General features: G+C 39.8%; 5 protein-coding genes across 10 annotated transcripts; 1 reads left to right on the top strand and 4 right to left on the bottom strand.

The window, feature by feature from the left end:
• Window positions 1-6169: 6169 nt before the first annotated feature.
• LOC4338690 (SNF2 domain-containing protein CLASSY 4) lies at window positions 6170-11950 on the bottom strand. Of its 2 annotated transcripts, none has more exons than XM_015785054.3 (5): window positions 9610-11950; window positions 8909-9061; window positions 6849-8820; window positions 6588-6757; window positions 6170-6471 (listed from the first exon to the last, which is right to left on the bottom strand). In XM_015785054.3, exons 1-3 carry the CDS (start codon window positions 11854-11856, stop codon window positions 6883-6885), a joined length of 4338 nt encoding a protein of 1445 aa, XP_015640540.1. In that variant the 5' UTR covers window positions 11857-11950; the 3' UTR covers window positions 6170-6471; window positions 6588-6757; window positions 6849-6882. The 2 variants fall into 2 exon arrangements, with proteins under 2 accessions (XP_015640540.1, XP_015640542.1); XM_015785056.3 differs by having other exon boundaries at window positions 6588-6691.
• Window positions 11951-15463: 3513 nt separating this feature from the next.
• LOC4338689 (cyclin-dependent kinase D-1-like) lies at window positions 15464-21476 on the bottom strand. 2 transcript variants are annotated; one of them, NR_175268.1, is made up of 7 exons: window positions 21134-21476; window positions 20112-20410; window positions 19938-20003; window positions 19125-19250; window positions 16674-16909; window positions 16261-16581; window positions 15464-16101 (listed from the first exon to the last, which is right to left on the bottom strand). NR_175268.1 is itself a non-coding variant. In NM_001402522.1 (7 exons), the coding sequence occupies exons 1-7, from the start codon at window positions 21251-21253 to the stop codon at window positions 16038-16040; spliced, it is 1275 nt and encodes a 424-aa protein (NP_001389451.1). In that variant the 5' UTR covers window positions 21254-21476; the 3' UTR covers window positions 15464-16037. The 2 variants fall into 2 exon arrangements, 1 of the variants encoding a protein (NP_001389451.1); NM_001402522.1 differs by having other exon boundaries at window positions 19938-20046.
• Window positions 21477-22004: 528 nt separating this feature from the next.
• Window positions 22005-24288, bottom strand: LOC4338688 (uncharacterized). Its single transcript, XM_015782450.2, has 8 exons — window positions 23954-24288; window positions 23624-23737; window positions 23466-23534; window positions 23296-23315; window positions 23138-23190; window positions 23010-23040; window positions 22846-22927; window positions 22005-22617 (listed from the first exon to the last, which is right to left on the bottom strand). Exons 1-8 carry the CDS (start codon window positions 24165-24167, stop codon window positions 22403-22405), a joined length of 798 nt encoding a protein of 265 aa, XP_015637936.1. The 5' UTR covers window positions 24168-24288; the 3' UTR covers window positions 22005-22402.
• A 2833-nt stretch (window positions 24289-27121) lies between these two features.
• Window positions 27122-33904, bottom strand: LOC9268788 (NAD-capped RNA hydrolase DXO1). 2 transcript variants are annotated; one of them, XR_010741665.1, is made up of 14 exons: window positions 33395-33904; window positions 32123-32355; window positions 31975-32040; window positions 31762-31840; window positions 31088-31167; window positions 30980-31003; window positions 30727-30848; window positions 29993-30200; window positions 29847-29900; window positions 29096-29142; window positions 28843-29015; window positions 28104-28188; window positions 27747-27810; window positions 27122-27614 (listed from the first exon to the last, which is right to left on the bottom strand). XR_010741665.1 is itself a non-coding variant. In XM_015785188.3 (13 exons), the coding sequence occupies exons 1-13, from the start codon at window positions 33798-33800 to the stop codon at window positions 27493-27495; spliced, it is 1590 nt and encodes a 529-aa protein (XP_015640674.1). In that variant the 5' UTR covers window positions 33801-33904; the 3' UTR covers window positions 27122-27492. The 2 variants fall into 2 exon arrangements, 1 of the variants encoding a protein (XP_015640674.1); XM_015785188.3 differs by lacking the exon at window positions 28843-29015.
• A 3576-nt stretch (window positions 33905-37480) lies between these two features.
• Window positions 37481-50306, top strand: LOC107278782 (E3 ubiquitin-protein ligase KEG). 3 transcript variants are annotated; one of them, XM_066310351.1, is made up of 16 exons: window positions 37481-38516; window positions 40232-40582; window positions 40659-40889; window positions 41124-41249; window positions 41322-41655; window positions 41730-41887; window positions 42137-42294; window positions 42645-42766; window positions 42918-43052; window positions 44242-44366; window positions 45433-45537; window positions 45661-45894; window positions 46735-47068; window positions 47604-47792; window positions 47895-49455; window positions 49807-50306. In XM_066310351.1, exons 1-15 carry the CDS (start codon window positions 37753-37755, stop codon window positions 49446-49448), a joined length of 4920 nt encoding a protein of 1639 aa, XP_066166448.1. In that variant the 5' UTR covers window positions 37481-37752; the 3' UTR covers window positions 49449-49455; window positions 49807-50306. The 3 variants fall into 3 exon arrangements, with proteins under 3 accessions (XP_066166448.1, XP_066166449.1, XP_015639441.1); XM_066310352.1 differs by having other exon boundaries at window positions 49732-49857; XM_015783955.3 differs by lacking the exon at window positions 49807-50306 and having other exon boundaries at window positions 47895-49689.
• Window positions 50307-62580: the final 12274 nt, after the last annotated feature.

Genomic DNA, 62580 nt, shown 5'->3' with positions numbered 1-62580 from the left:
GAGGAAGGTCTAAGAGCATCTTTAATAACCTTGTTAGATGGCTTCTCAAGTCAAAATTTGGTAAGTTTGAGAAAAAATGGCCCTCCAATAGTCTTCTCAAATGGCTGGCCAAATTATCCTCTCCGCACTACTAAAATTTGGCCAGCCAAAATCGTTGGCCATCCGTGGGCTTACACGATCAACCCTCCTTGCCTCCCTTCCGCCGCTGCCACCCGCTGGAACCGAATGGAGGGGCCATTGCCTGTAGATCCCATAGGATACGACCTTAAGCGGTGGTGTACAATGGCAACGACGAGGAGCAGCTCGACAATTATAATGGTGAGGCCGCCATCAAAGCTTGCATGTCACAGAGTCAAACCCCTCTACTGTCATGTCACAATCGTCAAGATCCACACCTCTTCCATCATCCTCATGTGTCACCGCCAACAAATTCTCCCTTCATCGTCCCCTCTCCAGCACTGTCAAGCTCGTCCTCTATGTCGATCTGCATGAGGTAGGGAGGGAAGGTGAGCTCGATACCGAATCTAGCGAAGAAGGCATAGGCGGTGGCATCAGCGGTCGGAGAGCTCATCACCCTGCTAGCCCCCCTGTGTGGATATGGCTTCCCTGACGGAGGTGTCTCTGCCCTTCCCTCCCTTTCCCTGCCCTCCCGCACAGCCTCTATGCTCGCCTCGTCCATGCCGTCACCTCCTGTGCATCTTGTGCTAGCCTTGTCCACCACCTACCACCAAGCGGCATGGAAAGAAATGGGTGGAGAGAAAAAATGGTGAGGGGGAAAATATCTAGAGGAAGGAAGGAAGACGAAGAATATAAAGATTGATATGTGTAACCCACTATCATATTGGAAAGTGTAATAATAAGAATATTAGAGTGAAAGTCAAATTTCACTCTTTAATATTTTTAACAAACTAGCTAAATAGATATTTAAATAGTCAAATTTAGAGAGGCTGTTCTAGTCAAATTTAGAGAGGCTGTTAGAAGTACTCCAAGCGATTACCTTCTCGAATATAAACTTTGCATTGTGAGTGTCGGTAAAACAACGACAGAACAAAGGTGTGAGCTGGTTCAAGGATGGAGTAGGTGAGATCGATACCGGATAGATTTTTAATCGAATGTTGGCACCCTCTATATATGAAAGAGGTACTATATTCATCCCAAAATATAAGACTCTATGGTCAGATTTGATATATTTTAGTGATACTAATCTGAACAAAAGATCTGTTCAGATTTATACTTTTAAATATATCTAATCTGATATTAGATTACTATATTATACTCCCTCCGTCCCAAAAATAAGTACAGTTTTACACTGTTCATGTCCAACATTTGACCGTTTGTCTTATTTGAAATTTTTTTATGATTAGTACTTCATGTGACTAATTTTTTAATTTTTTTTAATAAGACGGATGGTCAAACATTAGACACATATATCAAATCTGCGCTTATTTTGGGGCGGAGGTAGTAAGAATCTATGATAAGATTTGATATATGTTACTCCCTCCATCTCAAATGTAAACATTTTTAGCTATGAATCTCAACAATTGTGTGTTCAGATTCATAGCAAAAAGTTGCTATATTTTAGGACGAAGGTAGTAGTACTTCGAATCTAGAGAGATGATTTGTTCGGATTCTTAGCGCTAGATATATTTTATTCGATTCTAGATTATTATATTTTAGGAGGTAGTACTTTATAGAGACTAGGGACTGGTTTAGTTCCTAATTTTTTTATTTAAACTTCCAACTTTTCCATCACATCAAAACTTTCCTACACACATAAACTTTCAACTTTTTCGTCAAATCGTTCCAATTTCAATCAAACTTTCAATTTTGGCACGAACTAAACACACCCAGAGAGTATTGGGAGTAAAATCCATTGATAAGGCAGTGATGTGACATCTATTAGGCCCTTCACAGTGGGGGCGTTACTTTGTCTATGTGAAGCGTTACTTTGTCCTACGTGGTGAAAAAAGTTGGTGGGGCCCATAGCTCCACTAGCTTCTTCGGTTCCCAGCGAAGGAACGAGAACCTTGCTCAAAAAGTCGAGTGCGGGGCCCACTGATGAGAGATGCGAGGACGAGGACGCGCCGTGCAGAGGAGAAACGGCGCGTCGTGGCCATGCAGCAGCAACCCGCTCGGCATCGTCGCGGATGGGAGGAGGGAGAAACGGCGCGGCGCGGCCTTGCAGTAGCAGCAGCAACCCCACCGGCCGCGAGAGAGAGAGAGGGAGGAGGGAGGGGCTCCACCGCTCGCCGCCGACTCCACTTACCTGCGCCACTCTGTCCTCGCCACACGCCGCGGGAGAAGGAGGAGGGAGGGGCTACGCCGCTCGCCGCCATCGTTAGTCTGGATCCTGGGCGGGGGCGCCGGCGTCGGTCTGGATCCGAGGCGCCATCGTCGCCCTCCGCCGCTCGAAGCAGGGACGACCACGGGCCACCGCTCGAGGACCTCCGCCGCCGAGCTCCATCTCCTTCCCGCGCCGCAGCCGACCGGATCTGCCGCCGAGCTTCATCTCCGGCCACTCTGCCGCCGACCGGATCTGCGCCGCAGGTATGCGCCGACGGCGAAGCAGGCTCGTCGCCGCACGAGACGTGAGAGGCAGCGGCGGCGTCCGTGATTCGGGGCAGGCGCAGGAAGGGGAACCGGAGGGAGAACAAGAGAGGGATTTGGGTCACATTGAGCCAGGAGAGATTGGGAGTGACCTACTTTGTGTGGGACCCACTAGGATGAAAGTTCTCTTGGTTTTAGGTCAGGCACTGTGGTTCGGGGCAGGCGCAGGAAGGGGAACCGGAGGGAGAACAAGAGAGGGATTTGGGTCACACTGAGCCAGGAGAGATTGGGAGTGACCTACTTTGTGTGGGACCCACTAGAATGAAAGTTCTCTTGGTTTTGGGTCAGGCACTGTGGTTCGGGGCAGGCGCAGGAAGGGGAACCGGAGGGAGAACAAGAGAGGGATTTGGGTCACACTAAGCCAGGAGAGATTGGGAGTGACCTACTTTGTGTGGGACCCACTAGGATGAAAGTTCTCTTGGTTTTGGGTCGGGCACTGTGGAGAGCGTGTCCTTCCTGCCAATTTCTTTGCTTCATTCACTTTTCTAAGACCGAAGACACGCTATACGTGTCTTGCACTACTACTGCCCTTATGATAAGGCAGTGATGTGACATCTATTATTTGGCTTGGCATTGACGAGGTTCGCCTGCTAGCCTGCCACAATGTTTAGGACCATCAGGCATTTTTTTTTCAACCCCAAAGATTCGACTGACAATGGGAGCGCAAGTTGACGATAATGGGCGTGTATAGTTCCCCGTCCAAATTTTCTTTATCGTATACGGACAACGTAGACTAATAACAAAACAAATTATAAATTTTACCTGTAAACTGCAAGACGAATCTATTAAGCCTAATTAATCCGTCATTAGCAAATGTTTACTATAGCACCATATTGTCAAATCATGGTGTAATTAGGTTCAAAAGATTCGTCTCACAATTTACATGCAAACTGTGCAATTGATTTTTTTTCGTCCACATTTAATGCTCCATGCATGTGTCTAAACATTTGATGTGACGAAAAAGTTGAAAGTTTAAAGGGAACCATACACAGCCTTAATCAAGAAATTTGATGTTGCGCTACAGTAAACATTTGCTAATAACAGATTAATTAGGCTTAATAAATTCGTCTTGTATCCTGACAGAATTTATAATTTGTTTTATTATTAGACTACGTTTAATATTTTAAATGTGTACCGAATATCCAATGTGACTACAAACCCAAAAATTTTCCCAAACCATACAAGGCCTACGTACTGAACGTCACCTACTTCGTCGATTTCAGAATGCAGATGTTACCCCGATGAAAGAAATAAGCTTTTAAAAAAATCTACCTTGCCTCCAAGCATTAACCATTAGATCAATGTGTTAACAGCTACCCTATATATAAAATAATCCTAATGCAGACAGAACCATTACATATTTTTATATTGATTAAATAGAAGACACACATGCACACACCGCTTAAAAGGTCCCAAAAATAACTTCATTTTTCACCCATCCTACACCTTACCAATACAAAAAAAAAGAAATACTCATTTTATAAATGTCCACCTCCACTTTATCTAACCTCAATGCTTTTGTCCCCAATTTTTACAAACTCTAATGCAATAATTGTTTGAAAAAAAATATTTTGAAACAAATAAGATGGTGAAAAATGAAGTTATTTAAGTTGGAGGGAGTACATGTCTGTATATTCTTAATATATAAAATTTAATGGAAGATGCGCACTCATATGCCAATGAGTGTGCTTCACATGCTTAAAGAAACATAGACTAGCAACCGATCCCTATAATCACTAAAAATCTATTAAAATTGCACCTACATATGCGTAATACCTATGAGCACAAAGATTTGATCCTTTGTAAGTATAGTCATGCGACTTCACCACCACACTAATGCACAACTTCACCACCACACCAATAACATCGATAGCTTTCTCAATACCATTGCACATTTTTATAAAAAAGAAAACCTTGCTACTGCATATCTAGTTTGGACTTTGTAGATTGTTTGTTGAAACACAATGCATATGTCATTGTCCTGTTTGCATTAGGATCCTGTGAGATTGAGCGTCTATTCGCCAAAACACAGTACAACATTCAAAATATCATTGTTTGCTGAGTGGAGAGAGATAAATTTCGAAAAAGGCACTAATGACCAGTTAAGGTCCTTTTGAAATGCAGATTTTTTTTTTCATAAATCCTACGAGAATTGAACTGTTTCCTGTAAAATTACTGTCTCCGAACTGTTCCAAACGGCCCCTAAGATGAACATCTCTGCAGATGATTAAAAAGAAATTATAGGATTATAAATCAATAATACTGCTAATTACGGGTAACAAAGCAAGTTTAGAGGTGTCATGTCACAGCTGTTTCCATCATTTCTACCCTACTGCACAAGACAGTGGTCAGCTGATCCAGATTGTGATTATTAACGTTCTTCCCCTGTCATCACGGCCGTCTTACAGCCTCAGTATCTTAAGATTTCTCAAGTGTTTGTTTGGCACAACTGCGGATCCAAGATTTTATGAAGCTAGGTATTGCTAGCTCCACAAATCCATTGATATGGATCTGCGATTTGATGAATCATTTTATTTTCTTTTTAGATGAAATATAAAATTTTAATCCACTATAATTTAACATACAAACTTCAAATTGAGAGTCTATTAAGCATGAGTTTGTTAAAAAAAAAGGGGACTACTCCAGACAGAACACAGCAAATCAACGCACACAAAGCAAAGAAATTATCCCTTCGATAATTCCAGTTATTGCCCTTCGATAATTCCAGTTTTAGTGGTTTTATTTCCGTATGAATTGTCCAAATAAGTTACCTTGGTTTTGAAGATAACCTTATATCATTTGAAGCATCCTCATCAACTAAACTGCACAGGTGAGCCTCTGATAACAACAAAACCTGTCATGTCCCAATTAATCCTGCACGTAATAACATCACAAGTTATGGTAGATATATATAAAACAAATAGTAGTAATAATCTGACAGTGTGATGTGATGTATTACAACCTGATGGTGCCATACGATGAGCAGTACAAACAGTACAAGAGAATCTTGAATCTTCCATCTAGCACCTTGCTTTTACAACTTTCTGACAGTCAGATATTTTTCTCATAGGATAGTGATTATTTTGCTTACTATGGCCGAGTTTAGTTACAAAATTTTTCTTCAAATTTCCAACTTTTCCATCACATCAAAAATTTTTCTATACACACAAACTTCCAACTTTTCCGTCACATCGTTCCAATTTCAACCAAACTTTCAATTTTGGCGTAACTAAACACACCCTAGGTACTAAACAGGTAACAGGTTCCATAGGTTGACACCACTTGGTATCCTCCAGGCTCCGGTTGGACCCTTCAGATTTGCTGTTGCAACAAAAATATATACTCCTCTCCTGGCAATGAAGATAGGAAGGCAGGATAGCACTGATCCTTAAATGAACATATTCATTGCACAGATTTAAAATTAAAAACTGCAAACACTTGTATAAACCTACCTCTCAACAAGAACGCATATGCAATGCATAACTATGTAGGCGAAATTGCCATGCTCATATGGCATGGGCAAGAACAGAAACAGAAACGATTCCATTCGAAAACTGAAGCATAGCTGAAACTAGTCCGCTTATTCATATTAAGATTGTGTTTAGTTCAACAAATATTGGACCACCAGAAATGAACCAATAGCATTATTATACATCGCATCTGGAGATTCATTATTATACACAAGAAGATTTTTCAGCCGGCGACCTTGTGCCGATTCTAGATTGGTTGATGCTTTGCACCCATTATGTAAGAACTGACTAGTCCTATTTGATCATGCGTGACATAATGCAACCCAAGATCCATTATTTGATAGAGTATAGGGATACCACAGCCTGCTGCATCAGGAATTTCTCAGTGCATGCCCTACAGAAACACATAGCTGTCCATTAAAAGAAAATAATGGAAATCAGCAGCCACCTGACTACTAATTGTATGCAAGTCAACTTTATAACATGATGAAGTCAGTGGAACAAACTTACAGTCAACTAGAACTATTTAACTCTGGACCACGGATGCCATAGCAATAGTATGTTCTTCCAGTGCGATTACACAAGGGTTCACCTTATAATTAATGAATCATCATCTGCAACAAAAACAGCTGAAAATTTATGCTGTATTCAGTCTCACTGTCCTCACGCTAGCTAGTCAGCTGCATTACACATGCACATCGCATTCCATCAATATCTGATCATTCTAGAACTAGCCACAACAATAAGAAGTCAAAAGTTCGAGAGCACCACCTTAAAGAATGAATCCATCTGATGCCAGTCATTATTAACTTAACTCAGGAGCAATCTGGTTGTAAGTAAAAACAATGTTTGACTCAGTTGGTGGATAATGAATCTTTAAAAACATGCCTTTCAGCTGGTCATGGGAAGTCATTTCCTCCAGAACCTTATCCTCGGATATCAACTTAGAACAGTGCTCCATTTCAGCTTTTGAAAGCATGTTCCTAACATTACTGAACTCGTCTTCTGTAGAGAAGACCAACTTGGACAAGTGGTCCTTTTCTGCTTGCCTATCATATTTGTCACCTTCACCTGTTCCATAAGTTATTAAATTGTATGTATATACAAATTTCTTCTGTCCTATCCTAAATGCTCTGCTGATAGCTTGCCTTCCAACAGCTGGATTCCAGACAACATCTAGAAGAACAACTCTAGAAGCCCCTGTTAGGCTAATCCCTTCACAACAAGCTCTTGTAGATGCAAGTAACACCCTCGCGTCACTATCCGGATTATTGAAAACCTCAATTGAATTTTGACGATATCTCGGGAGGATCTTCCCATCCATTTGGAGAATCTCTTTTCCTTCTCTCCATTTGAAAATCTTACGAAGATGTTCCTTTATCAATTCTAATGGCTGAATAAATTGACTAAAAATCAATACCTTTTCTTTCAATGCTTCACACAAACGAACAACTTCCATTACAAACCTTGTTTTTACTCCTTCATAAGGATTAGACCTTAATCTTTCAAGCATAGGTTTATCAATAAGGGAAGCTTCTTCTTCCGTCATGTTAATTGCGTTTACAAGTGAAGGATGTGTGGAGGCTAAAGAAATAACATACTCATGTTCAAAATTGTTACCAGATCCAACATTTTCTACCTTTCTAATGATACTCTTTTGAAGCGGTAGAGGTTTCAGAACTATCACACACTCTCTGAGCCCCGGAAGAGTTCGAAGAATAGTCCCATTATGGATATGAACAAATGGTTTCAGTATTGATCTTACCTTTTCTGCATTATCATCAGTTACATTACTAGTTAAGGAAGCCCAAACTCCTTTCTCATATTTATCAGAAAATTTATCCCGTTGCTTCTTTGAGACACAGTGCCTTCGACCCACTCTTGTTTTAGTCAAAAACATTTCACCAAACCTAGGCCTCACCAAACAGAGAATATTGTAAAGCTCAAGAAAATTATTTTGGAAAGGAGTTCCAGATAGAATTATACGCTTCTCGGTTTTAACTTTTCCTAGTGTCTTCCAAATAACACTGCGCTCATTCCTAGGTGTGTGCCCTTCATCGAGAACAAGCAAACCAGGGTTCTCAAGAAGAATAGTTCTCACTTTGTTTTCTCCAGTGCAGCCAACCTTTTCAGATGTTAGTTTCATATATAGACCATAACTAATTCCAAGAACACCATGACCCCTGTTCCATGAAAACAGTTTTACAAGCCTAGTCAACTTTTCAGTCCGATGCTCTTTCTTTATTAATCTACATATATCTCTGTCTTCCTTCCCAGAGTAATCAGTAGTGTTCATTATATGAAAAGGAACGTTGACATTCCATTTCTTGAACTCTTGTTCCCAAGCAAACAGCATCCCACGAGGTGCAATAATCACCGGTCGGCAGTCTGGGAACACCTTCATGTATGTCTGGATAAACACAATAGCCAAACGAGTCTTTCCTGTCCCTGGGGCATGACAGATCACACATCCTCCAACAACATCAGGCTTAGCCCCATGCTTTATTTCATTAAGCCTAATATCACCCACTAGATTTGTCCACATAAACTCAAATGCCTCACGTTGATGCTGATACATATCAGTAATGACGCCAGGAATGAGATCCCACACAGTTCCATTTATATGGAAATCTTGAGATTGTCCATCACCAGTCCCTGTTTGTTCATAAAGATCAGGACACATCAACGCAGTCTTCAAACAAGAGCTGTTTCGCCATGCAGGTTTCTCTGCAAAATTGGAGGCCTGGAATGGAAGAACAAGATAAATAATGGAATTGATCAACTTATGTTGTGGGAAGCAAGCCAGAAGTTTTGAGAGATACTAAACTCACCAGCAATGGTAAAATAAATCTGATTTCCAGATTTACCAAGGAGCAGTATTTGCATCTGATTCCTATTTGCTCATCAATAATAAATTCATGCTTCCCTCTAGAACAAGGTGTAATAGGAGCAAGTGCATGATCTAGCAGACTGTCCTCTTGGCCCTACAAAACAACAGAAGCTAATCATTTCAACATGGTAGCCTTGACTAGATGACACCAAAAAAATGAAAGCATCAAATTTGTCACACTGGAAAATTTTGGAGAATTACATAATATAATATAGTTAAAATTGACCAGAATCTCCTGTTGTCAACCATCAAAAGGTGTTCTGCTGTTATACAGAGATAACATAAAGGAATATTTATTCTCCAAACAAATAAATATATGTTCATTGTTAAAGAGTGCAATATGGTAGTGGCACAAAATACGCATACATACACTACTTAGAATTGGCTGCGCCAAGTTAAGACTGCTGTTCCCAAATATTGGTACCACAAATAGTGGTAAAATAGAATGTAACAAATTGGGCAGCAATGGTGATGAATGATTAACAAGAACCTATGTCTATACCCAGCTTATTTTCTCTGCAAAGATAAGTGCAACAATCATGTAATATAGATAGGGTTGCCATGTTCCATAATCAAATCAACCCCATTAAGGAAAATAATAGGACGTCAGCAATGTCAGATAAATTCATGCAGCAAAAGTACCTCATCATCATAATAAGTCCCAATGTTCTCTGACTCTAAAGTGAAGTCTAAATCAGCCCATAGCATATCAAGTGCAGCATCTTGCTCTGACCTATCAGTTGGACTAGGATCATCGTCCCCAAATGAAAAAACCAACGGATGCAAATCCTTGAAACTATACTCAATCTGGGGCTTCTGGTCAAAAGGAGTAGACTTCCCATCATCATTGCTACACATCTTGTCCATCAGAAGCTTCATAAGAGACTGCCTCTTTAACATGCGGCTGGATTTCTTACCAGATTTTGATAATGGATTCTTCCTTTTCCTCCCAGTTCTGTGATCACCACTCCCTTGACATCCATTTTTTCGATTCTGACTAGAATCTGATGAGTTGGAATCTGATTCCAGGTCTCGTTCATACAAACGATGATTCGTCATCATGCCAAGCTTCAGTTTTTTCCTCCTCTCAAGCTCCCATGTAAATCGCGATCTCTTCTGTTGCTCCGTAAAAGCCTCGCTGCCCACAGGGGCCTCACTGCCATCTTTCTGAAAGGTAAGTGGCCGAGTAAAATCAACCTCTGGGTAATCCTCCTCCCAATCAATGCCACAATCTACAGCATCATCAATCATCTCATCATCAGATGAGTCAATCCCTTTCTTTTGCTTTCTCCTTTGAGCTTCTTCCTCTTCCTCCTCTCTTTCCTCTTCTTCCTCTTCATCTTCTTCATCACAGCTAGCACTATTGCAATCGTCATCGTTTTCATCGTCCTCCTCATCATCCAATTCCACTTCAGTGTCATCATCATCCTCTTTTGGCTCATCAGACAATACCTCGAAATATGTATTGTAAGAAATCCTCTCCTCCTTCATACCCCATGATGACCGAGTTCTCCATGCAACACAAGATGGCACAATCGGTAGCTTCGCTGGTACTAATGGCTTCCTTCTCAAGGCATTCCCTGTGTCATTGACCACTTTGACTTCCTCGTCAGAGTCAAGAATTTCAATATAGGAGCTCCCTTCATTAAAACTGAGAGATCCTTTTCCCTTTGACTCCATCTCATCCTTGATAGCCTCCTCATCCTCATGAGGCCTCACTTCACTAACATTAACATTGTGGCTCACCAAATCTTGTGTTTCCACCTTAGAAAAGTCATGCATTTGTACAGATTTGTCACCTTCATCCGCATCACCCCCAAAATTATCACCGTCGTCATCAGCATCATTATCATTATCATCATCAAATTCCATCTCATCCTCAGCTTCCCAGTCCACTACATTTGTATCCAAATCAGCAAATTCCATCTCATCCTCGGCTTCCCAGTCCACTCCATTTGTATCCAAATCAGCGCCATTGCTGTAAGCACGAATGACATCTCCGACAAGCTTTTCCTCCAACATTTCATCGTCGTAATCATCCTCATCGGAAGCCAACTCTTCATTCACTGGATCCACCACTGATAACTCCGTGTTCCCACGATCCTCTGTGCCCTCCCCAGCGATGATCTCACCGCCATCACGATTCGAATTGGCGACACTGGCTTCCACATTACCGCAGTGCTCCTCAATTCGATCCCCACCAGCGACGCTGGCTTCCCCATTCCCGTAGTGCTCCTCCTCAATTAGATCCCCACCAGCGACACTTGGACGCTCCTCGCTTGCCTGATCAATGCCATCCGCGTTACACACGCGAGACTCGCCATTACCATTGTGCGAAGCGTCATCGGCTCGCCCGCTGCTGCCACCCCCGTCAACCTGTGACACCTCCATCGATTCTCCGCGAGCGGGAGTCCCCGCCTCTGCTTCCGCTTCCTCCTCAGCCTCTGCTTCCGCTTCCTCCTCATCCGCCTCCGCCTCCTTGCGCTTGCGCGCACCACGCCCGCCCGCTGACCCCGAGGATCGCACGCGGCGCTTCGACGGCCCTCCGCCACCCGCCTCCGCACTCGCCGCCCCCTTCCTCTTCCTCCTCCTGCTCGGCGCCTCCTCCGCCGCAGCCGGCGGCGTGACGGGCGCCTGCTGCGCCATCGCCATCCTCCGCGATCGCGTCCGCGTCGCCACGGCCCCCGGAACCACCACCCTCCTCTTCACCGCCGCCGCCGCTCCACCCCCACCGCCGGCGGAGTCATCAGCAGCGTCCTCCCCGTCGTCTTCGACATCGATGACCACCACCGGCCCCGCGTCGCCTCCGCGGCGGCGGCCCCGCACCATGCGGTATTCAGCCACGGTCACGCCGCCGCCGCGGCGGGCGAGGCGCGCGGCGCGATCCATGCGGATGGGAAGGATGAGGAGTAGGGAGAGGGGTTTAGCTGCAACGGCGGAGGCGTAGGAGGTGGGGGGTGGGTAGTTGATACTACTAGTATATGAGAATATGACGAGTGCGTCGCAGTCGCAGTTATAGCAGTGGAGGGTTTATGACGAAGTGGTGGGGGCAATGACGAGTGGGCCCGGGTGGTGGGTGGGGTCAGGGGGCGGGGTGGGGCCCTGGGTGGACGGCACGGGAGAGAGTAAAGCCCGAGAGACGGCGGCCGGGGCCGGGGCCGGGGGCGGAGTCCGAGGAGGGGAGGGATCGGGTGCGGCCGGGCGGTGGTGCACTGTGGCCGTGTGTCGTTATCGTGTCGATCGGTCTCGAGCGAGCCTGCCTGCTGCTGCCCGCCCGTGCGGAGCGCGAATCCTGTAGTGGGGGTTCTGATTCCGATAAGGAATGGCTCTCTTTTTTATGGAATTTTTTTGCGGTTCATTTTTGGTAGGAATTGATACTGTCGAAAGCGTTTTTATGCTCTCATCGTAGCTTATTTAGAAAGCAATAGTGATGTTATTTATTTATATTTATATAATATAAAGAGTATAATGATACTCCCTCCGTCCCAAATTATCGTTTTAAGGAAAATTAAACTTGGTACCTTTTGACTAATAATCATACTAACCAAATTATACTAAATATTATGCACGTTATAACACTCGTTTTATATTTTGAAGTACTTTCGAGTTATGCTAATTACATATCCATTGGGCACATAATATGAAATATATTAATGGTCAAAGTAGACCACACGTGATGGATAAAGAAATAACATGAGGGACTGAATAAACTAAACGAAGCTATAGCCCTCTCCCCATCTATTTATAGTAAAAAATTTTAGTGGAGGATTCGTGGGGGCTTCTATAGTTCTCACGTCAGTAGTGGAGGCTCGAGACCCCGTCGCCCTCATGCTAGATCCACCCTGTATGCCACTAAAGACCATATAAAAAAATATAAGGACGGGGAGAGAACTAACTATCATATCATACTCCATCTGTTACAAATTATAAGGTACACCCTTAATCCATAAAGATCGAAACAATTATTATCACTTTCGAAACAATTATTATCACTTTCTTCTTATGTGGATCAATCAAAAAATATAATGCATATACCCAATAGAATCAGAGATCTTGAGCATGAAAGATTTAAAATAATAACAATAATTTAGTCGAGAGAGATGTGTTATAATAATAATAAACATAGTGACTGTTGGAATTGAGGGAGTAATAGTGTTAATGCACCTAATACTGACTGTTGTATACATGCAGTTATCTGATCATATGGATGAGGTTTGTTGTTCGATTCTTACCCAAATATCTCATAGTAATATTTACATTTTGTATTACTTCTCCTCATGTCAATTATGATTTGAACATAAATTCTCTTCATGTCAATTAAGTCATATTGTCCATCTCATCTCATCTTGATGACACCTACCTAATGCACACCGATGCCAGTAGTATAGTTATAAAACCCAGAAATATTATAAGAGTACGAGGTTACTTTGGGTAAAGATGAGCACATTCAATCTTAATATATAAAATGATACAGTTTAAGTTTGAGTATCTAATTTGATTGAAAAAAATATGTTTAAAACAATATGTTTTAAGTATGGATAAAATTACATGTGCACTAGGGGAACCCCTTTTCATATTATAAGGTACTTTGATTTTTTTTTAATCAAACCATTTAAAATTTGACTAGGTATATAAAAGAAATAGCAATTTCACCATAAAACAAACACATTATCAATAATATATTCAATGTAATATTTAATGAAACTATTTTGATATTGTAAATGTCGCTATTTTTTTTTCTATAAACTTGATTAAGATCTAAAGAAGTTTCACTGAGAAAAAGGAAAAGCAACTAATAATAATATGAAATGAGAAGGGTAGTACTTTATCAATGCTTTGTTTCTATTTCCTAGGAGTACTTGTGGATCTAAAATAAAATTTTCTTCAATCATCATCATCATGTCCCTCTCTCCTCTTTTTTTTTTACCTAGAGTTGTTTTTTCTTCATGAGACTTAAAATTAACCTCTATCTCCTCAATAAATTTATTGTTAACTCATAAAAATTATAATACTGCCTCCCGTCAAAAATAATTTGGTTTCTACAGTTTAAATTTTGTCTAAAAATAAATTAATTTTCACCTTCATACATACTATAGTCCAAAAGTTAAGAAATTTTATCCCTTAATATTACCTACCCACCACCTACCGATTATACTTTTCCATATATAATGGTTACTTTGGTCTTTTCTCCTCACCACTAAAATTTCCTCGAGATGTAAAGAATTCACTTATTTTCTTTCAACCAAGGGAGTAGATGATTATATATGGAGGATTAAGACAACTCTTACGGTTACGCCTTAGAGTGAACTGGACATAAAATCTTACTTCCCAGGTCTCTGAAATAAGTTACTTTTAGCTCCTCCCATTTATTCCAAAATAAGTTTATTGTTGAGTAATCATTGTATCCGAGTTTGTAAAAGCAAAAAAAATGATAGTAGATAAAGAAGAAAAAAAATGATAGTAGATAAAGTAAGATATAGTTGCATTGAGATTTGATAAAAGCGAAGGGTATTATAGTCTTTTTTTTATTGGTTTGTGTAAAATGAATGAAAAATGAACTTATTTTGAGATAGATATAGTAGTTAGGGTATGGTTAGACTATTTTTCATGCTTATACAAAAATAGAAAAGTTGGTATTTTCTCTAACTACTATTAATAAATAACAACTTGTAAAATTAGAAAATATTTTTATTACAGTAATTTAACATAGTATACGCATGGAATACCATAAATAACCAATATTGTACGATATTATATGGATTCGAGTACATGCCACATTCTATATAATAGATAAATAAAGTAATATGGATTCAAGTACAAGCCACATGTCACGCCATTTAGTCAGGTCCATTTACTATCACAAGTTCACATGCATATACTGCACACATTATTTATTACAGCAGTTATAAAGTTAGCAAAAGTGTCCATTTCACATGGCAACTTGTCCTCTAGCGTATGGACTTTTCATATGAGATGCCTCGAAACCCATGTCCTATGGACCGTCATTTCTATTTTGTTTGTGCCATCACTTCCGACGCCCGAGTAACATTAATGCTTGTCTAAACATGGTTGATGTTGGGAGGTAACAAGCCGATTAACGCTAATATATTTCAGATTTAAAAACAACTCTATAAGGTTCAATGAATTTTGAATTTTGATCCTCGCGTTGAACACCCAACATGTAATGTTTTTAATCAATTGCAAATTGAAGCTACCACACGTGTATATGAGCATCTTTACTGTTTTTCGAAGAAAAAAAAAAGAGAATGAAACAATTCTTGTACACCCGGTTCACTACACGGCAGAAATGCTGAGCCTTCACAGAATTTGCGCTAATTTGCAAACCTGAAGCCAGAAGTCCGAAAGAAACATTTTCATTCCATTTACCCATTCCACAAATATAAATCACAGAAATTTCAGTATAGAAGACATCTAAAGAAAGGATAATAAAATGTTCACATTAGAAAGCCGTAGATATCGTAATCACATAATAATTCATCGTAAGAACAAAAGAAGTTGCTCTTATTTTTCTCTTTTTTTTTTCACTCATGCATTGTTACAGCGTATTGCAGGAAGACGTGTCAGAATACTCAGGTAATATAAGCCGCTCCTGGTTACAAGAATTACTGTACCTAAGAATAAGATGACCGACTAAACAACAATCAAAATTCAATGTCCATACAAGAAGTGAACGAAAATTGACACCAGAAAGAACTTGAGACATAAACTTCATAATAATCTTTGCGAACACTGGAAGAAACATGCTCACACAAGCAAACTCATCTATGCAATAAAGATTACAGATTTATGTATGCCAGCCAAAATGAAATGGCATGTGCACGTCCTGGTGTAAATTAGCATCGTAACACGTAACTCTTCAGTTTCCTCTTCCTGAGCCGGCTTTGGTAGTCAAAAACGATAACAGCATAGTTGGCTGTGCCATCCTGTCAGCGCCCTTCAGTGAAGTTTTTATGGCTTTCGACACAATCCTCTTTTGTTGGTAGATAGTGGAACTATCTCCCCAAAGAATATTTTAAAAATCAACAAGCCAGTATGGAAAAAATGGTGATTTACTCTGTGTATCCAAATTCTGGATCCATATCAAGTTTCCGTTTTAAACGAGACTTGTCGGCACTGCAAAATGGAAATAAATATGTTCAATTATTCCACAGAATGGGCGAGCTGAGCACACCCAATCCTAAATGCATCATTTATTCCATTATTAGGTTCATTGGTCATTTAGACAAGGACATGAGTTCCAAATTTCCATTCGTCAAGGTTTGTGTCGTTTACCTGTTTAACGTTGGTCTAGGAGCAGGTCGTGTCCCAAAAATAGCTCCAACATCAACTGACATTGGTATTCTAGAACTCTGGCTGGACATGTCATCCATGTGCCTTGCCCCTGAAGGATGCTCTTCTGTTCTATCCGCCCGATGCATATGGACTTCCATCCCTTCATGGGCAGTCACCCTGCGCAACTTTCTTGGCGGGGACAGAACAACAGGGCCGTCCTGCAGGTTCAAGTCTGGTATCTTGTTATTCCCTGAATCACCCTTAGGTGGTGGCCTTGGAAGCTGTGATGGTTTTGTTGGCGCTGGTACTGATAAAAAGTACCTTAATAGGAAAGATAAACATGGTTTTATATGGCATGTACTAATAACAGAGATAGATAGCAGATGTTCTATTGATCAGTAACAAAGGCATACCGGTGTTCTAGAGCCTGCTGAGCTGTAATTCTTGCTTTTGGATCATATGTAAACATTCTTGATAGAAGATCCAATGCATCATCACTGGCCATTGGAAACAATGAGCGAAGTGGAGGTGCAGAGACAAATTGGTATTCAACATAATCTGGAAGATAAACCATGTCCGGCCATTGAGAAGACTTTGGAGTTCCAAATGCAGCAAAGATCTTCCCAAGTTGATCAATGTCACTAGAACCCTGCAACATTAACATTTAGTGACTTGGGTGCCCATTAAAGCTTTTAAGGTATAGCTACCAAATGAAAAAATTGCTGCCCACTGTTAAATATCATATCACATTTTCCAACCTTCTCTTATCAGCACACATGCAAAAAGATCAGGCATACTGATGAAACAACGCTTACAAAATACATATGCAGCAATGCTCTCTTAAGAGGTTATAAACCCAAAGTTTACAAATCACTTGATTTGTAAGAAATGAAGAAGTTGTGACAGTAGAGCATTTACTTAGAGCTGCAGACAGATCTGATCCTAGAAAGCAAACAACTTGTCTATTGAAAATCAAATAGAGAACCATAGTTAGATATAGATCAAAATATTTTCAACCAATTGCTGCCTCTCACAAAGAAAACCACGGATAGTGACATGAAAAGCCTTTCATACATGATGAAAAATTTAGATGAGCATCTAAAATTCCTTAAAATGGAATTAACACCTCTACTGCATCTAAGAACTTGACTTGTAAGTATAGATAAAGAAAACAAATTTATAATAAAAAAAACCAATAAAAAATAAATCAACACAAGAATATTCAACTCCATGATTCCACATTTCTGGAGAATACACAAGATAAAAAATCAGGAAACTCAAGAGGACCTGCAGCAAGACCAGAAGCAACAAATTAAACCTCTACAACTGGCCTAAGAAGGCTTTCAGTTGAGTGAAAAAGAATTATGCACATTTAGCACAAGACCACAAGTCCATATTTTATTCATGTTATCTAGCCTCCCATGTGCATTAATGTTTTCTCCGTGCGTCTAATCCAAAAAAAAAAACACCATGTTCAAAAAATTCAAGTAAAACAATAACAAGGAATTGCAGTTTTAATTTTCAATGCTAAAAGAACCCCACCAGTAATCAGAACATTATAGTTGTGATAACCTGAAAACCCTTCTTTGGCCAAAATATGTATGGCCAGAACAAGTAGCCAGGGTAACCAAATCTCAGGCAATAAGCTTAAAATCAAGCACAAACCCGTGAACTTAGTAACAAGTGCCTATATCCCATAAGACTGGAGAAAGGAATAACATTTTTCTACCTAAAATAGTTTTGAAGAGAATAATCAGATCTATCACTTGAAAGTAAGGCCTAAGAGCACATGCCACAAAATCTACCTTCCAAAAAACATAGAAAAGGAAAGAAACAAACAATACCCTAGTGAATCTAGAAAGTCCAACCCTTTTCTCCCCATGCACAGATTTCTAGGGGTAGCTTCCTTACCCAAAACTACTCGTAAACAACTAATGGCAGATTTCACATATAGTAAACAATGACCTCAAGCATGAAAACTGGTCGTTTGCAGGCATCGACCCAGCCAATACTATGACTCGTCTGTTCACTGATCTAACTGGTTCTCTAAATAACATTATTGTGAAGGTGTACATTGTCACATGGTTCAGGGGATTCTTGGGAGTCAGTCAGATAATACCTGTGCTGATGGATGGCAAGAGGACAAGGGCGTGACACCTTGTCGCCCAACACCATGGCGTTAGGAGAGAGATCGTGGGACAACTTTCAGCTTGCATCATATTCTCAGGCAAGCCCTTAAATAATTTAATCCTACGGAAACAAACAAACTAGCAGTGGAAATGATCTAGCTACTAAACTTGTGGAGGAGCCAACATAGTTGGTGTGTTGGTTGTGAAGAGCATGGCAACTGTCATGCACAGGCGGCTGCACATGCAGCCCCACATAACATACATAATTTTGTTATATTGAAGTCTAAAACTAGAGCGAGGCTTAATTTGCGTGAACCTACCAGTGCTAGACTATTATAACGTGCTCATTAAATAAATCTAATATCAACTACATGCACAGAGGAACTAGCTTCTTCTATTCCAGAATCTACAGACAAAGGTTCAAATCCACAGAGGAATTTTTTTACTGTTACCATTGAAACACTTTGTCAAATTTAAACCCAAAGTTTAAATCATTTACAGGTTCAGTTCAATCACCTCACCAGAGCCTGACCATTTCCAGTTTCCTCAGTTGAAAACTACAAGTCCAATCTGGCTTTGGAAACAACATTTTGAGGTAACACATTTACGCATGCAGTTATCACAACATATAGGAACAGCAAACTTAGCCATGCAACATTCTCAGAGCATAAAAAGTGCTTAGTTATAAATAGATTGAAATTACACAGAGCATAAAATTATAAGAGTCGGTTAAACCTGGAGAAACGGTCGCCTAAGCAGCAGTTCAGCAAAAATACAACCAGCAGCCCAAATATCAACTGCAGATCCATACTGCTTGGTGCCAAATAATAATTCTGGTGCTCGGTACCATCGTGCAAAGACCTATATGTTGAGAAAAAAAATTCAAAACTGAAGTGCCCAGCAGCATCAGGATAATATGATTCAAAGTGAAACTAATAAAAAATAAAAAACACTCATTTAAGCAAAGCACACAGCATTGCTGTAATAAGTGTAGCATTGATCCTTGACTATCGTCAACATAACTGATAAAAAGATGGTTTAAGAGAACCTCCAGATATGATGGTGAATGAAAATCAGCACAAATAATTCAGAATGAAACAGTCATTCCAACACTATTAATATTTACCAAGAAAATGGTTATTCAAGGACACATACTTCCGAAATCAGTATCCTGTGACATTTATTCAAAATCCAACTCTGCCAACTCAAATGTCCAGGAAATAACATAAGAACTTCCCCACATGCATTTTGTTCCATCCATAAAGATTTAAGCTTTTCTACTTCCTAGGTGCCTACTGTTGTTGAAAAAAGGGTAAAGCATAAGGGCGCAAAATATCCACAAGGATGTTCTTTTTGATAAACAGAACAACGAAGCATCAAACAGCAATATCGACCGAGTTAAAAAAATACAAAAGAAACATCAATACACTTGAAGAAATGTTCATTGCATATTTGTTTCAGCAACAAGATTCTCAAGTTCCAAGTATACAATCGACTAGATTATACAGAGAATTAAATTCTAATAAATATAATTCCACAAAAAAGAACCTGATGAGTGAAGTTCCGCTCTGGACTCCCAAATATGCGCGCCAGACCAAAGTCAGCAAGCTTAAGCTGCCCATCAGCGCCAATGAGTAAATTATTTGGTTTCATATCCCTACAGCACAGATTGTCAAAGGATACTCTCTCTAAAAGAAATTTAGCAAGATTATTAGTGGATACCTGTGTAGCACCCATTTCTTATGGCAGAAGGCTAAACCTTTTAACATCATCTGAATATAAGATTTTGTATCAGCTGGAGATAATACAATGTTCCTATCTCGTATGACAGCTTCCAAATCAGTCTCCATGAACTCAAATACAAGATGTAAGTTTCCCTTGTAAGGGAAAGCATCAATCAGCTCTATAATATTAGAATCTTTCAGCTCCTTAAGAAGTTTAATTTCCCTCAATGCAGTGAAATTGACACCTTCCTTGTACTTCCCTAGCCGGATTTTCTTTATTGCGACTGTATTCCCAGTCTGAAAACAAGGAACATGTAAAAGTTCAATAACCCTAACATTAACTCAAACAAAGTGAAGAACATTCATGATATCAATAAAAGTTAACAAAAGCAAGAAGCAAAATTCCACGACAATACATTCCAAACAGCTGATGTAATAAACTTAAAACTTAAAAGCACTAGGAGCACACCCAAAATCTGTAGAGTGAAAGGCTGGCACCATATAGCCTATCATAATACAAAGATACATGAGTCCACGACACAACAAACCCTGCTATCCCACAGATCCCCTCCCATCAGAGTGGATAAACTGCGATTTGCTTAAGAAGAGATGGCAAAACAATAACCACAGCTCAAACACCCTCACAGTGTCAACACCTCCAGTTCAATCCACACGGCAGTGAACAAAACCAGGTGAATTGCATTCATGGGCTCAACCACGGCTCATGGGTGGCCAACCTAGACTGCCCCTGCAGAAAGAACAGCTCTAGCCATCCGTTCACTGACGCAATTTCACAATCCGGGAACAAAACCCTTGAAGCTCAAATCACCCGACCACCCGCCTCTCCACCGGGCGGTCGGATCGAGCCGGAGGGCCCGAACTAGCCGGCCGGCGACTAAATTTCTCGAGGCGGCGGCAGATCAGCGCGCCCCCCGGCGCGCGCGACGATGTGCACCGGTGAGGGTTTTAGGAGCGGGAGAAGTGGGGGGGGGGGGGGTGATGGGATGGGATGAGATGGACCTTGGTGTCGACGGCCTTGAAGACGACGCCGTAGGTTCCCTCTCCCAGGACCTCGCGCTTCAGGTAGCGGTCCGCCACGCGCTTCACGCCCGCGTCGTCGCCGCCGTCGCCGCTCGCCATAGGGCAGAGGCCCCCACCACCGTCCCCCCTCACGAGGAGGCAGCGGCGGCGGCGGCGAGGCGAGAGAGGGTGACGGGGGCGCGCGCCGGGGAGGCGGCGCGGCGGAGGAGGTCGGCGCGGCGCCGGCGGCGGAGAGTGCGGTGCGGGGGGCGGCTCGTCTCGGCTGCGATGCGCGGCCGCTTGGCACAGGGGAGGTCCTTGTGTGCGCTTTTTTTTTTCCTTTATTTTATTTTTCTTTTCATCCTCTTTATTTATTTCGGCCTTCTTCTGTTTCTTTTTTTTTTCCCGACCGTTCGAGTTCGACGGTACAGCATTGGGCCTTTTGGAAAGGGAAATACCGGATGCGTGCACTGGACCTCCTTCAGAAAAACCAGGATCTCACATACTAGTACTATGCTCCTTTCATCTTGTAACAAAATTTAAGTTCAAAATCGATTCTCTTTAAAGTACTTTTGAAAGCACTCGCTCCCCTTCAAATGTATACCATGATGAGCTCTCGTTTTCCGTAACTAGTGGAGAATTGAGAGGTATTGAGAAGGATCTCAAATTCTCAATCCCTTCTGATTCCTTCCTATCGGGGATTAACCGAGCATTAGTCGGGAATGTCTAATCGCCCAGGGAGTTCAGTTTGCATAGGGTATGTTTAGTTTCAAAGTTTTTTTCCAAACTTCCAAGTTTCCATCACATCAAACCTTTCATACACACACAACTTTTCAGTCACATCGTCTCCAATTTCAACCAAATTGCAAACTTTGGGCCAATCTAAACACAGCCATAATATCATTCCATATACACTGCATACAGACATGCAGTGTTCCATGATCCATCTCAGAATAACAAGATCACATCAAAATCACTCTGATGTTATGGGTGTCGATATAAAGAGGAACTCAGTCGTTTTAAACAAACTTAACACAACTCAGCTGGCCCCTTCCAAAGCATATTGAAATACATATGAATTTTGTGTCACATCTTCCAAGTTCCGAGAAGAAATATCGAGCACAGATTGGCAACCTTTGGGGCCCCAGGCGGCTAAAGAGGGTCGTGATTTTCATCCAACAGTAACATCTGACAAAATTTATTATGAGCACATACTATCCAAGGCTCGTCAGCAACCCAAAACAAAATGCAAATTAAGGATACAAAAGATCATTTTGAAGTTATGGTTTCCCCTTCATTAGCAACCACAGAATTAGCTTCATTAGCGGCATCTGGCTTTTTGCAAATATAAATAAAATGTGACTCTGGATCTTTAAGAACATAGTCAGGTGGTAATTGACCATCCACTGTCAATGAAACTTCCTCCATGATAGGTTGTGCAAGTGAAACACCTTTGCTCCATTTCAACTGGTATCCAGGTGTGGCTGCAAAATGATAACAGTAAATTTTATCAGGGTCCAACTGAGAAATTAAAAGCATAGCGTCAAATCAAAGTTTTAAGATTTCCCATTAGAATCAACCAATCTTTGGAACCAATGTTTCCCTTTGGAATCAGTCAAACCTGAATCTCCCCATTATTCAGTGTTTCCTTCTGGAATTTCAAATTATGTCCAGCTCCATGAATCAAGAAATAGCATAAGAAAAATACTTACGCATAATGTACAGTTCAATTTTTTTGTGGCTTCCAGATTGGTACAAAAGTTGCACTCGTTCCTTAGGACAACCATATGTTATCTGCAAAAGAACATCATCGCTCCATAAGATCATCCCACGCAAAATGATTACACACTGTATTGTTTAGATTTAGAGGATGTACCAACATGTAGATCCCACCAGGCCTAAGAATCCTGCAAGGGGAAAAATAGTTCAACATGAAACATACTGAATCATTGGGAACCAACTAGTTTGAAAAGAGTGAAAAGGATAAACTTTCATGCCAGACACCTTGCCACTTCTGCTAGCATTTTGGAAGCACCAAGAGGAGCATCATCGCCACACTAAAATAGTAAGATCAAATGCAACAACAATAATGGTCAGATGATTTTTCATTTCATGCCTGATCAGAAAGCTAAAATGTTGTTTGTGCAACAAGTAAAGCTTACCATCATAGCGTCCAATGTACCTTCAGAAATTTCCATAATTCCGTCATAACAAGGTAAGTGTAGTGGTGAAAAATAAACAAATACCATAAATGAATTTATTCAGTAAATTCCATAAAAAAGTATTCCACAAGAGCATTAGCAAGCTTCGGTAAATAAAATTCTTAAGGTACCTTTATCAAGGACACAATCGAATGTTCCATCACCAAACAAACTCATGTCCCTAACATCCATCTGGAAATCTTAAAACACAAGACACCAAGTAAATAGACCTTGCATAGAAACCATAATTCACAAACTATGAGTTTGAAATTATCAATGAAAACACTACATGTAAGCTGTGGAATATCAACGTGTTTCTCCCTCATCTGCTCAATGACTACGGATGAAATGTCCACGTTTACTACCTCCTCGTACCCATCCTTCACCATGTCCTCCGACAAAACTGCCAAAATAAGATCAAACTGCATCATGCAACGGATAGGTGTGACCGTATAATTAGTATAACAATGCAACAGGGTAATCTACTACTCCAGTGCATTCCCAGAAATATGTGGCGCGCGCGACGAATTAGCGCCGAAATCGTTGAATTTGAGTACGCAGATAGTTTCAAGCTAGTGTGAGTGAAGGCACGCAGGTAAAAGAGGTAGTAGAGGCGTACGGGAGTTGCCGCACCCGAGCATGAGGACCCGGGAGGAGGCGGGGAGGCGGGCGCGGAGCAGCGGCCGCAGCGCCGGGTACGCCTGGTACCAGTCGAAGAACGCGCCGCCGCCGCCGCCGGTGGTGGCGGTGGAGGAGGGGGAAGGGGAGGAGTAGCGGGCGTCCCAGTAGGCGGCGGCGCCGTAGTCGTTGCTCCTGCACTCGCCGCCGCCCATCCTTTTTGCTCTCCTTTCTCTCCCGCGCGGTGCGCTAGCTCGCCGGGAAGAGGGAACGGGAGGCCTCGAGAAGAGACCGCGGCGGCAGGGTCTGATGGGCGATGGTGTGCGGCGAGCCGGCGACTGGAGTACTACGCTGTACTAGGGATTTGTACTCCTAGTGCAGCTAGCACTGCAATTTGCGACAAGGGTTCCCGATATAATTTAGTACTGTCCCTATATATATATATATATATATATATATATATATATATATATATATATGTCCGTGTTTAGTTACAAACTTTTTCTTCAAAGTTCCAACTTTTACATCACATCAAAACTTTCATACACACAAACTTTCAACTTTTCTGTCACATCGTTTTAATTTCAACCAAACTTCTAATTTTAGTGTGAACTAAACGCACAGATAAGAGATTTTGGTTGGATGCTTCTCTCCAGATTCGTTGTATTATAATATATTACATCTAACTAAAATCTGGTATATTTGGGAATGGAGGTAGTAGAATTTATAACTGTAAGAAATCTGATGTGATCTAGGGTGTGGTTATCGTCACCCACGGTTTGGCGGTTATCGTGAAAACCGCACAGTTATAGCGATCATCAGAAGCCATTACCGTTGAAATCAGCTAGGTATACCGTAAGATTACCGCACTAACCGTGTGTTTAAATACCCTTCAATATATAGCGATCATCAGAAGCCATTACCATTGAATTCAGATCCTCTGCTTTAGAGGTATCAATGCAGAGTATGAATAGTGCATCGCATTAAGGTCCTATTTGTTTAGGCTTATAAGTCAAAAAGTCTAAGCCTAAACAAACAAGCAGCTTTTTCATTTGGCTTTTTTAAAACCATAAGCCACTCTTACACTATTAAGCCAAAAGCTAGGTTGGAGAAGCTTTTTTGGCTTATATGAGATAGATGTATGACTCCACCACTAAACTTAGGACATTAAATTCACTGGCTTATAAATCATATAAGCCAACAAGCTGACTTAAAAGTCTAACCCAATAAGCCTAAGCCTAAACAAAGAGGGCCTAAAATGGATTATAAACCACACGAACATTCCTTGTGGTTGTCCCCCTAATCTCCAAATCCTAGCTTCTCCCCCATCGCAAGTTATTCACTTATTTTGTTTTGGCAAAACATTGTCACACTTATGACCAACTATTTCATGGGTGTATTATTTTTTCGCCGTACCACGTTTGGCCTAAGGTTAATCGTGGTAAACTTAGACACTAACCAAACAACCATATATCCTATGCAAACCATTAATCTTCTAACAACCCCTCAATCAAAACTATAACAAGTTAAAGATTACGATGAACATATTCATGGTTTTATCAATAACCGCAATAACCCTTAAGTCATCCATGAAAACTGGTAAATTTTAAATAAATTATTAGTAGATTTTTTTTAAAAAAAACATGGTTGAATTATCGAGCGGTTTGAACACAATGCTCCTGTTTACAACATAATAAGAGCGTATATCGATGGCTGAGTTTCCCCATTTTTTTGGGATCTGAAATATTTCCCGTGAAATTGTGAAATTTGCAGTACTATATATACTGTAGATCAACGACTTGTTCTTCTTTTAAATCTTGTGGGAATCAAGATGCGTAGATCAGTGACTTTTCTTTTCTATCAATCTTGTGGGAATCAAGATGTTTCCCGTTTGGAAATCTCGCATTCGTGGCACCTTAACACAAAAATAGGGCAAAATACTTCTTGGAAAATCCAACTGAAGCGAACGTTAGATTTGCCTCCCTGCCAAGGCGACAGACGCGCAACTGGAATACAAGGCTTTTAGAACCTTTTTAGGAGAGCTTAAAATTCTTAAAATTCTGAAAAATGACTGGTTAGACCTTGTTTAGTTAGAAAAAATTTTTAGGTTTAGTTGACACATCGGATATATGGACATATATTTGAAGTATTAAACGTAGTAATATTACAAAATAAATTACAGATTCCGCTAGGAAACTACGAGACGAATTTATTAAACCTAATTAATCCATCATTAGCAAATGTTTACTATAGCACCACATTATCAAATCATGACACAATTAGGCTTAAAAGATTCGTCTCGCAATTTACACGCAAACTGTGTAATTGGTTTTTTTTTCCACATTTAATACTCCATACATGTGTCCAAACATTCGATGTGATGGATGAAAAGTTTTTGTTTTGGGAACTAAACAGCCCATTAATAGATAAATTATAGAACGCAGCTGATAAGTACCCCCTCTATAAAATAGATAATGTTGTTGACTTTTGAACACATGTTTGATTATTCGCCTTATTCAAAATTTTTAGGAAATTATATAATATATAAATCATGCTTAAAATATTTTAAGTGATAAAACAACTCACAAAAAAATAAATTATAATTCCATAATTTTTTAAATAAAATGAATGGTCAAACGTTTAATAAAAAGTCAATTGCATCATCTAGTAGGCAGCTTCTGAAAATGTAAAGAAGCTAAAATAACTAGCTTGCTTGTAGTAGCTTATAAGTTCATTTTAACTATTAACTTCTCATATCTTCTCATAAGACTGTGTTTAATTCACACCAAAATTGAAAGTGTTTAATTCACACCAAAATTGAAAGTTTGGTTGAAATTAGAATGATGTGACGGAAAAGTTTGAAGTTTGTGTGTGTAGGAAAGTTTTGATGTGATGGAAAAGTTTAAAGTTTGAAGATAAAATTTGCAACTAAACACGACCTTATCTAGATGAGAAGGCCTTATCTATATGAGAAGCTAGACTGTTTGGTTTGTGAGAACTTATATTTCTGGAAAAAGCTTCAGCTGACATAAACTCCTCAAACAGGCCCTAACCCAAAAAATGTCATGCTCTGCTCTAGGGAGTGCTGGGGTGCAGATGGGTTTCTCACTTCTTGACGATTTAATATTCTCAATTTATAGCATTTCAAAATAAAGCTATATACCACATGTTAGTTCAGAAACTCTCTAGAATTCATATCATTTCCCTTGGTACTGGTATCTGGTAGAGAGTTACATCATTGGTGCCTCGGTGGCATGACCCAGTAGTAGCATTGCCGCATAGCTCTCCATTTCCCTAATTTATAACTTAATGTTACTGGAGAAACACAAGGTTTTGACAATTTCAAAATCTCTTTGGCAGTTCAAAGAGCAAACCATTTAGTCGTCGGCCTATGTTGCTTGGCTGGGTAAGTCGTCAGCTCAACCATTATATAATTGCCGAAGTTTTGTTTAAGAGTCAGCACCCCTAGAATAGAATCCTTCAACACGGATCTACCTCAAACAGCCCTTTTACTTGCCGAAGTTGTGTGTACGAATTAACCTAGCCTGCTGTACCAGAGAGCTGCTCCACATGATGAGTGATGGCATCAGGACAGGGAGACTGGGCACGTAGAAGTTCCAAGCGATTGAATGGATGTACAAATTGCAGGATGTAGTCCTCGTCTGTAAGAGATGGAAAAAAGCAATGTCAGGCGTACAGAGAGTATCATATGATTATGAGTGCCAATAAGTCCGTGATTTAAAAATTTGAGAAAATGCAACTAGTTAGATATTCAGAATGATAAATGAACTTACTTTCTCTAACAGTGCCATACAACCAGCATAAGACCTCATCAGCGAAGGCCAAGCAAACACCTCCCTGAAGTACATACGGATATCAGATATTATTGTTATTTTCAAGATAAGTACATTGTATTCTTATCCCTTTTATGCTTGAAGTGGCAGGAAATTAATTGAGAACTACTTATTTAGACAATCTAATCTCACATATTTTACATAGCAGGTAAATTGTTGCAAAGGAAGCACGTCCTTTGGGAGTCTAGAGTTACAGATGATTCACATTTCCAGTATTTAACCTGCTGATAGGTCTAAATTATAGTTGTCTATCTAGGCATGTGTCCTTTAAAATTGCTAGGAAGAAAGCTTGATTACCTGCCAGTAGTTCTTCGCTTTCACCTTTTGTGTTATTTCTTTGGTTCTTAGTCTCTCAGTCCGTATAAGTACACCAGCATCATTCCTGCAGGTAAAAAAAATATATGGTTGAAACTCCTTTATTAGTAGGAAAATGCTGAGGGGTACTAGTTCAAGTTACAAATACAAGCCACTGGAATCAATGTAAAATTGGGACAAAGTCGAAGTTAAAAAAGTAAAAGCCTTCTTTTGCATCATATGGGGTAGGTTAAATATTGAGCAAAATACCACACCAAATCAGAACATTGTATTAAAAATAAGCATACGATTTTATCAAGTACATGTGATGCAGTCAAACAAATTGAACTGAAGAATCTAGAAAATCAAGTATGTGTTTAAGTTATTATGCCTATTACAATCAATAAATGGAGACATATCAGTATATTACCAGAAATAGTCCATGTCTCCATGAACCTCTAGTTTACTACACAAAGATTTGGTATCCCGAAGATGAAATCGTGTTGTAATTATTTAGACAAAATTAACTCGAAAATGAGCATACACGTACCGGGAAAAATATACCTTAGTACCAAATAATAAAATATTTATTGTAATAGCACCAGCAGCCTTTAGCCCCACAAAAGTTGGGTAGGCAGCACAATTATTTATTGCAACAGGACATCCATGAGAAACGACTGACTATCACAAATATGAGCTTGCTTCGTACACAGTTGATGACACCAGGTGTAAATGAAATTACTCTTGTTCCTTGTAGAGGACAACCATAGTGGCATACTGATTTGTGATAACCAGCATGTCAATCTCCTAGCCAAGCAGAAGGCCCAATACTAACATTGCACAGCTTCTTTAACATGTAAATTGTATCAGCAAACATTTTATCACGAAAATCATTTTCCATTGCAAAAATGCCAGCTGTCAGGTGATAGAAAGCTCATCACATTGACTACAAAAAATGGATGGCGTAAGGGAAAACAATAAAGAATGAATACTACCTGAATCCAACAACAACATATGGAACACCAGCAATAAATGATTGAATCTGCAATATTTAGTAAAGAAAAAAAGTTAATGTTAGAAGTTAAAATATGCATACTTTCTGAAAAAAATAAAAGGCAGCTAAGTGGATCATGGACTCATGGTAGACAGAGTCATAACAAGATTGCTACCTTATCATCTACTCTCAGTTAAAGATGCAAGTTGGTTGACCACTTGACCATGGATACCCATCAGCTAAACACTAATTCATTTGGTTTACATTTTGTACCTAATATGAACTAGCAATTGAAGTGCAACCAATGGCTGGGTTGAATGGCCCAAAGCAGTGGCGGAGCCACCACCCAGCGGCCAGCGCCGGGCGGCAGCCCACTCTCATCATCAAAACTCAAACGTACACTAACTTTTTATATTACTCTAGGAATTAAATTGATTTTTGGTAACAAATATCTAACATAGTTAGATTCACTCAGGCTCTAAGAATTCCCTGGCTCCACCATTGAGCCAAAGGGTACCCATGGGCCAACAGATACGCATCCCTACCCTCATTATTGCTTTACAATGCAATTGAGTGTTTTTTATCAGTGCTTAACAAAAGCAAATAGCAGCGTTAGACATTGATTAAAAAAGAGTTCTAAGAGAATGAACCACAACACAAAATAAACTTTCACACTGCAGGACAGAGCAGTAAGTTACAAATGATATTGAATTGAATGGAGAATAAGAAATACAGCAGGACTAAAATTTTACCCAGAATCGAAGCAACTTCTCTTTCTCAAATTTTTCCACTGTATGGTACTCCAGCTGTTACACGCCAGAGGCTCAAAAACTGAGTATTTCAAATAAATGTGGTACCCAAACTAAAGCAAATCACAAAAAAAAAAAGTAATGCTAACCTCTCTGCTTGTTTTCAACTCCACGTAGAACCGCCTACCATCATCAGTTGCGTCACAGCAGTCCATCTCAGCACCCATGATAATACGATGTGCACCCAATTTCGTTTTTATTACAGCACAGAACTCTACATTTGCATCAATACCTCTTCCATCCTCATCAATGGAATTCTCAGTTGCAAGATTTTCAAAAGAATATCCCCAATAACATCTGAGAGTAAATATAGAGATAAAGACAAGGCACACAAAAAAAGTATTATGGTTCAGATTCTTCCCATGTAACGATAATAACAACACTGAGCATATGATTAATTGACTATAAACATTAAGGCAACATGATACATGCACAGAGCAAGAGTGAAGATACAGCTAATCTCATGTGTCAAACTTCCCAGGGAATCTAACAGTTACGCATGTCTTGTTACATCAGTTTGCCAGTGAATTAAAACAGCATAAAGAAATAAAATTGGACAAGATATCCTTGTGATATAAATAACTGATGGTGGATAAACAGGAACACTTTTCAAAAGAGAATCTCCATTTATCTTTCTTGTGAAAGTAGAATCTCTATAGGACAATTCACGTATAAAGTATAAACTAAGGCCATTAATATATTTACCATACCAGATATCAACTTTTTCTATCACCCAACATAAATGCGTTTAACGAGCATCACTAACAGTATTACCATCACCATATACATCAACTTAATGAAGCATTCAGAGAAAGAGAATCACCTCCGGCGTTCAACCTCACTTTGTGGTCTTTCGGGGAGCTTATGGACGTCCAGGTATACAACACCATTTCTTTTGTGCACACCCATCTTCCATGGTTCTCTTAGATAAGCCGTGGCCAATATCTGGTAACAATATTAGTTGTTATATCGATCTATAAACATACAAGCATATTGAACAAAACGAGTGGTATATGCTACAAAAATGAGGGGAAGACAGAGTTTGTTTTAGATAGTTCGAACTAGAAGGATCATACCTTGTTAAGATTGTTGCGGTATGTCTGCAAGAAGAGCATCATACATGATCAGCGTGCCATGCATAGAGTACTAAAATAGAAAACGGAAGGTTGACAGCAGCATTTTACCACAAAATGTATGTTCTGAAGAGGTACAGTTGAATTTCTTATGCATGCAAGAAGATCACCAAATCCTTCTGAACCCAAATCTGATATTGACAATTAAACCACATTCGTCATGAAACAGTCCCCTTGAATGAAAATAAATTCAAAAGGAAAGAACAACTTCCAAATAACAGAACTACTGTTTATCTGGATCCACATGTAGGATTCAACTCATTCCAAAAAAAAAAAAAGAACTTCTGGGTTAATTAGTTCCAATAATTTATTTCATTTCTCTTTTGGCTCTATGAGAAATAATTAGAACCTCTAATTAGTAGTTATGTATTTTCTCTCATGCCATTTTTTAAGGAAGAATAAATTATCCAAGTAAAATTAGTGGAAGGTGCCATGCTGTCATGAACTTTCTATAAATGTGGACAAGTTAATCCAGGATGATTGAAACAGAAGTTTGCAATACCAGAGATAAGAACAATTTCTACATTTAACAGTACTCTTTATATCAACTACTCCCTCCGTCCCATAAAAGACAAACCTAGTACGGAATGCGACACATCCTAGTACTATGAATTTGGACATGTCTCCTAGGATGTGTCACATCTCGTACAAGGTTTGCCTTTTATGGGACGGAGGGAGTACTCCAGAACATAAAAACAGAAAACATGAGTTTTTGATGGAATTACCTCTTTTCTCTATAAAAGATTCAAATCCTTTATTGAGATTTTCACCAACATAGTCGCAAATGTTACGTTTGAAGAGCCTCTAAAATAACAGTATGTTTAGTACAGCAGCAAATTTATAACAATACTTTTCTGTAATACTACATAGACAGACTTTAAGGAAATGGCGAACTAAAGGGAAAGTGAAATTGATCGTGAGCAATTCTGTGATCTTACCAAGCTGCGGTCATCAAAATATACATCCCCACCCTCAATACGGCTGTAGCATGCAATCTCAGAAGGCTGCATGAATAGGAAAGGATTTGGATACATAGATACCAGAGATAATATATAAAAATCAAAAGAATATGGTATCATTACTCACCTCCTGAAAAGCAACAAACTTCCTAGATAAAGTTTCTTCACTCTTATTAAGCTTCATTTCTGAAACAAAACCTTCAACATTACGCCCATTTCCATGCGAAAACCTCCCACCATATCCAAAGTTATGCCGTCCTGGATGGCCTCCTGGCCTTGGAAGAAGAGGTGGACCTCTGCCATTCCGCCCCCCATATCCTCCCCGAGAATGATTGTTGGTGTTCCGTATTGAGGGTAGCACTATAAGGGAAGGCATGGAATGAAATATAGTGTTGAAGCTCAACCTTCCCTCCTAGATAATTCAAACATTTTAAAGTGCTAGCTGCCCCAAGCCCCGCACCAACATATCAAGCGTATAGCCAGTAAAATAACCCAGTTACAATCTTTACCACAAGCATGGGCATTACCAATCACTAATGGACCTAGTAGATTGATAAAATGTATGCCAACAATAGATATCAAGTTGTTACACATAAAGCATTAGCATGATCTCCATTCCTTCCAGCACTAAATCATCACAAATAGCGTATTGATTTTAGGGAGCTTCCTATCACAAATATGATTAGCATATATTGAAGGTTTTCAATAAATTATGCATGTTTTATTATCAACTTTGATCTTTCAAAGTTCAAACTTCTATGTTTCTAGTTAGATGGCAGATTGAGAAGAATGTGAAAAAAATTGTTCTACAGAGGAAATCAGATCAGATGCAGTATTCTTCATAACTGTAATCTACTGCAGAGTTCACTTCAATTATACTTCAAATTCGTTTGCAGATAGATGTTATTCAACTGTAGTCTACCTATAATCAAAACGGGAGATTAACATACTAGCATAGTGCAATGTAACTATCAGCTAATCCAATAGCCCCTAACACTTATCGTTAGGCAGTGTTCAATGGCTACTCTCCAACAATTATGCTTGATGGTGTTGTAAAACATCTCTTGCGATTTAAAAGTGAGTTGCAAGCAGAAGACAGTAGCCATGATGTACTGTTACTTTATAAGACACATTGTGCGTATCATATGCCTATCGAAAGTGGAAGGAAGAATTAAAAAGTCCAGAACAAGAATAATTCATCATACATACATGTGAAACCCGCAATTTTCTACATGCTCACTGAATCCCCTAAACCCTACGATCAGCTTACCCGCAACCAAAAGAACTGGGTTGGATTTTGTAAAAATGCCCTAATTAATTCTACTGATTAGACATGCTTAGAGACTGATCATTGTCACCCAAAATGTGCACGATAATTTAGCAAATATTAGAGGCGGACCTGGGACTAGGTAGTTGCTACGCGCGGGGGTCTTGACGTAATCCTCGTTGTCAGAGCCGAACAAATCCCTCTCCTCCTCCTCCTCCTCCTCCTCCGCATCACCCTCGCCCCTCTCCTCGTCACCGTACCCACCGGCGGCCCTCGCGGGCGCGCCGTCGAACGGGTCGTCGTCGTACCCCCTGGCGTCCCCCTGGTCGACCCCGTCCTCGTCCTCGCCCCCACCCCCGCCCCCGCCGCTGCTGCTGGAGGCGCCGCTGGAGGAGGAGGAGGACCCGGCGGCGGACGACGAGGAGGATGAGGACGGGGAGGAGGAGCCGGACGAGGCACCGCCGCCGCCGCCGCCGTCGGCCTCGGCGTCGTCGTAGTCCTCGCCGAAGATTTCGACGTCCTGCTCCGAGAAGTCCATGGGCAGAGAGAGAGAGAGACCGACGAAGAAAGGTTTCTTTCTTGGCTTTCTGGTCGGGGGGGAGGGTTTGTGGTGCGATGCGATGCGATTCGAGTGTTCGGCACGGCGAAGAAGAGGAGCTTCTGGAAGTATTAGGGCTCGCTCACCGGATCAACGGGAGCGAGCTGGGCTCACTAGGCTTTTGGCTTGGTTTTGATCCGGGCTTTAGATTAGATCCAAGGTAGGCACGACACGAGGGTATCGTGTGGATTTTGCGTGTATTGTTCTGTTGATGATACTTATATCTTGTAATCAGCCAGCTAAAACAACTAAAACAGTAATAATCTCATAAAGTAGAAACTAACAAGTCTTATAAAGTATAACTAACAAAGGCAAATAATTGATATTCAGCATCATACTGCATATGTATTGCTCCCTCCATTTCACAATGTAAGTCATTCTATCATTTTCTACATTTATATTAATGTTAATGAATCTGGGAAATGCTAGAATGACTTACATTGTGAAATGGAGGAAGTACTAGTTTTCTTCATTTGCTATTATTGACTAGGGAGAAAAAAAAATAGGGAATCATAACTTTTATAGAAGATGATAATTTGACCCTTACTATAATTACTTAAACATATAGCCGATCAAAGATGACACATGAATCCACCTCAAAGTGCTAAAGGGTGGCCCTCAAGGGATTGCCCATGCTTTCAAAAAATAACCTTACAGCGCGTGAATATTTTTCGCAAGGGCCCCGAGGTAGCCTGTGGCCATTTATATAACAGAGACATGAAACAACGTAGCCCGAGATGTCTCGGGCCCATGACATCATATGATTTATTAGCGACAAGACGGATGTCTACCCCGTAGCAAGGCGCGTGAAAGACATGGCGGCAACTGTTGCAATTGTCGCCCATTACTTTAACCATGTATGCCTACACGAGTGTGGGGAACTGGGAGAGAGTGGTTGACTATCATAACCCCGTCGGGATCCCTACCCTTTAACTGCCATTCACCAAACATTGATAGGTGGGCCCCTATGACCAACAATGTGTGAAGAACCCTATTCCTCGCATGCTTGCATGGATTGAGTAGGGGTGCATGGCAAGCCACCGCCACACGCTACTTGTATCGAGCCCTACTCGGGCTACCCGAGGCCACGATGGATTGAGCTAGGTATCGTGGTGAGTTCTCACCATATCCCGTTCATGGTGGACCCCGCCAAGGCATACCCAAGGGCAGCGGGGTGGGCAATGAGAGGAGATCCTGGCAAGACTTACCATATTTGATCCCGATACGAACAATATATTTCCTTTAGTAAAGAAAAACAATATCTTTCCTCGAGCTTTGATCATCAGGTGTTCCCTGGTGAAGATATATGGGGAGAACCAGGACAAGCGAGGAGGGTTGGAAGTGAGAGAAAAGAGACTTTATCATATTTTGTGTGGTTCTTAGGAAATCCAGAAGAGAGGAAGCATAACTATTTTGAGTAATCAATAGACTTGTAAGATCCTCATAACAGATAGGGGTAATCCTACAAATAATAAGAATAGGGTATTGTACCTCCGAGCTTGTATACATCCTAATGAACTCATCGGTTCTTTCGTTTCTATATTGTTTACACGTGACTAGCCTCCCCAGCCAAATTCACATAAGGGGGTTTTGTCGGATTTTTGCTATCTAATCATCAATATAGTTGAGTACTCTCTAGAAACAATAAGTATGACTGAGTGGAATGGAATTATTAATTCTAAAGGTGAAATGGAAAATTTTGCTTTGGGATCCGTGTAGTGACAAGTATTTGCAAATAACTTTTGTGGTAAGCAATTATAAGTAAATGAGAACAGAAGTAGTATAAACCTAAATAAGCAGTAGACAATTTAAATTTCAGAACTTAATTTTATAGCCGGTTTATAGTATTTTGTTGTTTTTGCTGTTCAACCTTATTTGTAGATCGCTACAGTAAACCTAGTATAAAACTTCATTGTTACAGTTACATGTTTTCGTCTCATATGGTGTATTTTGGCATGCTTTCTTATCGAACATGCATGTGCATGGACTAGTTTTAAAATGACCTAGTAGCCCAAGCTAGATTATGGGCTCTAATATGCATATAAAAGTTTAAGGATAGTCGGTATAGTTTACTCATCCGAATATAAGATACGGTAAAGCTAAGCCACAAACAAGATATTTTTATTTTTATTGTACTAGAAAAATATCTGTGCGTTACAATAGGTGGAGACAATTTTCACGATTGATGGTAGCGCCCACACACTTAGGCTGTGTTCGGCACCGGATGTTCCCAACTCCTCTTCCTCGTGTTCCGTGCGCACGCTTTTTAAACTGCTAAATGATGCATTTTTTTTGCAAAAAGTTTATATACAGAAGTTGCTTAAAAAATCATATTGATCCATTTTTGAAAAAAGGCTACTAATACTTAATTAATCACGCGCTAATAGACCGCTCCGTTTTACGTGCGTGCGAGATGGGTTCCCAACCCATAGAACCGAACACAACCTTAGTAGTACGTTTTTTTTACATTTTTTTTCTCAAGTTTGAAAATACTATACCTGGCTTTACTCCTATACTTACAATAACTACGGTCCCCATCGGTTGGTCTAGTCTTATTATAAGCCATAACGGCTTATTAGAGCAGGTACAATAGCAGACTATAAGCTAGCTATAAACATATTTTAAAAATATAAAAGAAGAGAGATAAGGGAAGCGGGCTACAGATCTGTAGCCAGCTGCAACACGGACTCCAAGACGTAATATGTGTATGACAGGTGGGACTAAGTATTAATAGTGTAGTAAGCAGCTATTGTATGAATTGTCTATTACATTGGCTATAGAAGATTTGGAGCTAGTAGTTAGCTATACTATTAAGCTTGCTCTTAACGATTAAGAAATAATATGCGAGTAAAAGTTTTATATATTGTTCTTACCGATTGAAAAGCCAAAGTTGAAAAAAACTATGTTAAAATAGAATCAAAATCAAATTCAAAATCAAGTTTTAAAATTTAAATTTTGGCTTTAGCTTATAAGCCGTAGGGCAAAGGATGAGGCCATACATTGGAAAAAATAATTATCAAAACAACATCTTGCCTATTTGACCATTATACCTATCTAACCAACAAAGAGAATCATATCACTCCGTGGACCAAACGATCGGTAAAAAAAAAAGTTAGCATATCACTGAAACTACATATAGCGTGTACGGGCACGTTGCGGGGAAGCACATCTAGGACAAGCAAGCTCCAAACCGGTCTATCCGTCAGCTCAGCCCTTTCTTGATCGGTGTGGCAAGTTAGCTCGCCAAAAAAAAGAAAATAAAAAAGAGAACATAACAAAGTTGCTTTTAGTTATTCATTCACACTAACCAAGGACCTGTTCACTTTGATGCCAAAAAAAACCTTACTAAATTTTGACATTACCAAAATTTTAATATAGTTGCCAAAATTTTGGCAAGACAGGATTTCTTATATAGTTACCAAAATTTGACAGCAAATTAAATGTAGCCACTTTTTTGATAACTTTATTAAAATTTGGTAAGGTTGAAAATGACATCAAAGTGAACATGACTCAAGTACTAAATCCCAAACCAAAGAGGAGAACTTATTCCAACATCGCCCAAAATCCCCCCGAGAAGGCGAGAACACTCGACAAAACCGGAACAGAAAGTAGAAACGGCCAACACACCACCGCACACCCCTCCCCTCCCAAGAGCGAAGAGGAGAGAGCCTTGCTTGTCGTCCCTCCTAGGCTCCCACCGCATCATCATCATCATCATCATCATCATCATCACCAACCCCCCCATCAAAAAATCCCATTCCTCCTTCCCAAACCCCCCCCTCCCCTCCCCACCGCCGCTCCCCACCACCACCGCCCCCCCAGATCTACCCCTTCTCTCCTCCCCGACGCGCCGCGCCGCGCCCTAGCTAGGGCAGCGCCGCGCCGCGCCGCGATGCGGGTGCCGTGCTGCTCGCTGTGCCACGTGCGGTACGACGAGGAGGAGCGCGCGCCGCTGCTGCTCCACTGCGGCCATGGCTTCTGCCGCGCGTGCCTCGCCCGGATGCTCGCCAACGCCGCGGGCGCCGTGCTGGCGTGCCCGCGGTGCCGCCACCCCACCGCCGTCGGCAACTCCGTCTCCGCGCTGCGGAAGAACTTCCCCATCCTCTCGCTGCTGTCGTCGTCCCCGTCGTCGCCCTCGTTCCTCCACTCCGACTCCGGCGGCTCTTCCTCCGACGGCTCCGACGACGACGACGACGACTTCTTCGGCCGGCCCAGCCGCCGATCCTCCGCCGCGGGGGCGGGGGCGGGGGCGGCGGCGCCGTCGCTGCAGCCCGCGGGCTGCGCCTCGTTCGACCTCGCCTCGCATCCGGACCTCAAGCTCGCCCGCCGCATCGGGAGCGGGCCGCCGGGCCCCGCGGGGCAGGAGGTGTGGTCCGGCACGCTGTCTCGTGGTGGTGGGGGAGGTGGGGCCAAGAGGTGTAAGCATCCGGTGGCGGTGAAGAGGGTGCCCGTGACCGCGGGGGATGTGCTTGAGGGCGTTCAGGAGGAGGTGGAGCGGCTGAGGCGCGCCGCGACGTGGTGCCGGAATGTTACCACGTTCCATGGTGCTGTGAGGGTCGGCGGGCACCTCTGCTTCGTGATGGATCGGTACGCGGGGTCTGTGCAGACAGAAATGCGGCAGAATGGCGGTCGCCTAACGTTGGAGCAGATCCTCAGGTGTGGCATTGCATCTAAACATGGATACTAAGTTTTATTTGCGTGGTTATATTTGCTGCAGTCATGTATGGTTATAGTTGCTGCTATCAAACTATCGATCGCCGAAAATGATAACCCTAAAAATACAGTTGAGCTGGGGCGCTATACGACAGTTTGTCCGCTAACTGTATGTGTTCAAATGCATGGGGTTTCAATGGTGGTTCGCTAAGCTGCATGTCTAGCTAGAAGGATCATAAAAGGTGGAAAATGTTGTAGTTTGAGTACTGACGTGGAAAGCGGTTTTTGCGATTAGTAGTGCCAAATTTGATCTCAATGAGTTTGTAGTATTTGTACGTGTTCGGCAATGTTTGGGTGATTGTCGGCAGCTTTGTTATTCCATCTGTCCTGCATCTTTTGTTGTGTTGTGACATAGTGCTTAGGTCTATTATTAACAATTATCACACTTAGTGCTTGGAGGAATGAAAGATCACTCTTTGTACTACGATTAAAATTCAAGCCAGGCTGCTCAGGAAGTTCAGTGTCCAGTGAATAACATAGTTTTGTTTTGCAATTGGTTTGTTGATTTAACACACATCAATCATTCTACATGTGGAGCTTGAGTTCTCTTTAATTTGTGAACAAAATGATCACTTGTATGTGCTATGAATTTGTACTATACAATGTGCAATCGTTTATTCCCAAAATTATAATTCCTAGAATATTGTGAGGTTCGTGACGGCGACGAATGAAATGCCAACACTTTCTGGTTCATATCTGTAATATTTGGCACCCTGGACATTTCTCCATAAAAGATATAACTCATATGGCTGTTAGAATGGAGGGATTGGAGCAAAGATGGTTGTTCACTGCTGCATTAATTCTGTTCCTCTCAACTCAAACTTTAGTTTCCAAAGATCTGTTGAATACTTCTGTGCAGTGGAATAGTGTGGGCCACTCATTTGTGTTTACCTGATGTAGAGTTTCTTACTATAATAGCACACTCACTGTGTGCTGCAACGGATATCAAATAACTGTACCATTAGTCCATGGGTTAAAAAGAATAAGAAATGATTATCCTGTGATCTAAACAATTTGATACATGTTTTTACTCTTTTTGAAGAAGGGAGTTTGGTGCCACATAAGTTAATGGCCGAATCGGGCTAGTTAGCTTTACTAACAAGAAGCACTTTGTCTCAACACACTCTGGTAGCATTTGATGCGAATGCCAATACAAATGTGGGTCAAAGTTCATCAGCACATTGTCAAACTAACGATGCAAATTAATTTCTGAGCATCCTGTATTTCTGTTATAGTTTGGTGGAACTTTGTGAACTGTAGTTGTCTAATAGAATGTGATATACAATCACAAGTGTCCATGACTCATAACTCATAAAATTCTGAACTCAGATTTCTCTTTTGTCTGGTAGCTACATGGCGCGAATTGCTTCTGTACTAAGTGCATGAAATAGCCCATGCCATACATAGGGAAAAAATAACTTATTTTGTCAGCATGCCAATTTCTTTACTTATTTTTCCATTATAAGAATTGCCACCTCATTTTTCCTAGTATACTGTTGTTATTATTCTTGAGCACATCAAAAGGATTTAGTTTTTTCATCAGTCTAATTATGTTTGACCTTCCCTTTTGTTCAGTCTGATTATGTTTGACCTTCCCTTTTGTTTACTCAAGTCTTTATATCTTCTGATTATATTTTTCCCGAGCGTGAGTTTTGCAGATATGGAGCAGATATTGCTCGTGGAGTAGCAGAACTCCATGCAGCAGGTATTGTTTGTATGAGTATAAAGCCGTCAAATATCCTTTTGGATACAAATGGGCATGCAGTTGTTTCCGACTATGGTCTTTCGGCCATTCTTAAGAACCTCACTAGTCGTAGAGTGTCTGATGATTCCAACATGGTTGGCTTGGATGCTACACTTCTTAGCCCCAATTATACAGCTCCTGAGGCTTGGGTGCCATTGAAGAAGTCAATGAATCTGTTTTGGGATAGTGCAAATGGAATATTACCAGAGTCAGATGCATGGAGTTTTGGATGTACACTTGTGGAAATGTGTACTGGTGCTGTTCCGTAAGTAGCCTGATTATTTCATTTGTGTTTCTTAATGCTCCTCGAATGGTGTGGTTAGATGCTAATTGAAATGCAGATGGGCTGGGCTAAGTGCAGAGGAAATTTGTAAGTCTGTTGTAAAAGAGAGGAAGCCACCGCCTCAATATTCAAGGGTAGTCGGTGTAGGACTTCCTGGGGAGCTCTGGAAGATGATTGGTGACTGTTTGCAGTTCAAACCTTCAAGAAGACCATCTTTCCAGGACATGCTAAAAACTTTTCTGAGGCATCTTCTAGATATACCAAGGAGCCCACCTGCAAGTCCTGAAAAGTAATTTTCTTACCTGATTTTTCATTAGTTAACTACAATGCTTTATAAATGGAACTAAGGTTTGTAGAAATTTAGCTAAAAGTGTATAAAACATATAGTGAAATATATTTGAGTTAACCTGATTTACTATAATATCAACTGCAGTAAGGCGCATGTTATTTTCCCCAACTTATTCTTTTGAAGTATGCAAACTTGCTGATACAGAGGATTCTAATGCACTACTTGCTCAAGCAGTGATTTCACAAATGCAAGCATGCCCAACGGTACGGATGTGCCACCAGCCTCAGTTCTGGACATGGTCCAGGACAATCCAAATGCTTTGCATCATCTTGTATGTGAAGGAGATGCTGCTGGTGTTAGGTTAGTCTTTGACAACTTTTTGTTTGCTGCATCGTATAGCCTATACTGTCTGACACAACCTTTGCTTGTCAGGAATCTTCTTGCAGAAGCTGCCTCAGATGGAAATGGCCGTTTAATTCGTTCGCTCTTGGAAGCACAGAATGCAGATGGATATACTGCCCTACATTTAGCATGCCGAAGAGGCTCAGCAGAAATTGTTGAAGCTATTGTGGCTTATCAAGAGAATGTGGACTTGTTAGATAAGAATGAAAATCCTCCAATAATATTTGCTATGGCTGCTGGCTCTCCACAGTGTGTTCGCGCACTTGTAAGGAGATCTTCTGATGTTAATTCGAGGCTTAGAGAAGGTCTTGGTCCTACTCTTGCTCATGTTTGTGCTCATCATGGCCAACCAGAGTGCATGCGGGTATGTTATTATGCTCACCTTTCATGACTTCAGCTTGCAAGTTCCTAGATTTAAATTCTCTGTGTGTCATGCAGGAATTGCTCATGGCTGGAGCTGATCCTAATGCAATAGACGGAGAAGGCGAATCTATCCTGCATATTGCTGTGGCCAAGAGATATACTGATTGTGCTATCGTCTTATTGGAAAATGGTGGTTGCAGGTCTATGGGCATACCAAATTCTGTGAATAAAACGTAAGAATGATTTTTTGTTTGAAATGGCAAGCTGTTGATGCCCTTCTATTGATGTGTCTTTCCTTATGCTGTTGGTGCCCTTCTATTGGTTGATTTATGCTGTGGAATCATGAAATATTTTCTTCTATTTATATGGCTTATTGGCTTTCCTTATGCTGTTGGTGCTGTGGAATCATGAAATATTTTCCTTTTGGATCCGTTACCTGCTTGATTCATCGACTGATATTTCATTCTTGTCATGGTGCACAGGCCATTGCATTTATGTATTAAAACATGGAATGCGGATGTGGTGAAAAGATGGGTTGAAGTTGCATCTGAAGAGGAGATAGCTGAAGCAATTGATGTACCTAGCCCTGTTGGGACTGCTTTGTGCATGGCAGCTGCTCTTAAAAAAGAGCACGAGAAAGGTTATTCCTGACTTTGTTCATGTCACATCCATACTTACAAATAGTCAAATATCAAGAGCCATCTCGTTGGTTCTTTACATACACTGAATGCTGTTATAGAAGAAGCATCATGTTAGAGAAGAGAACTTTGATATTCACAACTCTGCTTCTTATTCCACTAACGAGAGTTGTATTTTAAATGCGATTCACATGGGCACCCTAGAGATTAATTCATATTTATCTCATTCACACTTAGCACAAGCAAACTTACATGTTTTAGTTCACTAAGGATGAGGACAGAAGTCTATTTTTTTTTATCTACTGGAAAATGTGTCTGTTTTAATAGTAATATTGACATATATATGTGACAGAGGGTCGAGAGTTAGTACGGGTATTGCTTTCTGCTGGTGCTGATCCCACAGCACAAGATGACCCACACTGTCGAACTGCACTGCATACTGCAGCAATGATCAATGATGCAGAATTGGTTAAGGTAAAGGTTATCTACTTATTATTATTATTATTTTTCCTTTGCTTTTCTGTTCTTGTCTGATGGTTGGAATTTTACTTCATTTTTCTGCTGTTTCTGCTTTAATTCTATATGAAAATATGCTTTATTCCCTTTGTTATATTTTCTTTGACAGATTATTTTGGAAGCTGGAGTTGATGTAAATATAAGAAATGCTCAGAACACAACACCACTTCTCGTTGCACTGAACAGAGGTGCAAACTCCTGTGTTGGTTTGCTTTTAGCTGCTGGAGCAAACTGCAATCTACAGGTACTGTGGCTTCATTGATCATTTTTAAGGATAGCAGTGTGTTGGTCTGAAAGCATAGTTCAGTAACATGATCTCTTGTGCAACTGGGTATTAGGAATTGTAAACTGTCAACCTGTCTGATCCTGTTATCCTTCTGAATTCTGATTCATTTCTTTACTAGTAATTTATATTTATTTTGTACTTGTGGGGATTTATGCAATTGTCATCATGTTTTCTCATGAAGCATATATATATAAACATAAATAAAATAATGTGATATTTTTTTTGAGATAGCAAGATAATGTGATGTTTGAATAATGTTTTATGATTCCAGATGTTTTATGTTTGAATAATCTTTTTCTCGATATCCGGCTACAATATGTTTTTTCCTGTTCTTATGATGCGCACAAATCCTAAAAGTCATCATGATATCAATTTGCTGTCAGGCACTGTCATAGTTGTGTATTGATGCATGATAAGAAATTTTTTTGTTGTTATTGAGAATTGAAATACTTAAGAAAACATTTAGTTTTCATTTCATTACTTGGAGCCGCTGTGGAGGGCAGCGGGAGCCTATGTATATACTTGAAACAAAATCAAATGTAGAATGGATAGTAATAGCAGAACAAAAAACAGGAATGGGAATGAAAAAAATGAAACCACTGGGATATAGTTACCCAGAAGAGGGAAAACTCTGCTTTTGTAGACCTCTGCAGCTCTTAACAATAGCTTATTTTACGTAAAAACCTTCCAAGAGGCGCTATGGTATCTATTGATATTTCAGAAATGAAATGTGTAATGCCCAACAATATTGCTTTATTGTAGTTCCCAGTGATTTTGCACCCTGAACCTTATCAAATTCTACTGTATTATCTCACCATAAAGTATAAGGCCCCAGCATGCTTTTCTAGATTATCAGGAGGAATAGATTCTCCATTTCCTCAAATTATTGTTGTTAAGTTTAAATGAATAGGAAGGCCTGTTCTGCAATTTGTCCTTTATTCTTCCTTCTAATTTGTCTGATATGAGGTGTTATGGTGGGTTGGCTGCTGGACTTGTTCCAGGTCTGTAATTATGGTGCAATAACTTAAAATCCATGCATTCATTTTGTTTTGTCACTGCTCCTATTTCCTTCGAACATTATTCAATTTCCATTGTATGTCAGGACCAAGTTATTATGTGCTTAATGTTGTGCTATTTGGTTATCCAGGATGACGACGGCGATAACGCTTTCCACATAGCTGCTGATGCGGCTAAAATGATACGTGAAAACCTCTCATGGATTGTTCAAATGTTACAACAGCCATCGCCGGCTGTTGATGTGAGAAACCACAGGCAAGTAATTCTTGAATGCTATGTTTCACTGATATAGGATGCCGGTACTGCAATACAGAATTTTTCCAAATATTAGGACATGTTGATACAGCGATTAAATTGTCCTTTGCACCAGGTAAAGTGTACCTTATTTCGCTTTGCACCAGGGCGTCTCGAATAAATTTCACTTTGCACCAGGCTGTGTCATAAAAATGGAGGAAATTCTTGTAAAATATGAGTGAAACTTATGATACTCCCTAAATTTTTAGATTGTTTCATGGAGTTCTGTTTATGTGTTGTGAATTAGTGAAATTTCTATAAGGTTTATGATGTATCTGGTGTTAAGCTAAACTTACTTCAATACAACGTGATGCAAAGTAAAAGGTATGTGCTAAACCTTGTGCAAAGCAAAACAGGGTGCGATTTACCCACTACAATGGGCAATTTACTTAATTTTAAACGTTAAATGCTTCAATACTAGCCAAGAGCCTGTGCGTTGCAACGGACAACAATTTGAGTTTCTAACCTATTAAATCAATTAATAAACACTTATTTAGTCCAAGTACTATGTTTTTTCTTATTAAAACCAGTAGGTGATTTTAAATTTTGGGGAGAACCAACAGTGAAACAGGGGAGGACTCATTGAAAGGTGGTGTAATAGTATAGATTGTGGGGCCCACACATCAGTGGTAGAGATGGTGTGGGAATGGACACCACCACTACACACATTTTAAGTGGTATAGATATTCTGATACTCCTTATGTGTACGGGAATAGCTGTTGGCAGATGTATCGGTGATTCTTAGTTGAGGTTTGATTGAGTGAAGATTCTCTTAGTTCCCCTTCTTAGGTAGTGTATTATGCCAGTATTTTGCTCATTAAATTTTCAGATGGGTCCTTCTGCCAGGAATGTAGAATGATTGAATGGTATCTTAGAAGTAAATAGCAAGCAAATTTTGGTTATCGAGTATTTTCTCATTTTATTGCAAGGCTGCTTGAAAACTCTCTCATGGGTTAGTTCGTGCAGTGCAGAATTTGTATCTTTTATTATATACTTACATGTTCGGTATTGTTTCTATCAACTACAGAGGCTGGACATTGCGAGATTTTCTGGAGAGGCTCCCACGAGAATGGATTTCTGAAGAACTGATGGAAACTTTAGAAGAAAAAGGAGTTCATCTCACCCCAACCATGTAAGGAACTCGAGGCATAATGTTGTCGATATTTTTTGGCTGTCCCGTATTTGATCTCATGCTGGAATTATGATTGCTTTGGACCTCAAGTTATCTGAATGGTTTACTTGATGCTGTTACCAGATATGAGTTCGCAGATTGGGTGAAATTTAGAAGAACAGTTACTGAACCAGCTTTTGGCTGGCAAGGTGCAGGACCCAGAAGCATTGGTTTTGTTCAGTCTGTTGTAGACCATGACCACCTTGTTGTGTCATTTTGTTCTGGAGAAGCCCGCGTTTTGACGAGTGAAGTTATCAAAGTCATTCCATTAAATAGGGGCCAACATGTGCAGCTCAAACCTGATGTTTTGGAGCCTAGGTAAGTGAAATTTAATCCTTCATATTCTCATCACTGAACTCTCTTTTGTGCATGGTGCCTTTCTATGAAGTGGAGAATGTGGTTCTTACTACATAGCAAAAACAACTTCGCAAGTTGTGACTGTCTTAAACGATTTGCATTACCAAGTCAGTAAATCCATTAGCCTGTTTGATTCATCTGGACACCGAGATTATAAAAGTAATGGGGACTTATGTCTACTTTATTCTGACATAAATACATGGTTTACTGGATTAGATGTCTGCCCATGTATTTATTGATACTTGCAAGTGAAAGGCCTATTGATACAGCTAATAAATTCGTCTCTACTTTATAGTTTATACTTTCTGTGTGCCATGCAGCCCATGCTAGGTTTCGCTCTGTGCTGATCATGATTGTAAGTTGAAGTTCCAAGATCCATTGACCCAAAACCTGGGAGGTGATCTGTCCTTTCAGTGACTTGCAATTGCATTTGACTGTTAAAAGGTTTTAAAAGTTTACACTGATGTACTGGATGTTGTCAAAAATGATGGCATCCTGGTCGTCCCAAAGAAAGAAAATGATGCTCGCTGCAAATGGTGATTTGCTTCTGATTTTTGACCTTTTCAAAATCTGAAGTTGCTCTTCTGCCTACTGCAAAAAGGCAAACTTTAAAAATCTGATAATAGGAGCCACTGTTCTGATTTTCATGTCAATGTTAATGAGAATTCCTTCCATCAATATACTAACCGAAGATTTGTGGAGAATGTCTCATGGATCAAATAACAAATTCACTCATCTTAGTAGGTAATCATTTATTATGTGAAAAATTGTGAATCACCATATAAAATCCTCTGTTGTCAGATTTGGATGGCGTGGTCAGTCACGAGATAGCATTGGGACAGTTCTCTGTGTTGATGATGATGGAATCTTGAGGGTTGGTTTTCCAGGAGCTTCTAGGGGATGGAGAGCTGATCCTGCTGAAATTGTAAGGGTTGAAGAATATAAGGTTGGTAACTGGGTTCGGATTCGTCCCTCATTAACGGTTGCTGTACATGGCATGGAATCTATTACTCCTGGAAGTGTTGGTATTGTCTACTCAATCAGGCCAGACAGCAGTCTTCTATTGGGACTTTGCTATTTGTCAAGTCCATGGCTTTGTGAACCAGAGGAGGTTGAACATGTTGATCCCTTCAAGGTAGTTCTGTTTCTTTTACTCTTACCATTTGTTTCCTGTACTAATATGTTTACCTATTATAAGTCTGAAGTTGCTCTTCTGCTTACTGCAAAAAGCAAAATTAAAATATGATTTTGGGATTTGCCATTTGCATGTGAATGTTAAAGTCCTTACCATTAATATACCAATGTTTGAGGAATGTCTCATAAAAATAGAATTCACTCATCTTAGTAGGTTATCAATTATTGTGGGAGAAATGTGAATCACATATAAAATCCTCTGTTCCCAGATTTGGATGGTATGGTCAGTCATGAGTAGCATTTGGACAATTTTCTGTATTGATGATGATGGAATGTTGAGGGTTCTATTGGACTTTCAGATACATTAATATGTGATAGCCTCTTATTTACTAGAATTGGTTATTCAACTTTGTAAACTCTTGTAGTTAGATTACATGGCACAGCGATTATGAACTTGTCCTTGCATGTATCTGTGCTTGTTTGCTCTGCTTTTTTGTTTTGTTTAGTGTGAAGCTCATGTTTCTTCAAATTTCCAGATTGGTGACCAAGTATGCGTAAAAAGGTCTGTTGCAGAGCCTAGATATGCCTGGGGTGGTGAAACCCATCACAGCGTGGGAAAAATAATTGACATCGAGAGTGATGGGCTACTCATAATTGATATTCCTAACCGGGCTGTACATTGGCAGGCAGATCCATCAGACATGGAAAAGATAGAAAAGTTTAAGGTTAGAAGTTTACTGGGTTTTCCTTTCAAACCAGCATTTGCTCTGCTTGGAGCACAGCAAATTAATTGGACTCTCATTTTCTATTTATCATTTTATTTGCAGGTCGGTGATTGGGTTAGAGTGAAGGCAGCAGTACCATCCCCTAAATATGGCTGGGAGGATGTGACTCGTAGCAGTATTGGGGTGGTTCATAGTCTAGAAGAAGATGGAGATATGGGTGTTGCTTTCTGCTTCAGAAGCAAGCCTTTTTCTTGCTCAGTTGCAGATGTGGAGAAGGCACAGCCTTTTGAGGTAGGAGAAAAAATTCATGTGTTACCTTCAATATCTCAGCCTCGCCTTGGATGGTCAAATGAAACTGCAGCAACCATCGGGGCTATCTCAAGGATAGACATGGATGGGACTCTAAATGTCAAGGTGTCTGGCAGAAATAGCTTGTGGAAGGTAGCTCCAGGTGATGCTGAGAGGCTTTCGGCTTTTGAGGTTGGAGACTGGGTGCGGTTGAAATCTAGTATTGGGAGCAGGCCTACTTATGACTGGAGTGTTGGGAAAATAAGTATTGCAGTAGTTCATAGCATTCAAGACTCTGGTTACCTGGAGTTGGCTGGTTGTTTCAGGAAAGGGAAATGGTTAACTCATAACACAGAAATTGATAAAGTAGAGCCTCTCAAGATTGGTCATCATGTTCGGTTCCGTGCTGGAATTACAGAGCCCAGATGGGGATGGAGAGATGCAAAGCCTGATTCCAGAGGCATAATTGCTGGTGTCCATGCTGATGGAGAAGTAAGAGTAGCCTTCTTTGGTGTGCCTGGGCTGTGGAAAGGTGATCCTGCAGATCTTGAGATTGAGCAAGTTTATGAGGTGGGTGAATGGGTTAGGCTGAGAAATAATGCAGATGATTGGAAGTCGCTCAAACCAGGTAGCATTGGCGTGGTACATGGGATTGGATATGAAGATGATGTCTGGGATGGAACCATTCATGTGGCATTTTGTGGTGAGCAGGAAAGGTGGATAGGGCCTTCAAGCCAGCTTGAAGGAGTCAGCAAGTTTGTCGTTGGGCAGCGCGTGCGGGTCAAACTCTGTATCCACCAGCCAAGATTTGGCTGGTCTAATCATAATCATTCTAGTATAGGGACCATCTCATCTATTGATGCTGATGGGAAGCTTAGGATTCATACACCCGCTGGTGCGAGAGCTTGGTTGATAGACCCAGCGGAGGTTGAAAAGGTGGAGGAAGAGGAAGAAGTCTGTGTCGGGGACTGGGTAAAGGTTAAGGATTGTGTTGCGACCCCCACATATCAGTGGGGTGACGTGAACCATAATAGCATAGGGGTAATCCACCGGGCCGAGGATGGTGAACTTTGGGTTGCCTTCTGTTTCTGTGAAAGACAATGGTTGTGCAAAAGGTGGGAAGTGGAGAAGGTGAGGCCATTCCGATTAGGGGACAGAGTACGGATACGACCTGGCCTTGTAACCCCACGTTGGGGATGGGGGGAGGAGACATATGAGAGTAAAGGTGAGGTTGTAGGCGTTGATGCAAATGGGAAACTGAGGATCAAGTTCAGATGGAGGGATGGGCTTTGGATTGGAGATCCTGCCGATATCGTTCTTGATGATATCCCATCACTGACAGAGGCTTCTAATGGCTTTTGTTCATAGTCTCGCGGTATTCTTTTGACCCCATTACCTGATTTCTTGCTCCCTTCCATTGTGCAGTATTTCAAATTTAGTAAGGTCCCAATCATGCAATGGAGTTGCAAGTTGCACATAGGCACCATCGCATAGGCATGGCGGGTTGTATTTCGTGTTGATAAAGCAGGGGGAAAAGAACGAAATGAAGGCTGAAAAAGAACTTTGAAATAGACATGATAACCACCACCTAGGTTTTTTACATGTATAATTATGGGCCTGACTCCTTTTGTATCATATTACCCGTGTACAGGTTTGGACCTGAACATTAATTTAATTGATAGTGTCCTTGGATCTTTACTCTTCCTCTTGGCGGCTGTGCTGATAGGTTCTCCATGCTCTGGCTGAGTTTGGAGTTTGGAGTGTGGACTGTGGAGTGCCAAGCCTGTGCCCCATGTCCAGGAGGTGCCCTGTGTCTACATCCTGCTGGGATACAGATCTGATGCTGTTGTGTGTTTTTCCGAGCTGCTGCTGCTGCTGCCTCCGTTTGCGCAGTTCTGATACTTACCGGCCATTCCAGACTGTAATGCTATGCGTTGCATGGCAAGCTATGCGAAACTTCAGTTTGGTTGCCAAGAGAAAAAAAAAAAACTCTGTGCTCTTAGGAACGGGCCAGTAGCCCAGTATACCATACAGTACTTCAGTTCCTTTTACCTGTACAAAAATAAAGTACTTCTAGTTGGACCCCGGTTTGCTACGTAATGTGCCAGTGTAACAGTAGGTTTCTGGCATTGTGGACGATTTGCTTCACTCCAGGTTGGATGGATGGACATTAACAAAAGGGCCTCTGAACAGGTAAGGCAACGTACACTATTTCTTAGTTCATCTCATCGTCAAATTTTTGCCAAGAAGTGGGAAATAGTAATCGGCAACTAGTATGCTAGATTTATCTGACACAGTAAAAAAACATGGTTCAAAAATGGTACTTATTGGAGCATTGCCATACTAGCAAGCACCCGATAAGGTGCGACTTGTTCTTGGTCACACTACATGGAATTGATACTATAGTAACCGATAAGGTCCGACTTGTTCTTGACCACACTGCGTGGAATTGTAGACCTATTGTATTCATCCTATGCATGATTGCCTCATGATTTCATATGTGCATTGAAGAGGGGAAGACAATTCATCTGCAAGGGACCTTTCGACCTGAAAAGAAGAGCCTTGAACCGCTCGCTTTCCTGCAGATATGTGCTCGTATGCATTATCCCATTTAATTGCTGCTTAGTATTTGATTCCTGTCACCCTAATCACTAGCAAATGTGTTTTTAGTTTTAACTAGGAAGGTGGCCCGCACGTATGCGCGGGCACTTATATTATTGAAAGGTAAGATTATTGTTTGTTCAGAAATTTTGTCTCATAGATTTAGGACAAACTAAAGTTTAGATAATTTTATTTTATAATAATTTAAGGGTTCTATTTTTCTTAAGGTATCTTAGAAAACCATTCACGAACTTTTGAGTAGGAGATGGATTAAGTATTTACAACTTTTGAATCATGTTTTTTTTCTCGAGTAAATAAGAAACTATTGGTAGTTAATTATCATGCAGTCCATCTATATACATATAGTGTAGTATGGCCGCAAATAAAAAATACGAGTGCAAGATACTTAAAATTCTTTGATTAAATCGTCTCATGAAAGTGCATGATATAGTAATAAAGGGAGGGAAGCATATGCATGGGAAAAAGAAGAAGAAAGAAAAATGAAAAAAGGGAGGGGAGGCGTACGAACCCGCGCACGTAGGTACACACCTATGCTGAGGTGGGACCTTGTAGTATTTAGTTTGTTCTACGATCAATTTAATCTAATGGTTTATAATATCGGACCTACCGATTTAAGTGAAAATTAAGTAATAGATACTTTGATTTTTTTAGAACTTCTAATATTTGCCCTAATTTATTAGAGCACCACGTGGTAGCTTGAGAGCATTTTAAGGAATTTTAAATGACTAATTAGAATATTAACTGCGCAATATATATGTATGGGACATATGGTAGTATTTGTTCCAGTTTCGTCCATGTTTCTATACATGTAGAGAGAAATTAATTTTGTGGCTAGCAAGCCATTATGTCTAATTAATAGCAATTAATTTTGATACCTATTTACAATTGTTCAGAGTAACTCTTACATATTCATCTTACGACTTCGATGATCCGTTGTTCACCAATTTACTAATCACCATGACTTGCATGAAAAAAATATATAGTAAGGTTTAGGATAGATGAAATTGATGAATTATATAATTTATGTGATAGCTATTTGAGGGTATAAACGAATGAATTGACTTCTAAAAAGTTAGAATGTTGTTTAAAGAAGACAACATTTAGAAACTTAGAAAGCGTGCAAACAAAAATCCAAAATATGGAATCGGGGAAAAAAAAAGAGAGGGCCTTAAAACTCTATTTATCACCCTTGTCGTAGTAAGAGTTCTATGGATATTCGTCAATATTACTCTCACATTTATAACATAATGATTCCTTTCACCTGTACGAATAAATAGTACAAAATCCAAATACGACATAACACAAATACATTACAATTATTATGTAATCAATTCTTGGTTTCAACTTAAATAGAGCTAATTAGTATTGAGAAAAACATAACCCATGGTACTTAATTATTCTCTCGCTGCATCACACCTTTAATTTTCTTTTCATGTTATTAACAAAATTAATCATCTCCATATATGATTTGATATGTGGCAAAGCGGTAGCGCTACATCGGTTGCGATCACCTTAGATGTCTCAGATACTACGCTTTGTCACAAGTGTGAAAGGCAAAGGTGCAGACGTGTATTGTGCAGCGGGCAAAAAGAGAATTTCAGACGCTTTATTTATAAGCAAACAATAGATCCGATGATTATAATAATATGTCCACCAGTTCTAGTGTAAGTGTAAATTAGTTAATATATATTTTAAATTGATGTTTTAATGGGTACACATGGTGTGCACCTTATTTTGAAACAGTGCATTACTTGAGAATAATATATCAATGTAATAAAAAGTAGATCCGATGATTTATATAATGGGGCCATCAGTTTAAGTGCACTTAAGTGCACGTATAAATTAGTTAATATAGATATTATTTATTTGATAGGTACACGATATAATTGTGTAAAATTTATTTTAAAATAGTGCATTATTTGAAAATAATAGTACAAAGTAAACCGGTTTAAGTTATATGATGGTAGATTCTTTATTTGTAAAATTATAATTATTTAAAAATATATCCATTATATATATAAATGGAAAAAAGAAGAAGAAAGAAGAAAAAATAAAAAAAAGTGGGGGAGGAACGTACGTACCATGTACGTACGTATATACTCCACCTGCCAATGCGCGGGAGGAGGATAGGTGGGACCCATGGTATTTAGTTTGTTTTAAGATCAATTTTATCTAACGGTGTATAATATTGGACCCACCAATTTAAGTGAAAATCAAGGGATATATGTTCTGCTTTTTTTTTTATAGAATTTATAGGATTTTCTCTATTTTATTAGAGCGCCACATGGCGGCTTGGGAGCGTTTGTATGAAGTTTCATGGACTTTATTATATACTTTTAGTATATAATAGATATGAAACTCTACTCATGACCACACACTTTTCTTTTTTTTTTTGGTTTAAAGGCCACATTAGGTCCTCTTTTTGACAAGAAGAGAAGAAGTTGAGGTTTTTTTTAATCACCTAAAACGAATTAGATACACCTTGAAAAGTGACTAATTAAATTATTATCCCTCCGCATCAGAGTCACTACTATTGTTTTAAGTTGACGCCAGAATGATTCGTACACGACATCACCTCCAATTAACTAGAGTGCGAAAGTTGGGACGATGCATATCATGCTAGGCCGCATCAAGTGCACATCAGTTGGCCTGCCACGAATGACTTGAGTACCATTCACACAATCTTATCATCCTTTTCTTTTTTCTTATTTGTCTTGAAGACCGCAATATTATCATCACATCGCCAAATAAAAGGGACAAGAGCATCTACCCGATGGCATCCTCTCCATACAAACCACCGGTTCATCATCATCATCATCACAGCTAAACCCTACTAGTGCTCACTTAAGTAATGGAAGAGCGGATAAGATCAATCCATTCAATTGATTGCTACTGTTGCTAATTTTTCAGATTTCTCACAGTTGTTGGATGCAAGCTGCGCACAGTGCAACTATCCTTTTCTAAAAAGAAAAACGATGTTTCAATCGATGCCTCACGTCGCCACATACTAACAAATGTACAGATCATTTACAGAAGAGTGACATGGACCCCTGTTACTATCTCAGACTCGGGTTATATCGTGCACAACAGAGTTTTCACGAATCATATCTTTTTTTTAAATCGTTGGTTTTCGGTTTATGAAAATTGTTCAGTTTTAACGGTTTTCGTAAGGTGTTGAGTGAAAGACGTCGGTTTTTACTGGTTTTTAGCCGATAGCCCGGCAACCAATGGGGAGCTGTTTTTGTTTCGGAAATGGAAAGGTAAACCATGGCGCACAACTTATATTAATAAAATGCTAGATTGGTTACTTAGCATCGAAATATTATTGTCATTTTCAAATATTGTATGAAGCCTACAACTAATCTGATTTGTCGTTTTGGTTATATGGAAGTGCAAGTAATGCAAGTCGTTAAAATTAGTTGAGGAAATTGGTTATTTATTAGCAGGTTGTTATCTCTGCTCCAAGGAGAGAGAAAATGCAGGCTACCAAGTACGTACCAACTATGCATTCATGGGTGACTAGAAGTCTAGAAGAAGGAATCAGATAGAAAATTAAACCAAGTTTGGTGTCACTCTGGCATCAATCCCCTGTTTGTATATATCATATGCATTTTTTTATATACTCTCTCAAATAAAGATGCAATTTTCTATGCATATGGACAAATTAGTTATATTGCTGCCGTTTTAATGATTACAAGTCCATATAAAATAGTCCGCCCAACGAACAATTGAGGGAGCTAATTAATTAAGTAAAGCACAGTCATTAGCCACAGAGACGTGCTACACCGCTAAGCTATGCTACAGTTGACTACATCTATTTGAAAATTCAAGTGCTACCACTTCTATTATTATTCACGTGAAACTCCTAGGTTCATCAAGCAATCCATCTGCTTCGATCATGATTTATTGTCTGGCTCACCGCTTGGGGGTGAGGTGGCTCGTGAACACTTAGTTAATTGCACCTACTACCACTTCTTTTGAAAACAACCTAAACATATATAATATGCCATTTTAAGCATCCACATAACCCTTTTTTATTCGAGAAAAAATCACATAACCTCTGAAATTTTACTGTGACTTACCACTAATTTTCTACCGTACTATGTATTATTGTTGAAACCCAATAAACTTATAACATGTGAGTAACTTTTATGCAGATCCATGCATATATATGACATCCATATATCCAATACAAATATTTATAATACGTTGTTAAGAAAAAAAATAAAACTTTGATCAGGTGTATGTCCAAATGACTCGTGACTGGAGGTAGTAATTAACAATTCCTAAAAATCTTACATTCAATACAATTTACCCATTTGCACGAACCAAATTAAGGTGCAACTAAGTGCAAGTAGCATTAACTAATCAACAGTGCCATCCAAATTCAGGGGGTAGCTTGCGTGTACATGTCATTCCTCTGTCTAAATGAGGGAGCACACATGCAAGTAGAACATAACATGCTGGCAATTCGACAGTGTGTGTGCTAATGCAACTGCAAGCATGATTAGAGACTCCTAACAAACCTGGGCCATACCCCCCCAAACTAACCCTTGATTTAATTAATTCTAAGTTAGAAACCATCTGCCGTTGTTGATAATCATCTGGGCTTTCTTGGTTTACTTAATCATCCTCTCTTACCTTTTTAATTATAGCTTTATTTTTTTTCCTTTGTCTATGCATTTTCTCTGTACCTGATGCGGTTATAGCACATGCATAGGCTGGATGATGGAGTACCTTGTACAGCAATCAAATGCATATAAACAGGGTGTGATTCTTAGTGTTGACGGACAGAGATGCAACAGACTGTACAGAACTGTCCATGTTTCTCTTCTGCCTACATGTCCTTAACTAGGACACGGTCAGGACTTAGGACAGGTGTTTTTCCTTGTTCTAGTGCTGTGTGTGTCATCCTAATTGGATGATCAAGCGTGTGATGATGTGTTGACTATATATGCTTGATAACTGTTATGCATTGTGGGGCTCCATAGAAGAAGATTACATCGATCAATTATCATTGCAAAATAATACTACTAACAAAACTGTGGATTATTCTGGTGAACATGTCACGAGAATTTGATGTGTTATAGAAGGCAAAATATACAAGCTCTTGGGCATATGAAAGAAAAAAAAAACACAACTTGATTGTCTATGGGTTAGCTATAATAAATTGTGGTGTATTTATTGTGAAGTCTATTTCTAAAGACAATAATGCAATATTGTATTTATAGTGTTTGTGATCGCTGTACAGTTGTCTTTACAAGATATATATATAGCAAGATTGTCTCACCTTTATACGGCAACATATCCTATGCACACAGGCCCTCACATGTACACACATGCACACCAACTAAAAAATGTCACCAAAAAATCTAGAAAAAATCATACACATACTTTCAATTGTATTACACCTAGGGTTAAAATCTTAACGTCAAATTCATTATATTTTAGCCGTAACAAAAAAAACAAAAAATCTGACAGTTTTAAGGTTGCAATTTTGTCAGAATTTTATCTTTTTTATTATTCTCTATGTAGAATGAATTTGAAGATGCGACTTTGCACGTAGATGTAATACTATTGAAAGTACATGTATGAATTTTCCTAGAATTTTTTGTGATAATTTTTAGTTGGTGTACACGGTGTGTACACGCGAGGGCTTGTGTGCATAGGATACGCTCCCCCTTTATACATGTCCTAAATAGCATCGCAATCCGTATATATGGCTTACTGCTCAGATACATTATTGATATTGATTTGTCTCATTATCTGTCTTTGTTTCTGTTTTTTAATTAACCTAGCTTGATAAATCACTCACATCTACAACTAGAGGATCTTAGTTTTGTTACCTCAAAAAGGGTTAGGACTCCAACTACACCACCAACTACATAAGGTCATAAAATGTTTCCAATCTATTCTTTCTCTCGTAGTTGGTAAGCCTGAAAACTACCCATCCAATTATTGCAACCAAATTAAACTTGAATCCATTCCCTTTTGCCATTCATTTCTTTGATCGACCGACCATACTCTAGGGTATATTGTATTTATGTTCGTCTTGACTTGTGTGTTAGCTTACCAACTTTTTCTCATCGAAGTTGATTCCTAAAGGTAGGCGTGGTTAATCATCACACAGAAAAACACGGAACTTTAAGTAATTTGGTTCTTTCATTAAAACAGCACTACTTAACTATTGTTCACATACATAACTAATTTTAATTACGACATACTCCTTCCATCTACTTTTGATAGTCATATTTCATATTGACATATAGACTAATGATAAGTAATTCTAGTTCTGGACCGGGAGGTATAAGATCAATCTTATCATCTATCTAAACATGCTACTAGTCATTCCTTGTAAACAAGTGATTCATTAATATTTATATTTCTCGATGTCCATGTAACCAATCTTGTGTGGAGGAATGGAGAGTCACGTATTAAATCGGAGAAAGTCATTAAGATAATAAGTTGTTGGATTGAAATATGTCTAAAAAATAATTTTTTCAGATTTGGAAATATGACTATCAAAAATAGATCGGGGAAATATATAGTAAGTGCCTCGTAGTATCATTAATTTGGCTAGCTGCTTCAATGGAGTGGTGCGCAACAATTTGGATATGTGATGAGTCATCTTACTAGTCCAATCGATCAACAAAAATCTACAGATAGATCACACGGGTTCAGCTCATGGGAAAAAAATGCTCATAAATAGCCTATCAACATGTGCTTTGCTAGCTTGGGGAGGTAACTGAACCATGGGCACACAAGTGCATAACAATCAGAATCGTACTGTCCTAGTGTCCACAGCTTCGAGACTATATATAGGTTGACACTTAACTACATCATCCAATCACAATTCGAGTTTAACATATCACTTCTCGCACATAGGGTTTAACAGACCGTTCATCCACGGGAAGCTACTTAAAGCAGCTGGCATCCATGGCACTGAATTAATCAAGATCCGGATCAATGGTCCAACACGCTAATATCAATAATTCAATACGAATATAAATATAAATGCACATATATGCAAACATCATCCAATGGGGGCATGCAGGTACCACTGATTACGGAATTCGATCCACTAAACCAATTATTGCCGATCGATCGATGATCAATTCCTTGGGCCCTTTAATTCGTACGTGCCCCCCAGCTGCATGTACAAATCCACATCCATGCAGCAGGTATACAAGAAGGCTACAAATCCCAGGGGCAGCAGCTGATGATGAGATGTGTCGTGTGTGCTCAATTCACCATGTGACGAGCAAACATACAAAACAATACATGCAACGTACGATGCCTACGGCACATCAAACGCACATACGCGCACGAATACAATTACATGCATGCAACCTACGTATAGTAGCTATGGCGTAGAAACGATTATAAGGGTATGTTTAGAAGAGCTTTTAGCTGCTACAACTTCTCTAATAATCAGAAGCTCTCCCAAACAGTCCAGCTTTTGGTCCAGATTCTAAGAAACTGTAGTTGTACGTAGAATCCAGGAAATGAACTAGAAACCAGAAGCTAGGAAACCCAGCTTTTCCATATTCTCAGAAGCTGGCTACCAATTAACCAGCTGTTTCTCAAAATCTTAAGCTTCTCTAAATAGGCCCTAGACTCTCGAGGAGACATATCCCTAGCTGATACATGTGTTACGTACTCGTACGAGATATATATCGATCGTTGTCATGCGTGCATGGATGGATGGATGGATGGATGGGTGTGGGCGGCCGACCGGATGACGACGGGCTCTCGCTCATCCGACGCATGCACGTACGGGGCCGATGGTGGCGACATCATGCAGAGATATCGTCCGTGCAGTGTGGCGACATCTCGACGAACATCGATCGTCCGTGCAGTGTGTTGATAATTCGATCACTATAGCAAAATACAACCATAGTATCCTTTGAATTTGTCTCGCGTGGTACTTTCAGTATTTTTCTTCCCTATGACGACTTGACTGTTCACATGCCCAACTTTCTTTCAGTTCAGGTATGCAGTGACGTACTCTAATTGACGAATTGAACGATTGTTCACGATGGGATTAGCCGCGAAATTGACATGCCATGGGACCAATTAGCGGTGATAATTATTTAATGAACTGACCGTTTCTTGCTCCAATCTCAAGCTGTAGACTTGCCTAAGCTGCAGGGGTTCAAAACCAATCAAGTGAAGTCGACGCGCGTAATAACACACATTTTCCTGCAGACTTGTCTAAACGCGGTAAAATTTATTAAAGATCACCCAATAGATTCTCAAGAAATTAATACAAATAAGCGTCGATGTCAATTAGTTTAGTGTATTTTTCACATGGCTTGTTAATAATTAGTACATACAACAACCGTCGTAGCAATGTGACAGTATTATATACTCCTATGCACATGCTGCTACATTCCATAACATTAGGGTATCAACTAAAACTATCAAATGTTTCCAGCTAGCTCTACAAGTCGTACATACGTTTGACGACTAATTAACCCTATCTCCAAGTGGTTTTCTTTGTTTGTAAGAAAAGAAAAAAAAATATGGCTCGTTCATGACTGAAGGCTCCCAATCCCGCTTACACCGGCTCGTGGCATATGGTTAGGTTGTGAGCTGTGTTGCCCCCAATTAATGGTGCAAACTTTAATGGTTTGGCACTTTGCCGGTACACAACCTGCTGCCTGCATGCATGCATTCCCCATATCCCCAACTCAAGTATTTTCAACATTTTCCGTGTCGCTAAAGCTAATGAACATAAGAACAATCTATATGAGAAAGCATCATTGATGTATTGGTGAAGTTGTAGGAGTACTGTTCATTTTTATTGATGAAGAGCATAGAAGTTTCCATTCAATTTTTTTATGATTTACAAATAGAATAAATACCTGTTGATCAGATTCAAAATTGTAAATATGACGATGATCTTGATGATCTACTCTCTCCGGCCTAAAATATAATCATTTCTAGCTTATGAATCTGAACAGGTATTATAGCCAGAAATTATCAAGATTCATAAAAAAATCCTTATATATATTTTGAGACGTAGAGATTATGTTATACTCTTTGATCATAGAATTTTCAAAGTTAGTACATGAAAAACGATTTTGACCACTAAGTTATACTCCCCGTCCAAAAAAATCTTTTTTTTTTACGGAGGGAGTATATCTTCAGTTTAAAATTGTAAATATGACTGATGGTCTGAATACTCACCGTCTGATGAAACTGTCGCTTTACAGAAGTCCTGAAATAGCCGAGAAGGTGCGACGACGCAGCTTCGTGTGGGCAGCAACAGATTCAGGCACGGACAGCTACCTACCGTCCAGATCCAGATGCATCATATCCCAGCGACGGTCTAGAAACACAGGCAATTATAATTAGGAACTGTGAGCTCAGCCTCCTACTGCTTTGTCCTTTTCTCCGTCTCTGCTTGTGATTGTAAAGACAAAGGAAAGGGATTTGGTGACCCAGGGAGAATAATTTACCGTTGAGAGGGGCAGCCTGACCTGACACACAAAGCGTCTACTACATGTAACACCCATCCGAAAGATGTCGCCAAATAACGGCAAAGGCTTCAGGTTGTTGGCCCACTTCTGTACAAATATGTGCAACAGGACGGGACAAGGCAAACGTGCTGCCCATTAATTTCCAGCCTTCCAGCTTTTTTTTGAATGCTATCGTTAGAAACGTTTCAGGTGGTGAATATAGTAGAAAAAACACAATTTTTTTTTGAGGAAGACGACGGCAGGAGCTCTGCCGGAATTTGATTAAGAAGAAAAACAGAATACAAACAGATCCTTGATTACAAAAGATAAAAAACACAGCTCAAGGAGGCTTAAACGCCCAGCTACGTAAGTCTAAGTCCTGTTTCACTAAGTGAGCCACTTCTCTTTCCGAAAAAACACAATTTACGAACGCACAGCATGGGCAAGCGCCAGTTTAGAATACAAGAATTTTATATGGAATGATTCGATTTCAGCTGAACGGAGAAATAATTAATTCACGGTTTTTAAACATAGCACGGTGGGTGGCATTGGAAAGATGGGAACAGCAAGGAGAGCTTCTCTTACCGACCGCCAGTTACCGACCGTAGTAGTTGGGTGCGGTAACGGTAAGGTAGCCTAATAGCTCTACCAAATTCAAAATACATTTAAGCGATATTTATTTATTTAATAAATTCCGTCCAATTTTCCTACTATTCGTGGTGATAACTAAATGGTTATCGGGCTTATACTGCCGGGGTACGATAACCTCTACTTTTCTCCTATGTGAATGCTAATTCGTAACTAGTCTCGTGCGCCCTCCCCCACACGACTCGACATGTTTCACGCGCGAAGAGTGGGGGCGGCGGACAACGTGGTTCCCTTTTCTTTTTATTTTCTTTGGCGCGCAGTTTCCTTTTTTCTGTTTTCTTTGTTCTTTTTTTATCTTTTGCAGTTTTTTTGATCTTTTTAGGCTGTGTTCGGCACCCCTTCTTCCCAACCCATTTCTCTCTTTTTCGCACGCACGCTTTTCAAACTGCTAAACGGTGTGTTTTTTGCAAAAAAAGTTTCTATACAAAAGTTGCTTTAAAAAAATCAAGTTAATCTATTTTTGAAAAAAATAACTAATACTTAATTAATCACGTGCTAATGAATCGCTTCGTTTTTCATACGCACTGTTCCTTTTGGGAATAAGGAATGCCAAACACAGCCTTAGTATACAAAATTTATACATATGCATGTTATACATACGTATATACATCTGTATATACATCTACTAGAGGGGTGTAGCTGATTGCGCATGCACGGCTGCGCGAGTAGCCGCGGATCAGCGCCCCCCATGAGCCTACCCATGAAAGACTAAAAACGACAGATAAGTCATTAGCCCTAACTAGTTATGGGTAATTATAGCAGCCTATAATTGGATGAAACATATTTCATAATATAACGAATCTGGATACGTCTATCTAGATTATTTGTTGTACTCTCGTCTTATTCTCGGTTACTATATTATGGAACATAGCAGAGTAGTAAATTGGAATATTATAATTAATTTTACATATCACTAAACTAACTGAGAGTTCGAAATGATTACGATATCATATTTATTAATTACAAATTTCAAAATTAGTAAAGTAGAGTGCACACTATTTCCAGTTACGTGATTTATTTATTACAAACTCTCAACAGTATCTATGGTCGCAATAATACATGAAATCAATGTGTAAGATTTTTGGTTTACATCGGAGCGCCTTTGGAATTATCCAATTAATTAGCTGTGTTCGGCACAAGATGGCTGAGGTCCTGTTTAGTTTCTCCAAAATAACAAATTTTTTTTTGCTGTTTTAGAGTACTTTTGCTAAAATGAATCTAAACACTGGTAGAAAAGGTTGGCAATTTGGTATTTGTCATTTGAAAGTTTAGAGTAGCAAAATTTACCAAAAAAGTATGTTGGGAACCGTGCTCTCTCTGTCTTTACTAGTAAAATGGTAAAACTTTACCATGCATCTAAACACCAACTAGCAAAACTTCAATACCAAATCTTTTGCCACCAAAACTTTTTCTAAAAAAAATTGCCACATCAAATTGATCTAAACAGGGTCTGAGAGGAAAATTTTTCATTTTCCGCCTGCACGCCTATCAAAGTGCTGCGCGGTGTGTTTCTTCTTATAAAAAAACTTCTATGCGAAAATTGCTTTAGAAAATCATACTCCATCCGTATTTTAATGTATGACGCCATTGACTTTTTAACTAGCATTTGACCATTCGTTTTATTCAAATTTTGTGTGCAAATATGAAAATATTTATGTCATGCTTAAAGAATATTTGATGACGAATCAAATCACAATAAAATAAATTATAATTATATATTTTTTTAATAAGATGAATGGTCAAACGTTGAAAAAAAAGTCAACGGC

The sequence above is a fragment of the Oryza sativa genome, chromosome 5, assembly GCF_034140825.1.
Source record: "Oryza sativa Japonica Group chromosome 5, ASM3414082v1".
NCBI lineage: Eukaryota > Viridiplantae > Streptophyta > Magnoliopsida > Poales > Poaceae > Oryza > Oryza sativa.
The sequence above is the reverse complement of the archived record's forward strand: the minus strand, read 5'-3'. Positions and strand labels throughout refer to the sequence as shown.

Bases quoted from the DNA above. Each gene is read 5' to 3' on its own strand.
- LOC4338690 (XM_015785054.3), bottom strand. From the start codon at position 11,856: ATGGATCGCGCCGCGCGCCTCGCCCGCCGCGGCGGCGGCGTGACCGTG. The intron at 9,062-9,609 runs GTACTTTTGCTG...GTTGTTTTGTAG, and splicing joins GGACTTATTATGATGATGAG to GGCCAAGAGGACAGTCTGCT. The intron at 8,821-8,908 runs GTGAGTTTAGTA...CTTCCATTCCAG, and splicing joins GATTTATTTTACCATTGCTG to GCCTCCAATTTTGCAGAGAA.
- LOC4338689 (NM_001402522.1), bottom strand. From the start codon at position 21,253: ATGGCGAGCGGCGACGGCGGCGACGACGCGGGCGTGAAGCGCGTGGCG. The intron at 20,047-20,111 runs GTATCCACTAAT...TCTGTGCTGTAG, and splicing joins AAGAAATGGGTGCTACACAG to GGATATGAAACCAAATAATT. The intron at 16,910-19,124 runs GTTTAACCGACT...TTAATGTTGCAG, and splicing joins TTAGGCGACCGTTTCTCCAG to GGTTCTAGTGACATTGATCA.
- LOC4338688 (XM_015782450.2), bottom strand. From the start codon at position 24,167: ATGGGCGGCGGCGAGTGCAGGAGCAACGACTACGGCGCCGCCGCCTAC. The intron at 23,041-23,137 runs GTGTCTGGCATG...TTCCCCTTGCAG, and splicing joins ATGCTAGCAGAAGTGGCAAG to GATTCTTAGGCCTGGTGGGA. The intron at 22,928-23,009 runs GTACATCCTCTA...GTTCTTTTGCAG, and splicing joins CTGGTGGGATCTACATGTTG to ATAACATATGGTTGTCCTAA.
- LOC9268788 (XM_015785188.3), bottom strand. From the start codon at position 33,800: ATGGACTTCTCGGAGCAGGACGTCGAAATCTTCGGCGAGGACTACGAC. The intron at 28,189-29,095 runs GTAGTATTCATT...TTTTACCTGCAG, and splicing joins TATGTTGTTGTTGGATTCAG to GAATGATGCTGGTGTACTTA. The intron at 27,615-27,746 runs GTAAGTTCATTT...CATCTCTTACAG, and splicing joins GTATGGCACTGTTAGAGAAA to ACGAGGACTACATCCTGCAA.
- LOC107278782 (XM_066310351.1), top strand. From the start codon at position 37,753: ATGCGGGTGCCGTGCTGCTCGCTGTGCCACGTGCGGTACGACGAGGAG. The intron at 41,888-42,136 runs GTAAGAATGATT...CATGGTGCACAG, and splicing joins CCAAATTCTGTGAATAAAAC to GCCATTGCATTTATGTATTA. The intron at 44,367-45,432 runs GCAAGTAATTCT...TATCAACTACAG, and splicing joins GTTGATGTGAGAAACCACAG to AGGCTGGACATTGCGAGATT.